Source organism: Dendrobium catenatum, unplaced genomic scaffold (assembly GCF_001605985.2).
Source record: "Dendrobium catenatum unplaced genomic scaffold, ASM160598v2 fragScaff_scaffold_243, whole genome shotgun sequence".
Classification (NCBI taxonomy): Eukaryota; Viridiplantae; Streptophyta; class Magnoliopsida; order Asparagales; family Orchidaceae; genus Dendrobium; species Dendrobium catenatum.
The window spans coordinates 1083142-1149107 of NW_021318705.1; the positions used below are offsets into that span (position 1 = coordinate 1083142).

Below are 65966 nucleotides of genomic sequence, written 5' to 3' on the forward strand. Positions count from 1 at the left end.
GGTGTGTGTTCAAGTTGCCACTACTTCTGATTTTCCTGAATCAGTGCCCATTTCTATTGAAGATGTTGTTTATCATCTTAAAATCCAGTATGAATGGAAACCTAATCCATGTGCTACTTGCAAATCGATGGCTCATACTACCTCTTTTTGCCCTTCCAATCCTAAACCACCACAACAAGAAACCCAACCTCCTCGAGGCCGAAGTACCTCCAGGACTCACAGGAGGCAAAATTCCTCCCAGAGGCCTTCATCCCAAACCCGCTCTTCCGGAACAGCTCCAAAACAAATCCCTACCAGTACAGCTCCCACTGCTGCACTTGCCTCTTCCTCACTTGGAATTGTCCCTTCCCAAGTTACCTTTCCTACTGCCCAAGCTTCTGAGACTCGAAATTTGCCGGATATAGATACTGGGATTGTGACTGCCTCCTCTTCTGGTATCATTGCTCCTATGACTATCCCGGCACTTTCTATCCCGGTTAATCCTCCCAGCATAGTAATTCCTAACCTAAACTCTCCAACTGAAGAATGTAATGGTATTTTGGAGCAGGTGTCTACCAGTTCATTCAATAACCCCCCAATACCCACAAAAAATCAGTTTGATTCTCTTCTGAATTGTGAAGAACAAGGTACTAGGGAGGAGGTAGATCTCTCCACTCAAGATGTTCCTACGGTTGCTGATGAAACAAATGTGCAATCCTCTTCAAAGACCACATCTAACCCCTTACCCAAATCCACCAGGGGTAAAGGAGCTAAGAAGCCCCCCACACCAAAATCAAAATCCAAATGACCAGTCCATCCATTGGAGCGTGGAACATTAGAGGATTTTGTTCCTCTGATAAAGTATTACTTTGCAAAAATCTTGTCCAATCTCTTCGGTTGGATATGCTCTGTATTCTTGAAAACAGAATTCAACTTTCCTCTTTATTGGATTCCTTCTTCTTTAACTCCCATCGGGTGTTTGATTTTGAAGAAAGCTGCAATAATTTTCACTGTGCAAATCCTGAGCGGATATGGGTGAAGTGGGACTCTGGTAGGATTACCTTTAATCCTCTGTTTATTTCCAGTCAATTGGTTGCTGGTATGGTTTACTATGGGAATAATGCTCCTTTTTTGCTTGTTGTGGTTTATGCCTCTAATAGTTTGGAGGAAAGGAAGATTCTTTGGGAGGAGATTAGAAATATTTGTCCCAGCCAGGGGATACCGTGGATTATAATGGGTGATTTCAACTGCTGCCGGTATCCATCTGATAAATTGGGGGGAATGTGCTTCACCAAAATCAACTGTTTGATTTTAACTCCCTTATTTTTGATACTAATCTGTTTGATTTAGCTTCTGTGGGGTATACATATACTTGGTACAATCAAAGATCGGTGAATCCTATCCATATCAAGCTAGACCGTATGCTTGTTAATGGGGACTGGTTGGCTGCTTATCCTAAGTCTCACTATGTTATTAAATCTCCTGCTGGTTCTGATCATTGTCCTATTGTGCTCCTCCCGGGTTTTGTTGTTGATTTTCAGCATCGGTTTCTTTTTAAGAATTTTTGGTTAAAATCCCAACACTTTTGGTATTTGCTACTGGCTAATGTTTCTGTGAAGCCTAGGGGGCAACCTTTTGCTGCTTTATGTGCTATGCTTAAGCAACTTAAAACCAATATTAAGAAGGAATCCTGGGCATCCTCAAAGCCTCTAGCTTCTCACATTGATTCCCTTTACAGGGAACAAAGGGATTGTCTTAAATCATTAAATCAGGGATGTGATATTGAGAGCATTTTCAAATCTCTTAAAACTATTAATGTGCAGTTAGCTGAGGCTTCTTCTACTTGGTACTCTTGGGTTGCTCAACGGGCAAAATCTAAATGGCTTTCTAGAGGGGAAGATGATCTCAAATTCCTATATTCTAAGATTCATCTTAGGAGAAATTATAGGAGTGCTACCATTTCACTTGCTATGTCTCATTCGGATGTCTCTTATGATGATGTTATCAAGAACACTATTTCCCACTTTCAAAGGATTTACAACCCTCCTAGGAGGCATTCCTTTGACATTCTTCACTTCCCGGTGGGTAAAATCATTCCTCCTGAATATATTTTATCACTCACTACTCCTTTTACTGATGCAGAAATTAAGAAGGCTATTTTTGCTGGTGCTTCCAATTCTTCTCCTGGTCCGGATGGCTTTAATTCTGAATTCTTCAAATCCACTTGGATTATTACTGGACCTTTACTTTGCAAAGCTGTGAAGTCTTTTTATCACAATGCCTACATTCCAAAATCTGCTAAGGCAACTGCCATCACTTTGATTCCTAAATCAAATCATGCGGAAGAGATCTCTGACTTCAGGCATATTTCCCTGTGCAATACGGTTTACAAAATAATTGCAAAAATTCTGGCTCTTAGAATGAAACCTATTATGCCTCTGATTATTAAAGAAAACCAATCTGGTTTTATTCAAAATCGGGTCTCCACTGATAATGTTATTCTTGCCAACGAGATACTTTTTCACTCTAGAAACTTTTCTCAATTTAAGATGATTTGTGCTAAATTGGATATCAAAAAGGCATTTGACTGTGTTTCTAGGGAGTTTCTTCTGGCTAGAATGCATCAAAAGGGGTTCCCCCCCTCCTTTATCAACTGGATTAGAGAGAGAGAGAGAGCGACAAGAAGGATGTGACTGATGGTCGAGAAGGACGTGATGCCCTCGACTAGTGGAAGGTTACAAGTGATGATTATAGGTTGATTGAGGTTGGGGCACTACGCTAAGGCTTGAGTACGACATTTTAGCTCTTGTGTAAGTTGAGGTTGATCTAGTTCACAGGCATAAGCCTGGTTCATCTGATTTTGATTTATTACAATAATAAATATATAGTTAATGATTTCTTTTAAATTGACGACTAAAAGTGAATTGATTTGTTTCTTTTTTAAAAATCTAAGATTAATTTATATTTTGTTTACAATGGATACAATTTGATATTGAGAATGAAATCAAATTAAAGGTAAAGTGATAAAAAAACTAGCATACGATAATTGGTAGAATAAATTATAAAGGCCTCTAATAAATCAGCCCGAAGCCCACTACATTGAAGCTCATTATTAGCCCAATCCATTGAGCTTTCTAAAGAGAAGGAATTGTGTCCATTTCAACCACTTTGGGCCGAAATTTTCTGTTCGAATTTTCTATGAACATGAAGATGGCTTTTATTTGTATTTCGCTCATTCGATTAAAAAGCCTAAAACATTTATCAATTAATTACACTTATCAAATTTATTTGAACTCACGTCAATCAACTAAGGTTTTGTTTGTGATAAGTTTCTTGTTGCTTTATGAAGTAGTTTCTTAGTACAAAAGGTTTTTGAATTGGAAAATTTTGAACTAAAAAGTCGCTTCATAAAGCTGTATGAATGCTATCTTAAACAAAGCCTAAGGCTTCGTTTGGAACGACTTTCTTACTGCTTCTTAAGCAGCTTTCTAGTACAAAAATTAAATTTTTTGTAATACAAAGTTGCATTAAGAAGCAATATGAAAGTTATCCCAAACAAAGTCTAAATCATATAATATCTCAAAACCATAAGGCTTTAATGATGATAAATCAATTCAACAAATTATTTAATTTTTTTTAACTTTGAGTGAATTAAATGCAAATCATATATGTAACACGTAAAAAAAGTCGCAAACTCAATACATCTTAATTGATAGCCTAAGCTCTCAATCAACAAACAAAAATTGACCGCATAATTATCATAAATATTATATCACAATTATTTGTGACAGCAATGTAAGATTCTCGAATATTATTTTTTAGGGATTTTTACATACTTATACCTAAAACTATTAAAAATGCATATTTAGCACCTAAACTTATATATTTTATACCACCTAAAATTCTCCTTTCATTCTATTCTACTAATCTATTATAGCGATGAGATACTTGTATTCACCATGAAAGAATGTCATTGATGGGGAAGACAATCGCTGATAGTAATTTTTGATGGAAGGTTTAAACGGAATGTTAAAATTTATTAAAAGACGGGTATTAGTGGTATATTAGTAAAAATAGAAATTTAGGTGTTAAATATATATTTTCAATAGTTTTAGGTGTTATGTATATTATTAAAATATAAGATGACATGTTAAAATAAAAGGATATATTATCCCTTAATTGAAGGAGAATTTTGTTTCTCTAAGTTTATATATTAAAGCCTTATATTATTTCTTAAGGTGCTCATTTTTTCAATAGTTTTATATATCATTAAAAATTATTATTTTTTATTATTTTAAATAAGTTTAATCATAAATTTACACACATTTTTAAATTTCTATGGGCTATACTCTAATTTTAAAAAGATGCAACCGGCCAGCCCATTGGGCTTCACTGCATATAATTTCTTTTAATTTTTGTTAATTAGGAGATTTGTTTGAAATTAATTTATTTTTTTTTTTTTTTCAACTTAAAACTAAAAAGAAAAAAAGAAAGATAAGTTAAGAAAAAAAAAAAAAAAAGAGTCTACAAGGAAAAAAGTTTTCTGTCTATATCCTTTGAAGAAATTGTCTAATGAATGAGCCACGAGGCGGACAAAGTTCTACTGAGAAATCGCAGTTTACTTCTTAAGCATATCGCAGATCCTATCCGAACGAAGTCCCCACGGCTCCGATCGACTCTTCCGATTCTCTACAGACACGGTGGCGACCAGCACGACGTCGCCGGGGATGTCCGCCGCGACGAATATTTATTTCAATCCGCAAAACTCAATGGCCCAACCTGAACCAAAACCCCCGCCGCCATTAGAAATCCTCATGGTGACATCGGCGGATTCGCCTGAGTTCTACCGTTTCCAATCAGCGCTCTGCCATTCTTCCGTCGTCGCGCTCGACGCCGAATGGAAGCCCGTCAGATCGCGGCAGATTGCGGAAAGCTCCGAAGACAATGGAGGCGAGCGGACTTTTCCGAAGGTCACGCTTCTCCAAATCGCTTGTAGGATCAGTCGTGCGGCGTCCGATTCGGAAGTCTACGCTGTTGGAAAATCGCTGGTTTTCCTTGTGGACCTGCTATCGATACCTCTTTCGACCATCTGGGAGCTTCTTAGGGAGGTGTTCGTCTCTCCCTCCGTACTTAAGTTGGGATTCAGATTTAAGCAAGATCTGGCTTATCTTTCTTCTACCTTCTTTTCCCAGGGTTTCCTTTCTGGGTTCGATAAGGTAGTGTATCTCTTTTACGCTATCTTCCTCCATTCCATCTTTTTGTTTAAGATTTGCAGAAAGTCCTGGTAGCTGTTGTTACCCCGTTATACTAAGCTTGAAAATTCTGTTTTTTCGCTGATTCCATTTAAAAGTATACGTCATTTCTATTTTGGAGGCCGATTTAGGGCTCATTACTTTGCTTATTGATAGAGGATTATGTTAAGACAAATGATGGATTAGTTTTTACTAATTTTATATATGAAAAGAAGATTATTTTTTTTTCTGGGATTTCAGAGAAGTTGTGATTGCATAAAATCAATTTAAATTTCTAACTCCATCCAACCAAAATGATGAATCTATCAAATTTTATACTTTTCAGAGCATATTTTCTAACTTCAAACGACCGATTGGGGCCTTATACTTAAGCTTAACTTAGCATCTTCTTAGGTTTACTTGGTATATGCTGGTTAATGTTGTTGGAACTTTTTATTTTACAAATGTTCTTCAATTCTTTGTTTTTTTTTAATATATATTTTTGTGAGTGATTTATTTTTTAATTTTATATATGGATCATGTATAACATGAGCTGTCTTTCCTCGTCTTTCAGTAAATCTTATTCATGCCACCCATGCCTACTTGAAGTTCTTATACCTGTTATCTAAATCCCTGCCCTATAATCAAAATCTGCAAAATGAAAACTAAATTTTGAACTTTTTAGTGTTTTATCTTGAAATATGGGTGAAACTATGAGCTGTGGAGATTGGATCAATGATGAAGGAGATCCTAGGAGTTCCAAGTCGAAAAACCTTGGAAGTTTGCTCCAATTGAATGAACTTACAAGTTAAATACTTTCATATTTTATTGATGCTTTTGTTTCATGTGCATTGAACAAACTCCTCACGTCAACTATTTTTGATCATATGCTCTCCCATTAATAGTTCTCTATCGGCCTCTCCAAACTACCCATTAAGCACCGAGCTTGAGAACACGTTTTTGAACTCATCATGGAAATGATTTCCTAAAAGGAAGAGCTATATGAATAACCTATAGGAAATGATGTATGGGGGGATAAGTGAGAGGATATATTGGAATAAATTCTTTTTATTTAATTTCACATATCACATGAAAATTATCATTGCTGGTCCCAAACTAAGATAAGAAAGATTGAGGTTTGATATTAGGTTGATAGCCAATTGTAAATTTTAGTAAAAAACAATATAATAAATTGAAATCCAAATTTTGCTAGAGTTAGGGCGTTCTCCAAAGCATTAGTCCATGAGCTAATATGATTGTTGTGAGAAGTAAGAGTTTTTTAGGACATCAACCTAAAATCACATTTCACAAGTAAATTCAATTTAGGTAAAAGTAGCCATGGGTTGTCTAAGATGTCACTCGCAAGTGATGCACTGCAGTTTAACCTAATTATGGTTAAAAAGAAGCAAGAGTTTAATTTTGTCTAAAAAAGTTTAGCTCTATAACAAGAAATTTGAGGATTTTGAATGTAAGAACAGGATGATTAGTAGACACTAAGATTAGAAGGAAAATTAATATAATTTTTTATAAGAAATTAAATGGAAAATAGGAAAATTCAAGTACATTTTGGAAGTTTTTAAATTATTGTTTGTCGGAAAGGTTAACAATATAAATTATATTAGTATAGTAATAAGCATAGAAGATTTAAAAGATAAATAATTTATGAATAAGTTTAGTGATAGAGTATTTATTATTATGATAGTTATCAACAAATACATTATAAATGTGATTCATGCTTACGCTTCTTGATATTTTTAGAAGCTAGTTTAAAAAATAAGTTTTGAGAAGAACTGGATAAACTTAACAACATTCAGTTGAGGAAGAAAGGATAGTTGAAGGTAATTTAAAATGGGCATATAGATTCTAGTGAGATGGTTTATGAGAGGCATCATGATGTGTGTAATATATCTGATAACAATGCAATGAAAGAAGCTATATTTGATTTTATAATAGTCTATGATCTTACAAAATGAAGACATGCTTTAAAATGAGAAGTGCCCTCAATCACACAAGTGGAGCCATCAAACCACAAATAAACATCTTTTTCTAGGGAGGAAGGAAAATTTTTTTCCAAAGATTTTAAGATGATTCCAAGAGAGAGTTGGACCACAAAACATAAAGTACTAGTTATAGATGTATATTTTAGAAGTATGAATAGAATAATTAAAAATAATAATTATCTTAGGATAGGGTGACAGCTTTAGAATATGAGAATTTGTAATCTCTTAGAGAATAAGTCACTGAGGGGGGCAAATTGGAATGTTTTGTTTGAGCCAAACTTGATGGGATAAGAGGACTAATTCCACTAAGAATATTGTCTTAAATGTTTTAGAAGACTCTAAAACATATCATATACTACTAAGGTGACTGAATGATGTAGTGAGGAAGTACGAAATATTATCAAGAAAAAGAGTTATTTTTTTAAAAGGCTATATTAAATAATATGGAGGTTGATATTGATTATAAGAAAGCTTGAGGTTTTGTAAAGAGTTTAGTATGCAAAGAAAAAAAAATAACTTTAGATGATTTATAAAACATGATTGGTATTAATGAAGGAGAAAAGGAATTATATAGAATAATTAGAGCAAGAGATGATATTTAGAGACTTCATCAAATTAGTTAAAACAAAATGAATATAATAGGATCTTTGTTAAAGGTGAAAACATTACAAAATGATGTGCATGCTAAATTGAAATTATGCATTTGATATTTACAATTAATAACCAATCTTACTAGAATCTATAGTGATACATAGGTGATTGGTTTAAGTACGAGGTATTTTTTTTGGATCTATGCACTAGGGTCTTCAATATCTGCAAACGTATTTTTTGCATTACTGCTTATCTTAATTATAGGTGGAGTTTGGATAAATAATTCTGTAATTACTATAACATTGCCTGTTTTATTGTTTGTAATCTCTATATGTTTTTGTTATTTTTCTATGGTATATTATGCAATTTTTTTTTGTATTGCAGCCATTTTATTGGACATGTGGTTTGTCTTGTGGCTGTGGTCAACATTTTTTGCAGGAACATTGTGCGTAAAGTGATTGATTATATCTTTCTTTTTTTGGATGCTGGCTCCTGGCCGCCCTATAATGTTACTAAGTCATTTTGTAATTCTGGTTAGAGGGGACTTTTAGCTCGTGGGTTTTCTTTTAATTTGTTTTGTAGCTCATCAGAGCATTAGTGAGATGAAGATCCCCCTTAAGGGCCTTTTCATCTTCTTTTTAATTAATGCGAAGGCCCCTCCGTGGGTTTTAACCAAAATAAAAAAAGAACTAGGATTTTCAAATTTCATTATCAAATATAAAATAAACTATAGAAGTATAAACTAAAGTGTAGTGAACCTCTAATGTAACAGAGAATTCATGAAAAAAGATTAACCCCTCTGATTATACATTAAACCTATGTTATAACCACTTAAATAAATCATACATTAATAAATTTATAAATCACTAAAAAAATATAAGTCCAAATGCAGATATAGAAGACCCTAGAGCATAGATCCAAGGAACAAGAATATGCCTTCTAGAGTGAATGGTGACAAATGGTGAAGCATCTCAAGAGAATTATACGATAAGACAATACCATGAAAACCTAAAAGCTAAGTTTTATTAAACTGCTATTAATCTAGATATTGTATGGTTCGGAGTGTTGGCAAGTAAAAATTTGTTGGTAGCTAGGTTGTATGAAATAAAAATGAGAATGTTAAGTTAAAATGAATGTGAAAAAATTAGAAAGAAGAAATTTTAAAAAAATGATCATGTTAGAGGAATAGTTGAAGTGATATATATTGAAGATAAGGTAATTAAAAATATGGTTAGGTAGTTTGGACATGCATAATTGCATAAATAAGGACAGTAAATGCACCCATTAGTTGGGTGGATATAATTAGTGTTTGATGATTAGGAAGGAGAAGTGCTAGTTAATAAGAAAATAAGTTCAAAATGATTTGTCAAAAAACAGGTTTAACTCCTATTGCTATACTATATAGAAATGGTAGAAAATGTGGATTCATAAAGTGAACTCAAATAGTTGGGATAATGCTAATGATGATGATATCCCATGCCCCATGGGGGGGCGTGCGCGCACACACACGTGTGTGTGTATGTATATATATGTGTATATAAGGGATTTTTCCTTAAAAGCAAGGTGCATGGAAAATTCCATTTAATATAAGGTCCATGACTTTAATTTATTTATTATACTTTATTATATTCCTTTTTTCCCTTGGCCTAACATATCTACATATAGTAGTCATGTTACTTGTGTCTTATAAAACAAAACACCTTTTGAATATCCAACATATATTTCCATTATCATGATTTCTGTTCAGAATATAAGTTGCATTTTGATACTGTAGATGTTAATGATGATCTTCTTTTTCTTGTTTTTAATGTCATATTTAGTACATTTATATGAGTTTCAATTTAAGCACTGTATTATAGAGATCCCACTCTACGGGAATTTACCTTTATGGTAAATTTGAATATTCGAGTATTATTGTTTTTTTTGTCTGTTTTAGTGTTTATTAACTTTATTTGTACTTGTTTGTAACAGATTGAACCGTTTATTGATATCACTAGCATATACTATCATATGAAATATCTTAATAGGGGGAAAAAGTTTCCGAAGGACACCATAAGCTTGGCTACTATTTGTTGGGAAGTACTAAGCATCTCTCTATCCAAGGTTCAGCTCTTTTGTTAGCTTTGATATATTTCGCCAATGTTTCCTTTTGCTTATGTTTCCGATGTGTTTTTTCTAATTATTTTTGTACTTGATACAATTGCTGCTTTGTTGACTACACATGCACACAAACACTCGATCTCCCTTGCAAAACAAAAAGGGAGGCACGTGTCTACATATTACAGCACTAGACTTGCATAAGCAACACATGCATGTGGGATTATGATCTTTTTATACATTTATTTTTTGACAAGGATGAAGGTTAAAGTCGTTTTAGCTTTCTTTTCTGTATACTGTCTATTGTCTTTTCCCAAAGAGAAGAATCTATGACGTAATCTATCAAAAAAATATTTTAAAGTCTCAGGTGTTCTTCTGATATATTAATATTGCCAAAGTTGCTGGTGTGCATCTAATTCTCATCGTTTAACTTTCTTGGATCATCCTCTAATTGAATATAGAGCATTATAGGATCAAGAAAGAAGGAAACACGGGGAATGGATTGCCTCAACAGTTACATTGAAGATGATGGGTAATATTCAAATCTTCGCTTGGTGATTGTTTCCAGAGCGATAGAGCAATGTGAAGATTTTTTATCCATTCCAATGGAGGAACTTAAAGTTCAACAGTGCTTTTTATTCTAGAATTTTTATAATTTATGATTTGCTCAAATAAGAAAAAAGTTTGTATCGAACTTCAAAATGCCTACAAAAGTTAAGTACAATAAAAGTCAAGCTACTATCTAGGTGCTGAAAAAAGTGGATCCTTTTTGGCAAAGTGAAAAAGAACTTGATGATATTTTTTTTGCTTGTGTGCTTGGTTTTGTTTCTCGTAAAAGTGCTAAGAAGAATTTAAACGTGTTTAAAGTGGAGAAATGAGTGGTTGTTCTTGAAGCACAAAGCTCTGCAACTATGCTCTAAAATGTTGAATGCATGAAGGCATTGAACTCCTTATTGTTTATATATTTATTGGATGGACTTTTCTCCTAAGATTTGGATTGTCAATTGGCAAAATTATATAAAAAAAGTTTACAAACAAATTTTAATAAGTAAACTGCATGGGAATGGAGGGGCAACTAAGACTACAATGGTGGCAGCAGTCTGCCACCATGGCCCAAAAAATTCTTCTTGGTTCCCCACCATAGTCACCTCCTCTCTCTAGCCCATTACTGATGTAGATTGGATCAATGGAAGAAGAGGATGCTTGAAGAAGATAATCCCAATCTAGGGAACAAAGATAACACCAAGCTTAAAGCTTCAAAAAAGAGATAATATTCATCATATGATCCTTTCCTCTAACACATTCCACATATATATAATACTCAAATAGAGACAACCTAGAGAATCCTAGAAGACTTGTAACAAACTAAATAAAATAACCTAAGGAACATTCTAAGCTAACATGCTCCGCATCATTCTCCCCTTGCGTCAAAAAAGCTCGACTCCGTCGAGGCGTGTCATCGGGAGATGGTGGACATCAAAGTCAGTCCTCCTGGATTGAAGGTTTTGGATTCAGATAAAAGATTATTCCGTGTATCTCCACTCAGTGATGCAATGCGATTTCTTTTTCATGAACTAGACTGTTGTAATGGGAATCTTTGGGCTTTAATGACCTATATATTCTTTTTCATGTGCATGAAGTGCATTTTTATTGTTTATGTTATCTGCCTGTTTGTAGTTATTGAAGTATTTGATGTTTTTGTTCTCCTTTTTGTTATATTATATGTTACTGCAGATGGTTTCCATCTAAAGCATTCTTCTTCAGGAACTCCAATGTAGTGACTGGTCTTGCCGTCCACTAACTGAAGGGCAAATATCATACGCTGCCGCCGATGCATATTACTTGCTTGAAATATTTGCCGTGTTTGAGCAGAAGTTTCTTACTGAAGGTTCATGCTCGTAATTCTTCTAACCTCCTTTGTTTGCTTACTGTACAAGTAAAAAATCATCAGACTTTACTTGCTCTGTAGACCAAATTAAAAACCTAGTATGCATAGGCTTAATAGTAATTGAAAGCTAATTTAATCTTATGATTATTTGCAGTTTTTTATTTCTCTACTAACATTATTTTTCATTCCATAATTTAATATGCACAAACATTCTGTTAGTGAAATTGTTTTGATTTATCATCTTTCTAGTTATAACGCCAATCCATAACCCAGCTTTAAGCGATTCTAGAATAGCTCAACTTGATGAACTTAAAATCTCAAAATAATCCCCCGGTTATTCTTGTGTGGTCAATTTATCCCATAGTATTATAATTTTCTAATTTAGTCCCTCGAATATATAAAATTGATTTAAAATTGTTCTTCATGTAGAAGTTATGAGGAGAAATTTCAAAAACGAAGCGTGTTTAAAATGTAATTAAGTAAAAGGAGCATGATTATTAAAAAAATTAAAAAGGAGCAAATTCGTCAAATAGTTTGGCTTAGTCTTGAATATATCAATTGCTTTGGCGAGTTCTAAATGTGCCAAATCATTTGGCGTATTTAGTTGAAATAGGAGAGAGAAAAGATTTGGAGAGAGAAGAGGAGAGAGAGGCAGGGAGAGAAGACAAATGGGGAGATAGAGAACCCAAAGGGATAGAGAGATGTGGAGGGAGAGACGAATGGGGAGAGAGAGAGATTTAACTAATTTTTTATATTTAAAATAATATTTAATTATTATTTAAATAATATTAAATCTTTCTCTCTTCCTATCCATTTCTACCTCAACATCTCTCCCTCCCTCTCATTTCTCTTTCTCTCCCAATTTGTCTTCTCTACCCGTCTCTCTCTCCCAATCATTTCTCTCTCCTATTTCAGCTGAATAAGCCAAATGATTTGGCACATTCAGAACTCGTCAAATCATTTGGCACATTTATGACTACGCCAAATAGTTTGGCGGATTTGTTCCTTTTTAAATTTTTTAATAATTATGCTCATTTTACTTAATTATATTTTAAACACGCTCCTTTTTAAAATTCCTCCAAGTTATGATACTAAATTTATCCCAATTTAGTCCCTAGGGTTCATGGGCCATTTTAGCTTAATTTTGTATGGTCAAGAGGCTAAATTGGAGAAATGTGATATTATTTGTTTAAATTAGTCACGTACATATAGTCGGGGGCTCATTTTGCAAAAAACAACCAAAGCTTTGATTGCTATCCATCTTTTGTCACTTTTTTTTCTTGGAATGATTGATAAAGTGTGTTGTTTGATGACACCATATTGTGAACCTTTAAGATGAAATTAATGGTTGGCATTGAAATAACTCATCTAGGAAACTTTATTGTATGCTACTTTGTTTGGAACAATGTTTAAAATTGCATAATCGTTTATTGAGGCATTTTTTGTTCGTGAGGCAAGGCGTAAGCCTCAAGACGTTTTGACGCGTAAGACTCAAAATCAAAAAATTGCATAAACATAAAATGATAAATTTTGTATATACTAATGAGTAAATAATATATAAAACATAAAAATGCAGAAGATATGAAGTGAAATCAAAATATCCCAATAATAAGACAACATGAAATATAGTTCAACTCAAACTCCTTTCCCAAATCACAGTATTTTTTTCATTAACATATAATTCCAAAAATAAATAGCAATGACATATCACATAAGAACTCATAAGTCATCAGCACTGTCATCACCATGTTTAAAAATGCGCAATTAGGTATTGAGCTGTTTTTTGTTTGTAAGGCGAGGTGTAAGCCTCAAGGCATTTTGAGGCGTGAGCTTCATAATATAAAATTTGTGTTAAGTGCAAATAAATGTTAAAAGTAAATTTTTATATAATACTCAAATAATATGTTAAAAAATGGCGACGGGTTAGAGGTTAAGGAAGTTGAGAGGAAGTTGCTGCGACTAGGGGGTACACGAATTGTGATTTGTTTGCGGCTTTACTTCAGGATTTATGTAAGTTTTAATATATATCGGGTTAGGCGTAAGCCTCACGCCAGTGAGGCGATGCGCGCCTTAAGGCGGGCCTCAACCAAGTTGAGGCGCAAGCCTTATAAAAAAAACTTGAGGCGCAAGCCTCAAGGCGCTTTTCACTGGAATTGCGCAAAGGCGGGCCTCAAGGTGAGCCTCATATCGCGCAATTTTAAACCATGGTTTGGAATATGGCTCTTGTTTTCTGTTTTGCCTAAGTAAAAGCGATTTATGAATGGAGCTTATTTTTTTAATTTAATATAATGATTTTATTTTGGTATTTTACACTGGACCACTTTTTATAGGAGAATTTGAGTTGGAGTAAATTGCATGTTTTTAAGCAGATTCTTTTCTTACTTTTTGATTATGTGGTATGTGTTCTTCCGTCCATGTATGTTGCTAATAGCTTTGACAGCGTTCTCTTCTTTGAAAGAAAGCTCCCTTTAATCAGATCATATCCCTTTTTGTGATGTTGGATGGATTATAGAACTTTGGGAAGATGGGATGCCCTTTGGGAATTTCAGTTGTATCATTCAACCTAATCAATACAGTTTGAATATTAACGTGGTAATAGATTTAAAAAAGCAGTAAGTTCAATGCTTAGATCTGTCTTTTCTTCACGTGATGCAGCTAATTTCACAATTTGGCCAGGTTCTGGCATTTTAAAGCTACTTGATTCCCTGAACTTTTTGATAGCCGTAATCTAAGATTAATTGGCGTAAACAGTATAGGTATTGCTTATCAATTAAAAGCTACCATCTTATTTGTTAAATTTAGAAATTTGGAGAGGGAAAAAGGCTTAATTTTATTGCACAAGATCTATACAAGATATCTAAATAAAGAAACAAATAACTACGGAATCATGCATAATTGCCCTAAAATAATACTTCCTAAATCAGCCACCCGAATATGGAAGGAGATTGACGTGATCTAGGTGAACCTCTCACAGATACTCATCCTAGCCATAAGATCAAGAGCCAAAGGAGGGCTAGGATGGCTGGGACGGTATTTGACACTCTCCCCCAAGCTGGGGAATACAAATTTGTCATTCCCAGGTTGATAACCAATCCCAAAAAGGTAGAACTATCAAGTCCCTTAATGCATCATAGAGTCCTCCATTTGGTCAAAACTTTGGGAGAAATTAGCTTCAAATATTGCTGCGACAAATGATAGCAATGAAGGCTATATCAATCAAGCCTGCAAGATGCAAGGTAGCAATGAATGCTAAGTTGAACAATAGCCCTCAAGATACCTGAAATGGCAATAGAGGACAGTGGTGGGACGACAGGGAAAGTGGATCAATTATACTTCGGGCCTGTCTCCCTCTCGGTTCTCAAGGGAAGGCTGACAATGAAGGCACGATAGTAGAAAGAAAAAATTATATTTTTTAGTTTGTGACAAGCTTCAGGGACATCAACAGAAAAAATACGTCTCAAGTGGCTCAACACTCACCACGCAGATTTCCTCCTTCCCAAGCCATCCGATTGAGCCAGTTTTTGGCCCAATGCAAATCAGTCGTCTGACTCCACTTGAACAAACTCCTGTTCGATCGACCCCGTACAGGCGCATGCGAGGCCTCTAATCCCTCTGGTCTGATCACAGGAGGAGGTCCAGCACTCAACTTCTTTCACTTTTGCTCGATCGACTTTGGATGTCGCATGCAGGAACGAAAGTTGAGCTCGATGCCGCCATTCCTAGGAGGCCCTGGTCGCTGTCTGGACGAATGATTTCTCGTCTCGTGCAGTCGCACATATGCGAGAGGAGGCTTTCTCTCGGTTCGCCCCAGATGCATGCAATAGGAGCCCTCCCCCTCAATCTCTCCGTGCTATTGGACGCACGAGAGACTACCATCTCCACTTTTTCTAGTTGCAGGCACGAAACAGAGGGTATGAGCGTTTTGGATCGCTCAACTCTCATTTTATCTCCAACGACAATGAAGGCCCTTACTCCTCTTCTTCCTTCGAATTGTATATTCTAGTGATTCCGATAATGAAGGCTGGTGGAATGACCAATTTTTTTCATAATTCTGATAATGAAGGATAGTGGTGGTAATTTGACTCTGATACTATGTTAAATTCAAAAAATTAGAGAGGGAGAAGTCTTAATGTTTTTATACGGGACTATCCCTATTTATAGATGCATATAAGATATCTATATAAAGAAACAAACAGCTATAGAATCATGCATAATTGCCCTAATATAATCCTTTTTAAATCAACCAACTGAATATGGAAGGATATTGGCGTGATCCATGTGAGCCTCTCACATATCCCCATCCTAGCCATAAGATCAAGATCTAAGGGAGGTTGATAGGAGGTTCTTGTAGAGATTTAGGAAAAGCCTTGGTTGAAATTAGATTTCAGCAATTTCAAAAAAAAAAAAAAACAAGAAAACTAGGAAAAGAACATACAAGAACACTTTTTATTGAAAGTTTTAGGAAAGAAAATACAACATAGAAGTGGATCTTCAATTGGAGAAGAAGATCCGACTCTCCCAAATCTCTAGATGCTGCTAGAGCCCAAAACCTAAGAGAGAGATCAAATTTCAGCCTAATTCAAGAAGTCATAACCGTAGAAAAATAAACTATTTAATGCATACAATGCAAAAGGAAATCTCTAAACAGTCCTTATATTCAAATTTTCCTCCTAAACTTCTCCTAAAACCTTCCTAATTCGCTCTGTTGAATTGGGCAGTTTGATCGGCCATGGAGGAACTTCCACCTCTATTGTGCGTAAGCCGGTCCCATATGGACCGGCTAGACCAGTCTAACAGAGGGCTAGGATGGCTGGGACGGTATTTGACATTATTGGAATTCAAGCACCTTTTTAGCTCATTTTTTTTAAGCCCAATCCCGTTTTTTCCCTTGTACATTTATAGGTTAGCCTTCACTTGTTGTATGCCATTATTTCTCAGACAATGTTTCCTGATGTATCTATTAGATAGATGCTTGGTTGCTATATTTTGCAATAATTAAACCCTTTCTTTGAGATAAGATTTGACTTAAATTGCTTAAATGTTTGCTCATTAATTGTTATGTTTCTGCTTCTGTACTTTCTATTTATTCAGCAGATCATTTTGTATTATCAGCATTTACTTATACGTTTAAACTGTGTGGAATACATGTGTGCATTTACCGTCTTGGAGAGCAGGCTCAGTGGGAAGTAAATGCTATCAAGTTTGATAGCCTTTTTTATCATAATGTTTGCTTGAGAGCAGGCTCAGTTGGAACAAAATAAGATCATAATGTTTGCTCATTAATAAGATCATAATACAATTTAAGATCATAATACATGTGTGCATTTACCGTCTTTGATAGCCTTTTTCAAGTTTGAAATTGTATTATGATCTTATTTTGTTCCAAACTTGAAAAAGGCTATCAAGTTAGTCAATCAGTTTTGTTTCCTTACTCGTTAAGAGAGGTCAAATGATGGTTTGAATTCCCTTTAACAAAATACAAACAAATTAAATGTATATATAGCAGCTGAATCCGAACGTCACGTTGTGCCATTATGGTTGCACTTTTGAAAGAAAACCGTTATGATTGGCAAACAAAGCTGTAGCATGTTCATTTTTTGCCCATGTTAACTTTCTTTTTCTAGTATTAAATTATTAGTATGGAGATTGGGTCTATGGCCGAGTGGTCGACAGAAGAAATTCCTCTCATCTCATCTGGGCTCAACTCCCCTAACCGTCCAAAAAAAAAATATTAGTATTGTTTAAATGCATCTATAGCAGCTGAATGCGAATGTGACATTATGCCTGCACTTTTGAAAGAAAACTCTTATGATTGCCTACCAAAGTTCCAAATCTGTAGCATGTTCATTTTTTGCCATATTAACTTCTTTGTTCTAGTATTAAATTATTAATGCGGTTTATTTATTCGATCATTTGTTTCTTTATGCACCTTGAAATCTCAGGAAAAGAATCATCCCTATTGACGGAATTGAGTTTCTCTAAAACAACTGGTGGACTGAAGGAAATCTTTACGGATTCTAGTTCATGCAAGAATGTTGTGAGGATTAAGTTCTGCAGTGCATCAGATATGATCAAATCATGTTATCCAACAATTAGTCTTTTAGGGGATACTGCGATGGGATCTAGCTCACAGCCTTCTTGTAAAACTAGTTATCTTATAGATGATCACATCTTAGACATTGTCAAGATGTATGGTGAGAGAATTCACTTGAAGGAAGCGGACAGAAAACCTAGGGTTTCAAGGAGAAAAAGAGAACAATCATCTGTAAATACCAAGAGGAAAGAGGAATTTGAAATTAATGGAAATTGGCAGGCCCTCCCACCTTGGGATCCAGCATATGGTGGTGATGGCTGCTCAAAATTTCTTTGTGATGTTATGGTAGGGGATGTCACATGTATTTTGCTTTCATGATAGCATCTGTTAGTTTCTCCTTGCATTCATCTCTTAATAGAATTTTCATAGCCTAAATTTTTTTTTGTGTGTGTGTTTTTCAATTGTTTCTGATTTATTTCCTTATTGAAGGAATGGTCCCTTCAGGCTTGCAAACAATTGCTTATTTTGTTGCTTATGCACCTTAACTCTGTTGAAGCAATTATAAACATGTTTCTTATCATTTCTGTTTGCCTGTTCTCTTGCTGAAGATTTTGATCTGATCCATGATTGGAAACTAAATACCAGAGCATGAAAATTTCTTCACTTGCACCATCACTTCTAACCTAAAAGTAAAAAGGCTTACAGAATTTTGTTTTTGGGTTTACATTGAAATACTCGAGTTTGCCAAGAGTCAAATTCTCATTTAAATCTAATAAAGAAAGGTCATTTCTAATATTTTCTAACCAAGTCTTTTTAGGTCTATCTCTACTTTTTTAACATAAGCCAAATCTAATACATCTACTTTCCTAACCGGGCAGTGGAAGGCTGCCAAATGTCATAATTATTCGATAATTTTTACGCTGGCTGTCGACTACCTAATGCAATCCTCTACTTTTTTCATCCATGACTTGGGAGTAGAAAATATGACACTTCAATTATGTTTAGCCTATCAGTTCAACCACATGCATAAAAATGAGAAGCAAGAAGTGAAGAAATATGCTTGCGATTCTCAGGACCTTCTATTACATAGCTTCAGCTTATTATATTCAACTCCCAGTAATTCAGTAAAATGTACTTTCCTTCCATCTGTATCTAATTAAAAAATACAAAAATTTAGTATCCTGAGAAACCCACATTCGCGCGATAGGCCGGTGCCTTGGTCCTTCTATGTCCTGTATTTTCTTTTTGATAATAAAAATTAGCTGAGGTTATATACTTGGAGGTACTATTACTGCCTAATTTGATCAACTATCTATTTCATTTTTTTAACACTGCCCTATTTGATTGATTCTCTATTTTCATTTTTTTAATCCATCATTTTTCTTTCCTTCCAATTATGCAGAATTTGTTAAAACATTTTCATTTATCATATTTCAATGGTCGTTGTTTGACAATAGTGTAATGACACCCAGGTAGAAGGTTTAGCACGGCATCTACGGTGTGTTGGAATAGATGCTGCTGTCCCATCCATCAGAAAACCTGAGCCAAGGTGCTTTCTACGAACCAGATTTATAGTTGTTCAATATTACAAGTTAAAATATGTCATCTCCCTGATTCTTGTTTTCACTTATTTTATTCTTTTCAGACAGTTGCTGGATCAAGCATACAAAGAAAAAAGAGTGCTTCTAACACGAGATGCTAAACTTCTGAAATACCAGTATTTAGCAAATAATCAAGTGTACAGAATTAAGAGTTTGCTAAAAAATGACCAACTGCTTGAGGTAATTGATTAGCAATTCTATTATATTTGTCTTTTAATTTTTGTATTTCGGTTTTAGTTGTTTTTCCAATTAGAAAGAGAATTTGCATTTTGCTTACTGAATATATTGCTGGTAACCCCAGCAAGGTAGATCTTTCTTATTGTGTTAGGTTGGTTATATCAATTATTTTCGCTTGACTTTAACTAACTTGATGGATGAAAGCTCTTGGAATGTTGTTTTCCAGCTACGAGACATTCGCTTGGCGTTGCTTAACTTTTGATTGTTACATTATTTTAATGCTTTTTTCTTATATTATTCAAATACGGAGTAATTGGATTGGTACAGTTTTACTGAGTTACTATAGTAAAATAACATATCACAATTTCTGTTTCATGTAAAAGTACTAAACAAGCAAGGCCAGGCTTCTAGACTTTTCATAGTGCTTTCAGTATGTACTAGAGTTTTCTGTTCTACTCTTCCAATTCCTTCTCCAATGGTATATCAGGCTCTTGAAAGCATAATACATTTGCTTAAACATTCTTACTTGTCAGATCTCGATTCTCTTAGCTCAAACAGGGAATAACGGTCGCGAGTCGTGACCGCGGTCTGATGATTTCTGTTTGGTACATTTGACAGGTGATTGAGACCTTTCACTTGAATATTTCTGAGGAACAGCTCATGTCAAGATGCACAAAATGCAACGGTAGCTTCTTTCAAAAACCCTTGACACTTGAGGAAGCTATAGAAGCTTCCAAAGGGTTCCAAGTCATTCCTAACTGCCTCTTCAACAAGGATATAGAATTTTGGCAGTGCACAGACTGCAAACAGCTATACTGGGAGGTTAGTTTTTTTCTTGTGCATTTTTTTAGTGATGCTTCGATAATTATTTATTTCCAAGGTTAAAAATTGAAAATGCTAGCTGTGTGATAATTCTTGTAAGGTAAACCCCAATATACTGTCTCAAATCCTATCATAAAATCTGACGTTATAGATTTAATGAGATTATCATTAAATGACCGGTCACTTTATTATATCAAGTAACTATATTGTTTTTTGGGTACCCCTTTTTATGAGAAAGTAGTAGACCTAACTCCTCTCATATTCTTATCATATGCTGAAAAGCTGTTTCAAATAAGCATAATACTAAGTTAAGTGTTGCAGAGATGAGGATGCTCAGGTGGATGAGTGGCTTTACTCTTAGAGATAGGATACGAAATGAGCATATTCGTGAAAAGGTTGGAGTAGCTCTAGTGGAAGATAAGGTTAGAGACAGTCATCTTAGATGGTTTGGTCACATAAAACGGCAGCCTTCCGATGACCCAGTTTGGAAAGTAAAGGTATTAGATTTGACTTGTGTTAAGAAAGATACTTAACTTAAAAAGACATGATTAGAGAATATTAGAAATGATCTTTCCTTATTAGATTTAAATAAGAATTTGACTTTTAACATGACACAATGGAGAAAAAGGATTCATGTAGCCTCCCCTCGTAGTGGGACTAAGACTTGATGTTGATGTTGTTGTTGTTGTTGTAGTATCTTTACTCTCTTTCAGTGAGTTTCTATCCAGGTCGCTGTAGTTAATCCAATTGTATCTTTAAATTTACTTTTCATCTATTTCCAGGGAACCCAATATCGTAATGCAGTTGAAAAATTTGTCAATATTTGCAAGCTGAACACTTGATTCACATTTCAGCTTTCTATAAACCCAATCTGTGCTTACAAACTCGGGTGCATTTTCAACATAGAGAAGTCTTCATGACCTACTCACTCATGTAAATATTCATTAGGTGTTACACATTTTTGGCATTGTTGTGCAATAAGAGAGATAACAGAGTGTAATTAAGACATTATTTCTTTCTTTCTCAAAATTTCTGCCTATTTCTCTCTTGTTATTCAGTGAATGTTACCTTTTTTTAATGGATTAGTGAAATGGTGAAGGAGAAGAAGTGGCTTTGACCCGTACTCAGAAACTCTCTCTCTTAATCAATTAACTCACATCTACTGAGTTAAGATTTGATATCAGGTAAATTGAACTATTTGTATTTTATTTTACCTGTTTCTGCAATTGTTTGTGGATATGGGAGGGAAGAGGCTGGCGGTGTGAGAAAACTTCTTATTGATGGTAGGGTATAAACAAGTGGAGTCGAGTCAAAGTTCTTGTTTAATCAAGTTAATTTTGCTTAATTTATAGTTAGCTTGAACTCGAGCTTGACTCGGGCTCATTTGTTTAGCTGGAGCTCAACTCAAGTAGACTATACGATGTTCGATTTCAACTCGAATGCTTGAGCTTGATTTGGAGCTCGATCTCTTATTTTAAATATTGATAAAAAAAATAATTAGTTAAGCTTATATAAATATTGATGTGTCAATTGATATTGATCGAGTTGGCTCGACAAGTCAATGAACAAACCTGACGAAGCTTGAGCTTGAACTCATTGCTCGTTAAACTCAACTTCCGAGTTTGTTCGTGAGTTGACTTTGATTGTAGGAAACTAATGTTTAAGGGGCATTTTGGAATCAATTTTTTTTTTTAAATTTAATTTAATTTATTTTATTTTATATTTTAACATGAAATAAAAAATATTTGATAGGTTAAAAATATGTTTGTTTGATTCATGTGGTGGTCCTGTCGGTCATCGATGATGGGTGAAGGATGCGATGCCAATAGTTGGTTATGATAGGTGTTTTAAAAAATATTCAAAATAACTCGATGTTTTTTTGAGTTTTTTTTTTAAATTAACTTTATTTATTTCTTAAAATATTTTTAAAAAATGCTAAATAAACATAAATTTTAAGATAATAAACTAACAAATCTTTAAGGGACCAGGAATGAGCAACAAGGCGATATTACTGTTTAATAAGTGTTTTATTTAATCTTATTAGGTTCATCCAGCATGAGTGGAGATTTGGCCACTGACCCCCACATCATGCTAGAGATTTGAGTAGTGTTCCACGAATGCGCGGGCCACCGCGTCTGCATCCATCGCCGCCGCCGATGTCAAAGAGCACAGCCAAAACCCTAGATCCTCTTGTCCCTGCCGCCTCCCTAATGTCTCTCTCGAATGTTAATATGGGGGAATTCAGAAATGCTATATTTGATATGGCATCAAAAAATTATCTTGTCGGGTACAAATCTCAATGCAAAATCAAGTTGTAAACTTCCAAAATTAAAATTGGGACCATTCGAATAGGGTGTCAAAAGTTGACACGACCCGAAACCCGACTCGGATCCGACCTGAAAAAATTCGGGTTTTAGGTCAATCCATTTGTTAAACGGGTTGGGTTCGAGTTCAGATTTTTGACTCGTCTAAAAAGTGGGTCTGGTTCGGGGTGACCCGACAACCCGCGGGTCGACCCGAATTGACCCGTTTAGTCATTCCATGCGTCAGGTCGCGTCTGTGCTGCCCGTCAAGTCGCATCCACGACGTCGCGTCTGTGTCACGGTGTCAGGTCGCGTCCGCCGTCTGTAACTCCGCATCACAAGTTGCATCTGTGTCCAGGGGTCCCGCGTCGGTGGCTCGGCTCTTCCCGCGACAGCGTCCAGGCGTCGGCGTCCAGGAGTTCCAGAGTTTAGGATTTCCGCTTTCAGCCATCCAGGCATCTACAGCCTTCGGCCCTCCGCTTCGCTTAGCTCCGGCGTTCCGCAGATGTTCGCGGGTTGGGTCGTGTCAACCCGGTAACCCGCACGGGTCGGGTTCGGGTTGAGTGGTGATATTATGGAAACTTCTCAGGATTCTTATAGTAAAACTACTCTACAATCTGGGAAGTTTAATTGGAAGAAGGCAAAGACCAGTCGTAGTCAAATGAAAATGATCATGAATAATTACAGTTAAGTGTGAAAAGCAACATAAGGGGGAATGGCTATATGGGACATATACTTGCTTTTGGTGTCATCAACCAAGTCCCATAGTTAAGAACTATCATACATTGGGGCCAGAACCATCAGGAGAATCAAGGATGAATACTGAACCTCAGAGGAATGTTGAAAAATCAAAGATGATAGAATTAGCTGCTTCTACTCCAAGGCCAAGTTAAGGTCGACCCAGTACCCAGCCTAGAGTATATGTACTATCTCAGCAGACTGCCAAGAACTCAGCTGAAGTGATTACATGTATGTTTTTATTTAATCCATGAGAATTTTTTTATTTTCATGATTAATCAAGTAATGTGAAAAATATTAAAGAAATAATATATGTACATGTTAATTTGTATGAAAATTTTATGGGTATAATAACAATTCAAAGAAAGTTATTATAATTTTTTTTATACAGAAGCATCACACTCTTTCATTTCAGAGGAATTTATAAAAATAATTGAATTGAATGTTTATAAAGTATCCACAATCCTAGAAGTATTAATGCCAAATGAATCCATAATGAACGTTCATACTATATGTCAAGTGATTTTCAAAATTAATGAGAGAGAATTTGAAGCAACCTTGAATGTGTTATCATTACAAGAATTTTATATGATCTTGGGAAATGATTGGTTATCAAATTATTTGTGATTATAGACTGCAATAGGAAGATAGTTAAACTTAAATTCCTTGATAAAAAAGAATGTAAAGTTTAAGGGGATAGAAAAATTTCTTCAATGGTAATAACATATATGAAAGATTGTAAATTTGTATCCAAGAGATATCATTGTTTCCTTACTTAAGTAAGGGATACAAATAAAGAAGTTAAAGAGTTGAAAGATATACCTGTAGTAAAAAAATATTCATAAGTATTTGTAGATGATTTGCCAGGATTACCACTAGAAATAGAGATAAAATTTATTATTCATTTATTTCTAAGTTCAGAACTAGTGACAAATGCACCCTACAGAATGGTAGTTAAGAAATTATAAGAGCTAAAAAGTCAACTATAAATGTTGCTAGATAAAAGTTTTATCAGGCCGAGTTCCTCATCATGAGGAACTCCAATACTATTTGTGCTCGCTGTTAAAAATAAATATACATTGCAAAGAATTGATGACCCATTCGATTAACTTGAGGGAGCTATAACTTTCTCTAAGATTGATTTACATTATGGGTATCATCAGCTACACATTAAGGAGGTTGATATTGCTAAGACTATTTTCAGAATAAAATATGGTCATTTGAGTTTATAGAAATGTCATTTGGAGTGATGAATGCTCCTTCATGGATATTTTTGTAATTATATTTATAGATGATATCTTGATTTATTCAATGGATGAAAAGAGTCATTCCAATCATCTTCATGCTGTATTGCAAACACATAAAGAAATTAAGTTATATGCCAAATTTTTAAAATGTGAATTCTGTTTGAGAAGTGTAAAATTCAGGCCTGGCCAAAACGGGGGCCACTTGCGGGCGGGCCAGCGGAAGGAATTATTTTTTAAAAATTCCTTTTTATTTACTCCGGCGGAGCTTTTCTGCCGGACAGTCGCCGGAAAATATATCTGGTGGCCTACTTCGCCAAAAAAATTTTTCGATGAATTTTTTTTGACGGGATTTTTTTTTCAACGCTTGATTTATCGTTGAAAACTTTTTCGCCGGAAATCCTCCGTAAAATTTAGAAATCCGTCCGCCGAAAAATCTGGCAGTAATACGCTACTTTAATGTAATGCAAGTGGTCAATTACAACCTTTACTAATATCTAGATTGAAATGGAAAGATATTGAAATGAATTTTGTAATTGGGTTACTCAGGTCAAGGCAGAGTTGGGATGTAATTTGGGTTATTATAGATCGATTGATAAAATCTAGTCATTTCTTACCAATTAAATAGACTTATTCATTGGAAAAATTTTGTAAAGGTATATGTTGATGAAATTATAAGATTGCATGGAATTCTAAAATTAATAATCTCTGATAGAGATGTCCGATTAACTTTTATATTGTGGAAAAAGATTCAAGAAGCTTTAGGTAGTTGAATTCAGATTGACTTTTAGCAGTGCATTAATTTCACTCTCACACAAATGGGCAATCATAAAGAACAATTCATAATTTAGAAGATTTACTGTGATTATGTGTCTTGGATTTTGGATGAAATTGAAAAACTTATATACCAATAATTGAATTTGCATACAATAATAATTTTCAATCCAACATTAGAATGATGTCATATGAAGTTCTTTATAGAAAGAAATGCAAAACACCTTTGTGTTGGGTAAGAAATATGGAAATAAAAATCATTGGTACTGAACTGGTGGATGATGCTACTATAAAAATCAAATTGATCAGATATAGATTAAAAACAATACATGTTAGACAAAAGAAATATTATGATACAAAGCACATACAAGTTGAGTTTGAAGTGGAAGAGTTTATTTTCATTAAAGTTAATCCAATGAAAGGTGTAAAACGATTTGGAATGACATGAAAATTGAGCTCACGATTCGTAGGTCCTTTTGAAATTATTGAGAGGATAGAAATATGACATACATATAGAATTTGCTAGTACATATGTAAGGGATACACAATGTGTTTCACATGTAAGTACTTCAGAAGTACATATGAGATGAGTCGAACAGAATCTTATCAAAATAAGTTAAATTGCAGTTTGATTTAAAAGATTACTCGAGGGATTTGAAGTAAGAATTCATTTAATAAATGTTTATGTAAAATTAATGAAAGTTAAATATAATAATAATTTATGTGATTCTATATGAATTTAGGTTGTAACAAGAGAGATTATTTCAAGGGTCGAATATTTGAAAGGAATTGAAGCCCGAATTATAAAAGCGAGTAATTATAACATAATTATTTTATGGCAATTTCAAATTCTTTTTTTAATATAATTATGATTCCTTGTAATTATTGCAATTACTGCATGTTATACGAACTAATTAAAACAATAAAAAAATTTAAATGTAAGTTATAATTATACGGAATTATCATTATATGTGTGTTATATTTAAATGTTAAATATGAAATAACTTTGAGAATTATTATATGACTAAGGATATAGCATAATGTATATATGAGCAATGATTTATATATAAAAAAAAAGTAATAAAATATGGAAAAAGTACAACCATGCCAATTTAAAGGAGTACATCCCCCATATGATACTGGCTAGGGAAGCAATGTACTCGTGTACGTCACATGAAAAAAGTTATGAAAAAGAAAATGAAAATAAGTGTACCTTAATTTATTGGTACATTTAAACAACGCTAATATATTAAATGAAAAAGGGAAAGAGATAAATGAAAATAAAAGATGAATAAACATTAAATGAAAAATAAATATGTCATTGGACAAAATATAATAAAAATTTATCCCATATAAATTGACACATTAATGTATATGTTAGATGAAAAGAAAAATGAAAAAAAAGCATATAAATTCATTATATATTTTTGTATAACTGTTATGTTATAAGAGTAATTACCCACTGAGTTTACCATGTAAATCCAACCTGTTAAAATAAACTTTCACGTAAGTCTCCAGATAAGTGAAAATGGCTCAAAGAGAGGAGTATGTCTACATAATATGGTGCTCAAATGAAAGAAGGTAATTTCTTGTTTATGTAAATATTAAGACGTGAAGAATGTTCTTGTGTCCTGAAATATTCGCGACTAGGGGTGTCAATTTCGGGTCACGGGTAGGGTTCAAGTCGAACCTGGAACTGACCCGACACAGTTCGGGTCAACCCGAACCCAACCCGTTTTTGCAAACGGGTCTATTTTTCGAACCCGAACCCGACCTGACTCGCTGACATGACAAATGTGAGTTTGGACGCAACAGCAGCAACATTGCAGGGACAAACCACGCACGTCGTTCATTCGGCACGGCGGCACTGTGTCGTCCACTCGGGCAGGCGGATCTTCCACGCACGTCAACGCGTCATTCGTTCGACACGGCAGCGACACTGAGGTAGTGCGGTGCGGGTCGGGCCTGTCGGCAGCTGCTGCAGTGGCCGCTCGGTCGCAAGTCGCAGCCCTTGTAGGCATTGTCGCGATCTCGGGAGTTCGACGCGGCAGCGGCACTGCGGGGACAAATCGAGTTGACAGACGCGACATGATAGTGCTGACAGGCGAATTGACCAACACGAAGTGACGGACGCGAGTGAAAGGACGTGACACGAGCTAAGAGACGGAATTTCGGGTCAAACCGGGTTGATTTTGGGTTTCCGAGTCAACCCGAACCAGACCCGGTTTTATGAACAGGTTGAAATCCCAAACCCGAACCCGAAATTTTCGAGTCGGGTTCGTGTCGGGTTTTCGGTTCGTGTCAAATATTAACACCCCTATTAGCGACAGTAGATAAATATAAATTTTAACGTCTTAACTTTGTAGGAAGATTCAACATGTAATAAGATAAGAGAGATGGTGCAGTATTCATAAAAATACACCAAGATTTTTATGTAAAAAATCCTTAAAAGGGGAAAAACCACGATGCCTGATCTAATTTGAATGAATCCAATACTATTTGCAGTCGATTACAAATGATGCCCTTCTATGGGGGAAGGCCTTAGTTTGATGTAATAAATATAAATTCTATAACGTGTATTATATGATGGGACTTAAAAAATCACTATTGATATGTTTGTTTGGTCAGCAGAATCATATTAGGCTGGCGATAGAGGTCGGAAAGACCATTTTCTGGAGACAGAGGTTAGAAGGACCGTAGTTAGTGGGTGACGGAGGTCGGAAGGATCGTTGTCTGGCGACGAAGGATAAAAATACCGTAGTCGGCGGGCGACGGAGGTCAGAAAGATCGTTGTCTGGCGACGAAGGTCAAAAGGACCGTTGACTGGCGGAAGTCTGGCATCAGGTAGATGTCTGACGACAGGTTGAAGTCTGGCGACGGGTGGAAGTCTGGTGTCGAGTAGAAATTTGGTGACACGTAGAAGTTCGGAGTCGGGTAGAATTCCGACAATGGACAAAAGTCCAGTGATGGGTGAAAGTCCGGCGTCGGGAAGAAATCCAGTGATGGGCGGAAGTCCGGCATTGGGTAGAAGTTTGACGACTGTCAGAAGTCTGGAGACGGGCGGAAGTCTGGCGTCTGGTAGAAGTCCAACGATGGATAGAAGTACGAAAATGGGCGGAAGTTCGACGTTGGGTAGAAGTTTGGAAATGGACATAAATCCGGCGACGGGTAAAAGTTCTGTGTTGGGTAGAAGTCTAAGAAAAGTCCGGCGATGGGCTGAAGTTTGGCGTCGGGTAAAAGTCTGACGAAAGTCCGACGACAGGCGGATGTCCGACATCGAGTAGAATGCCGACGACAGGCAGAACTTCGGCGACGGGCAAAATTCTAACATCAAGTAGAAATCCGGCGACATGCGGAAGTCCGATATCGTCAGTAGCCGGGCAAAATTCTGGCGACAATAGGTGGCTGGGCTGAAGTCCGACGGTTGTCGAGGAGGTGTCTTATGGCAAGAGAACTCTTCCTTCTCTTCCTTGCTTCTTTTCTTGGGTTTTCTTCCTCTTCCCTTCCATAAGAAATGAGGGTCTATTTATAGTTTTCTGATAGTGACATGGTCAGTAAATAGGAGGAAGATCAAGGGTAAATTGGGAATGGTTTGAATGGACGACCGATGTTGAATCTCTTGATCGTGAGCCGTTTATTGGGCATTTGAGCATCTTAATGATATCCGAATTTGGCGATCTTGGACTCATTGGATTCGTCTCGTCAAGCCACTCGATTCGACTATAAGCATATCACGTGTAGAAACTGTTTAGTAATCGAAATTATAGATTGAACCTTCCAAATACGCTTCGGGTCTTTTATTTGGACTCATTTGGGCTTGGATTGAGTCAAATTTGGTGTCGTTGAGTTTGTGTTTCTAAGACATTCAGTTTGACTGCAAGTTTGCTGAAATCAAAGTTTAGATGGTCTCTGGTTTAATTTTAAAGTTTCTAACTTGATTTTGCTTCAAGATTCGTGCCCGATCAAGATAATTTTTTGAGGATATTTCGAACGTATTAGTAGTTTGATGAAAATAGAAGTTAGTGGCACTTCAATTTTAATTGGAATGTAGATGATAAACACTATTTGAATTTAAAAGTAATATTTTAACCGTCCGACTGTTCATTCCAGACTCGTTAGTTCAAATATTCGGGCTAGATCGTTACACATGCCTTCAGCAATCACAAGAGTGATTTTATTAAAACAACGTTGGAAACTTCTAGATGTGTTTAAATCGGTGTTATATATTGAAAAGCAACAATGGCATTCAAAATTCAGGAACATGAGATTTGTCAACACCAGCCCCACCAAGGGAATCATGACAAATGAATTGCCTCAAACTGCAATAATCGAGAGGCCCTATCATGACAGCATTAGGAACAGCAGCAGCTCCTCATCAAACCTTCCAAAGAACAAACGTTTCAAATGAGATAGGTTTGGTTACATAGATTCCAACCATGTCAATAGAAGAAAATCTCTTTCACTGAAGAAATATTACCACAATTAGAGGAAGGGGAAGAAACATATGGCATATATACTATTCATAGGAAGGTTTGCAAAGTCATCATCAATGAAGGAAGTTGTGAGAACATTTGGTCCAATAAATGGTTTACGCCTAACAGCATATCCTTGTAAGCTTTCTTTTGTCAAGGAATGTTGTTAGTTCATTTTTATATTGGCAGTAAACAAAATAAAAAAGCTTGATGACTTTTACTCTTTCGAAAAGAATGGCGAGTGAATGAAATCGATGTCACTTAAAGAAACTATCCAAGGAGCCAAAGAAGAAACTGCGGTGTCTCAGATCAGATTAATTATTTTGTGTGGATGCTAAACGCGATTCGAAGACCAACTAGAATGCGTCACGCCACCCTTTCGCTTGGTACCGCGGCTTGGTATTGCTCGGTACCATTGACGTGGCGCATTCTGATTGGTCTCGGGATGACGTTCTGCATCCGATTTCCACACAGAATAATTTCTCCTCATATCTATGCTCAAGAAAGCAATAAAGGAGGCCACCTCGAGCTACGCTTTGATAGGCTTCTAGAAATTCAAGATTTTCCATTAAACTTTTATCAACTAAGCTAAGCATACACATGGCGCTTCCTTTACCTTATATACTCCTAAAAAAACAAGTACAATTTTCATTCATGAATTCACACAGGTAGACAATTCATTTAGAAATGCAACAATAAAATTTGTTTTGTGGTTTATTTTGTACTTCACTATGGTTTGAGAAGATGTAGCTTTTGATACCAGTTGTATGGTAAGGCAATAAAGCTGTAGTAATTTTTCTGGACAAACATGAACTGGATTTTGTTTCTGGAAATTGCCGCCAGTGAGATTTCCCTACAGATAATATCACACCAAACAAAATTAATCTTAGAAAGCAGTGTAGTTTTTCAATAAGATGAAGATTTTATTTGGAACGACTTTCTTACTGCTTCTTAAAACTGCTTTTTAGTACAAAATTTTTAATTTTTTACTAAAAAAACTGATTTTAGAAGTAGCAAGAAAGCCGTCCCAAACGAAGCCTACACTAAACCAAATAAATTACAACTGATATATTACAATGCCATTTAAATATCATTTCTACCTAGAAAAAACTGTTATCTAGAATCAAACAGCCCCTAAATGTTTTGCTTCTTCCTGCTTTTCTACCCCCATTAAGAAATACAAAATCTTTCAATACAGGTATCTGCATTGTCAAATACAAAATTGTTACACTTGATTTGTACGGGAAAAAATGAGGAAAACCGGCATTACAGTAAACCTGGCAATGGCGAGCATCACAATTATCAAAGAACCTAAAAGACAGACAAAATAATTGCAAACAGCAAGCTCGATTATGATCAATATCTCCAGTTCTCATACAAAAAGAAAAATGATTGCACTACAATAGATTTCCAAATGAACAAAAACCATCTTCAAAGTTAAAATCGTTGTTTTTGAGACAATAATATTAATCTATCTTCATCACAATATAGGGTGATCAGATTAAGTAGCTACTAAAATTTTAGCCAAATTATGATTGAGCACACTTCATAAGAGGCTCACAGTGGAATTTCCCACTCCATTCAAGCCTACCAATAGCCTTCTCTTTGCAGTTTTGGTTCGATAACACCATACCTCAAATGCCTCGCTCAAGTCAGGAAATTTTAGCCGTTCAGTCCTCTGCAACCAATCTCCAAATATATCCGCCTGGTCATCAGATGGTAGTGCCAGAATTAGAGATATAATTGCACCCTCAATATTTTGGCACAGATCAACATCCAACTTATATGCAAAGGATTCATCACTATCACTCTTCAAATCTAATAAAGGCTTCATCTTTCTCAAATAAGGAAGCCATGTTGTGAGGAAATGAACCCTGGATGGAGCTGGAAGCACCACACTGCCATATCCAATTGCATCAAGGGCTTTGCTAACAACCTCAATCACCTTTACCTTGACTGCCCAAAAGCCCAAGCTGTACTTCTCGTCTTGAACTACAGCCAATATTTTATCAGAGATTTCAGCCCAACCTGTGACAAAATCCTTTAACATTTCCATCTTGGAAAGAACCCCGCACATCCACTCTAAGTCTGAGAGGCTTTGCAAAACTCTCTGTTCTGCTGCCTCTGGTGACTGCTCGAAGTCCAATGGGCTTGCACTCAGCTCAGTCTCAAATGTTGCGAATATGTTGCCGAGGCCAGTCCTCGCCTCAGATATCACATCCTCATCCACTGTTACCAAAGGAGTGTCTTCATCTTCCAGTAGCATGTATTCCACTTGCTCCTGGGCAGAAGTTTTTAGTTCTTCGGTGAATGGAGGAAAAGATCTTTCAATAGATGTTGCGAAGTGTATGGCAGAGATGAAAATATTCTTCGTAGCATTCAAATCAACAGGCTGGATTCGGGCCAGGATGGGAGTAGCTACAGGGCCAAGTGTGGGAACAACCTTTAGTAACTCTTCCTCCTCCTTTTCATCCCATGGCACAGCTTCCAGGTACTGTACGCAGCTCTCAATGATGGAGTTACAGTGAAGAGTAAGAGAAGCTTGGAGAACACCAAGAGCAGTCCTCACAGAATCCCAAGATTCCAGAACTAAATCATCAGAGACATATAGGAGTTTCAAAAGCTTAACATAGTGGTCATACTGAGAACCCTGGCAAGGAACTTGAATGCAGATTGCAGAATCATTTTTTGTTCTTGTAGCATGATCATTGGAAAGCTGCTCTGCAAAGAACTTGCTTTTTTTTACCAAAATGGTTGAGTGACAATATAAAACTTCTTGCCTGTCTTCCCAGTTCTTTAGGAGAACTGTAACGTCACTTGTGTTCTGATCACCAAAAGTATATTTCTGAGCTACGCTGGATTCCTCCATATGAAGAGGTCTAACATATTGCATAGCTATTCAGAGATATACGAAAGGGTCAATTGGATAGCCTCAGAACTGCAAAGAGAAAGCAAGAACTTTTTCAAAATTGATGCTAGAGTAGAAAAATAAATAGTTGAACCTGTTTAAGACTAGTTTGGACTAAATCTAGGTGTATAGCTATGCAGATAAACTGTTTATCCATAACAATAGAAAATGGACCGTTTACTTAGCCTTATCCAAACTAATTGAAATTGGCTATGTGAACCTCATTCTCCACTTACTGACATTTAATGTTATTTAAGGTGTTAAATTTATATCATGCAAATCTTTTTGCACACAAGTTTTATCTATATTATTTTTGGTATACCTCTTTTTCCCCTAGTCCTTTTGCATAAAATTTATTCAACCATTTTATTTGTGTATTTTCACCCTCTTTTGTACATGCAGAAATCAATTAAATTTATTTTCCATTAACTTATTTTCAAAGATGCTACACTTCTACAATCCTTTTGATTCTAAATCTATCCAATTAATTTTGTCACATGTTCATCTTAATATTATCATTTCTGATATTCAACTCGACTTTTGTAACTGTTTTATCACCCATTTGCTTACCTTTACTTATCCCACTACAAACAAGAAGTTAATTGCACCATCCCTTCGACAAATTTGTGGTACCTTATGCCCTACTAGCAATAGTGAATGAAGTAAACTCTTGTTTACAGACTTATAGTACCTCAAGTAGAGCTACCAACTGCTCCTAAAAAGGTTGTCTAACAAGTAGGGCTTTAAGTTCGCGCAAATAAATAGTGCATTAGACTACAGCCTTGCAAATTTAAAAGTAGATTATAACTCAATAAGTTAGTCAAGACGTTTGTTGGGATAATAACAAATTATTTATTTTGAAGGATAAAATCTAATTTAAAATTTTTATATAATTTCTGGAAAACTTAAAAGTTAAAAGTAGATAATGGAATGAGTTTAAAATCACCTCCTTTTCAGTCCTATAAATAAGCATATCTAAAGGATTTCCATGTGGATGAGGTTGGAAGCTTGGCGTGGGAAGAGTTGGACAAATGGAGAGTATACGAAGTGGTTGAGACTTGGTTTTTAAGTGAAGAGGGAGAAGTAGAGAGGGATGGTGAAAGAAAGAGAAGGATGACGAAGTACCTTCTCAATGACCAAAAGTACAATTAGGACAAAATTCGAGTCAAATTCATAGAGAGATGTAAATGTACACTTTTGTGGAACTTTTAAAGTTTGCATCTCTCGTCTTAATTTAATGTTTTTTTTTTTTTTCATCGTCTCCTTTGAATTATTTTCTCTGATTTATTCTAAGAGATTGGGCCTTTATTTTTTTAATGGAAGGAGGGTGTATTTTGGGAAGTGCTAGTGAGTGTCTTTCTTTTTGTACAATATTATTTTTGTCTTCTATTTTTAAGTGAATAAAATCCTCTCTCCTCTCCTATGGTGTAGGCTTGTGATAGGAAATACTTGAGATCTACAAGGAAACATCTTCGGAAAACAACGAGATTTCTCCACACAAATTCACGAAAACAGTAGATAATTTGTATTATTTGATGAAAGGAAAATGGAAAATAGAAAGATACAATTGATCCTCTATTCGAGAGGAGGATCTCTCTCCCAAATCTCTAGACGCCGCTAAAGCCCAAAAGAAAACCTAAACCTAAGAGCTAAAATTTCAGCCAAATTTAAGATGCCCTAACCCTAGGAAAACAAACTATTTAATGCATACAATCAAAAAGGAAATCTCTATATAGTCCCTGCATTCAAATTTTCCTCCTAACTCCCTAAGAAATTCTTCCAAATTGGCTCTGTGAAGAATGGGCAGTTGGCTACTCCTGTGCCCCGGAGTACACTTCTCATCACATCTAAAACAGATCCCCTTCGTCCTCTTCTCTTGTAATTCCATTTCTGTGAGCTTCTTGATGCTGTCCCTAAGTCATCCTCCTGTAGTCTTTTCCTTTGAAGTCCCCCAAAAAATTTCTGATGTTGGCTTCTTAGATGGATTATGGAGTGATACTAATGTTTCTCAAAATCAATTTGGATTCATGCCGGGTAGGTCGACTATGGAAGCCATACATTTATTAAGAAGTTTGATGGAGAAATATAGAGAAAATAAGGAGGATCTACATATGATATTTATTGATTTAGAAAAAGCATATGATAAAGTTCCAAGAGAAGTGCTATGGAGAGTTCTTGAAAAGAAAGGAGTCAATAATGCTTATATTCAAATCATTAAAGATATGTATGCAGGAGCTATTACTTGTGTTCAAACACAAGGTGGATTGACCAAGTATTTCCCTATTTCGGTTGGGTTACATCAAGGATCAGCCTTAAGCCCATATCTTTTTGCTTTAGTCATGGATGTTCTCACTAGACATTTGCAAGAGGATGTACCTTGGTGTATGCTTTTTGCTGATGATATTCTTCTTGTTGATAAGACTAGAGAGGGAGTTGAAGGTAAACTTGAATTATGGAGGTCAACTTTAGAGTCTAAAGGTTTTCGCTTGAGTAGATCTAAAACGGAATATATGGAGTGCAATTTTAGTAGTAATAGACCTAGTGAGGGGATTGTGACTTTGGGCGATCAAGTCATTAATAAGAGTACACGTTTTAGATATCTTGGATCTATTGTTCAGAGTGATGGTGAAATAGATGGGGATATTATCAGCAGAATTCAAGTTGGATGGTTGAAGTGGAGGAATGCATCGGGCTTGTTATGTGATAGAAATGTACCCCTCAAACTTAAGGGAAAATTCTATAAGATGGTAGTGAGGCCTGCAATGCTTTATGGTGCCGAATGTTGGCCTTTAAAAGAGAAGCATAATACTAAGTTAAGTGTGGCAGAGATGAGGATGCTCAGGTGGATGAGTGGCTTTACCCTTAGAGATAGGATACGAAATGAGCATATACGTGAAAAGGTTGGAGTAGCTCCAGTAGAAGATAAGATTAGAGAAAGTCGCCTTAGATGGTTTGGTCACATAAAACGGCGGCCTTGCGATGACCCGGTTAGGAGAGTAGAGGTATTAGATTTGACTTATGTTAAGAAAGGTAGGGGTAGACCTAAAAAGACTTGGTTAGAAAATATTAGGAATGACCTTTCTTTATTAGATTTAAACGAGAATTTGACTTTTAATAGGACACAATGGAGAAAAAGGATTCATGTAGCCGACCCCACGTAGTGGGATAAAGGCTTGATGTTGTTGTTGTTGTTGTTGTTGTTGGCTTCTTAGATGCCAATAATGTGGTGGTCATCTTGTACGAGCCTCCTGAGCTGCTGCCTCCCATCTCTTTCTTCAGGTGCCTCTGATCCTCCACCAACTGAGCTAGCTCCATGGCCTCTCCCAATTCACAAGGTCTCATCACTCTAATTACTGCTCGAATCTCTAGTATCAGTCCCTTCATGAAATTTTCCTCTAGCGCTGTCTCAGGAAGGTGGTCTAATCAATTAGCAAGGTGCTCAAATCTCTCATGATATTCCATCATTGAATCATCCTATGTCAAGGTGAAGAACTGCTCGTAGAAGTCTCCTCCCTGCCAGTTCTGAAACATTCTACTAAACAATCCTTGAACTCCCTCCAACTCCGTATGGGTCGTCGCATGTCCCTCCACTAGTACCAAGTCATAGCCTTCCCTTCCAAACATAGGCCAACTGCCGTCGGCCTCTCTTCCTCCGTCAGCCTGTTGAAAGTAAAGTATCTTTTCATCATGTAGATCCACCCATGTGAATCTTCTCCCTCAAAAATAGGCATCTTCAGTTTCCTCACTCTCAGATCTCCTTTGTCGACTCTGCTTCCTCTAAAATTTCCCATTCCCCACGAGGGTGATTCCCCCAAATCGTGCCAATCATCTCTCCTTCGCTCGCACGGTCGCACCAAAACCTTTCACCACAAGCCCACCTTCTCCCTTCAAATTCAGCACTCCTTCGATCATATTCAACCCCTCTCCTTTTAAATTCGACACCTCTTCGATCAAGATCAAGTCCTCACCTTTCAAATTCAACACCCCTCTACTCATGTCCCACCCCTCACTCTTCTCCACGTACCCTTCACCCGACTCCTTCCAAGGAAGCCTTAGGGGAGGCATTTTTTTTATTCCCTCCAAAATCTCCACCTCTTGATCTTCCATTCGTCTGATCGGCTTAGAGTATTCCCCACTTCCTTGGTTGTCTGCGCCTTCCCTCACCTCCAACGGCAATATTTTGGTTTGACCCTCAAACACTTTCTTCAACATCTCCTCCAAGATGAAAAATTTCATATCAAACTTATCATGGATGGTGGAGATATCTTTTTTATATATGAAACTTGAGTTTGGAGATATGAAATCTCATATTTCATTTGTCTAATCTCCCATTCCAATACTTCTACCTTTCTTCCAGCCATGCGAACCTAGATTTAGGCTCCAATAGCAAAGATCAACAAGCTCGATGCGAATCTGGCCTCCCAAACAGCAAAAACAACAAGATCAGAGGGGAAAACACAGCAGAAATCAGAGATGAAGACTTCTATTTCAGAGCAAGAAATTGCTCTGATACCAAATTGATAGGAAACACTTGTAGATCTCAAGTATTTCCTATTAATCTTCGAAAAACAGTGAGATTTCTCCACAAAAATTGTAGATAATTTGTATTATTTGATGAAAGGGAAACAGAAAATAGCAAGATCCAATTGATCCTCTATTCGAGAGGAGGATCTATCTCTCCCAAATCTCTAGACGCCGCTAGAGCCCAAAAGAAAAACCTAAATCTAAGATATCTCAAATTTCAATCAAATTCAAGATGCCCTAACCCTAGGAAAACAAACTTTAATGCATACAATCAAAAAGGAAATCTCTAAATAGTCTCTACATTCAAATTTCCCTCCTAACTCCCTAAGAAATCCTTCCAAATTGGCTCTGTGAAGAGTGGGCAGTCGGCTCCTGCGTACAGTCGGCGGAGAATTGTCTGCCTATTCCTGTAAACCGGTCCCGTATTAACATGCTGGACTAGTCCAGTGGACCGGCCTAAAAGCTTGTTAAATCATGCCATGTTAATTTTGGAGTTCTCTTTATGATGTATCAACCAGATAGGAAATGGATACAATTTCAGTAAAACTAGAGATCGGCACAAGAAATTTAGGTAGAAAAACACATAATAGCTCTTTTAATTGAAAGAACTAAGAAGAAAAATACAATACATAGTTGGATCTTCAATTGGAGAGGAAGATCCGACTCTCCCAAATCCCTAGCCATCGGCTAGAGCCCACTTAACCTAAACAAAACTAATTCTAATAAAATCGAGCATAATCTGAAATCTCTCCATAGTTAGCCTTAAATAGGTTCCCAATTTTCCTCCCAAATTAGCACCCTTTCCCTAAATAATTCTCTCTCAAATTTGAATTCAAATTGATCTATTTGCCTAATTAATTTCTTCCCAATTATAATTAAAAATTTCTTAAATAATTCCCCCTTATTCCTCCTTACATAATAAATATTAATTCCACCAGGCTTTCCCTAAATAATTTCTTCTTAGATTTGAAATTCAAATTAATTTTTTTCCCTAATTAATTCTATCTCAATTGTAATTAAAAATTTCCTAAACAATTCCCCCTCTCTCCTCTTGCCATGTCGTGAACTGTTCAATGGGTTTGCTTATTCATTGTCTTCATCATGGATTGGCTTCTCTCATCGTTGTTATTGTTTCCTCATCCTCAAACCTATCACCAACCTCTCCATGCCCACAACCACTTCCTCTATAGTTTTATTCTCTCTCAATTATAGAGTCTCCTCTCCTTCAAAAAGACATTCAATTCAAGAACATTTCCAATTCTTCGTGATTCTTCATCAGCCTTGTTCATGGGATTGTATAGAACTCATCCCTCTCCAATAGCAACAACATCAACCTGATGTTCTTCTTACACTCCTCGGGTCAGCCTTCAACCGCAGCCACAAGAAACCCCTTCCATCCATCTGCTTTGACGATTGCTTGTTGATTGGGTTCTTTCCTTCCGTCGTCTTCACATACTGAACACCCTCAACCACATCAGCTTACTGGATTGCCGCAAAAAGCTCTGGCCACCGTTTAGCCAACTGATTTGCATTTTTTGTCCACAGGAACCAGCACAACAAGCTCGACCATTCCATTAAGCATTCAAGGCCTCCATGAAACCAAGCTTTCTTTTCTTGGATTTTCTCTCAAGTTCCATCAAGAAGGAATTTATTTCAAGAAGTAAATCTTCACTTCAACAGTCCACATACCCAAATCTTTCCTTCAAGATGAAGAATGTAGATTTGGCAGAAGCGATATAGACCATGCAATCCACTCCCAATTCACAATTTTCAGAAATTCAAAAATCCCTACAACAAGCGGATGCTCAATTTGCCTCCATTGGCACAACATTGCAACAATTTCAAGTATTCATGGACTCCGTCGACAAATGCCTCGACAGCCTCTGCTTGGATCGTCCACCATCTTCCCATCAAGAGCCACCACATCCATCTAGGTTCTTGGATTTGACGCCCGATTTCTATGTTCTGAATACTCGTCTGCCAATATGAATTTACCTTTTCTTAAAAAAATGAAAATCGAACTTCCTCATTTTAATAGATCCAATGTGAAAACCTGGATCTTTAAAATGCAAAAATATTTCAATTTTCATAGTATTCCAGAGTACCACCATGTAAGAATTGCTTCATTTCATCTTGAAGGGTCTGCGGCTGTATGGTATAAATGGATTCATATGAAAGGCCAAACTCCTTGGCCTTATTTCATGATATTATTACAACAATGATTTCGCATATCCTCCTATGAAGATTTACATGGCAATTTATCTAAATTAACTCAAAAAGTATTTGTTCTTGAGTACCAAAAGCTCTTGAAAATCTTGCATTTAAAATTCCAAATCATTATGAATCTACTCTTATGAGTTATTTCATTTATGATCTCAAACAAGAATTGTGTATAGAACTTCGATTAGCCAAACTCATTACTCTTTTAGATGACATGGATTTAGCTTGCCGCCACGAATCCAAATTTCAAGATTTTTTACACTTCCTTCTTCCCATTGGCAAAAATCATTCCCACCTCTCATCCCAAACAAACCTACCCACCCCTCCATGCCAAAAGGCCAACCATCTGTGTAAAAGCCGGTTCAGCCAGTTCAATTGAACCGGCCAGTTCTAATTAATAACCCGCATGAGTACAGGTCCAATCGAACAAATAGTGAACCGGCGAAGCCGGCCAGGCCGAACTCATGCATAAGTGCTCCCGAAGGGTTCAATTCGTGGATTTAAGCCTGAGAACGCGTAGAAGAGCGAAAAAGAACTCCTCGCGAAGAATAACTCCCTCGTCTTCATTCACCTTCGCCAAAGAAGCAAAATTTGATAGATGCTGTGAATGAGAGAAATAAGAAGGAATGTTTTTTTTTTTTTGTCGATTATTTATATTTTTTGTATAAATTCTTCTGCGATATTTCATATAAACAACGGGGAATGTCTTCTCTAAAGGCAAAGGAAGAAAAGATGAAGGAAAAAGAGAAAGAATTTGGGGATTTTGGAGTTTCTTCTAATTCTAACGGTGGAGGAAATAGTAAGTGCAAATTATCAGTTTGTTGTTCAGCTTAGATAGAATATTTATATTGTCATTTCTCTAATTTGAGAAGTAAAATATTATTGTCAATAGGGAAAATCCAAGTAACGTAAACTTCGATTCAACATTGAAGGAAGTAAAAGTTCATTTCAAAGAAAAGATTTTTGTGAGGTACGTTTTATATTATGAAGATATATAGTGCAATAAATTGTGGAGGTATATACCTCACAAAAATCGAATGAAGATATATTATGAAGATATATAGTGTAATAAACTGAGTTTAGTGGTAGCATTCATAACTTTATTCAAGATAACATTTTTCACCCACTTGGCCTTCACCCCAAACAAATTAAACAATTTGACATTTTAGTTGGCAATGGCAATTTACTTCTTTGCAATTCAAAATAATCCCCAATTTCAATAAACATATAAGGGTATCCAGTCATTTTAGATTTATTCATTCTCTCTATAGATGGGTGTAATATTGTCTTAGGTATGCAATGGCTTCAATCATTAGGTTCAATTTTACATAATTACTGGGATCTCACCATTCAATTTACTGATCAAAACTGAAACATCATTCTTCATGGGGAACACAATTAATTGTCGATCCCATATTTGTGCATCAATTTCATGCTTTGATATAGCATTCTCCATCGATACAAATTTTTATCTTCATTCTCATATTCTGTTTAATGATAATCAACCTTCCAAAACTCTTTACAAAACACTTAACATCCATCACTAAGATTTTACCTAATCGCTACAATTTAAACATTTATTTGACCAACCACAAGGCCTACCACTACCACATTCTATTGATCACCATATAAATCTTCCTCCACCTTCCAAACCAATCAATATTTATCCTTAGTCCTTACTGATATCCTCACTTTCAAAAAGATGCAATGGAACAAGTAGTTAAAAAAATGTTACAATCAAACATTATTCGTCATAGTCAAGTCAATAGTCCCTTCTCCAATCATGTTCTATTGGTTAAGAAACATGATGACACTTAGCTTTTCTGTGTTGATTATCACGCACTTAATTATCTAACTATTAAAGATAAATTTTTAATCCCTACAGTAGATGAGTTATTAGCGAATTACATGGTGCAACCTTCTTTTCTAAACTTGACCTCCGTTCTAGGTATCATCAAGTTTGAATGCACCCAAAAGACATTCATAAAATAGTTTTCCGCACACATTACATCCATTTTGAATTCTTAGTAATATCTTTTGGCCTTACAAATGCACCATCTACTTTTCAGGCTTTAATGAATCAAATTTTTTGTTCTTATCTTCGCAAGTTCATCATAATTTTTTGATGATATTCTCATATGTAGTTCTGCCCTCTCTTTATGTGGATCATCTCCAATTGGTTTTTCAATGCCTACAAGATAATCATCTCTTCTTAAAACTAACAAAATGTTAGTTTTTCCAAACTTCAATTGAATCTCGGCCACCTTATCATCGCTGGTAATATTAAATCTGATCCAAAGAAAATTAAAGCCATGCTTAACTGGCCTATTCCATCTTCCTTATAACATTTAAGATCATTTTTGGGGTTAATTAGCTACTACCTTCATTTTATTTCCAACTATGCCTCCATTGATGCACCATTAGCCAATCTTCTTAAAAAGATGCTTTTAAATGGGACACAACTATCTCCACTGATTTCCAAAATTTAAAATTGGCCATGACTTTTGCCCCTGTTTTAGCTCTACCTGATTTCACTAAACCCTTTGTATTAGAAAGGGATGCCTCTAACATTGTTATTGGTATTGTTTTATTGCAAAACAATCACAAAATTGTCATTTTAGAAGAAATTGGGCCTATGATCGTCTCAATCCTCCACTTATTTAAAAATGGCTTCAATATCTCTTAGGTAATCAATTTATCATTCGAACCGACCATAAAAGCTTCAGGGAACTATATAATCAAATTTAACAAACCTTCGATCAGCAATATTACCTTCATAAGCTTTTAGGTTTCAACTTCATCATTGAATATAAGCCAAGGAAATCTAATATTGACACCAACTCCTTGTATTGTATACCTGATGCCAGGGAGTTATCTACGTCTTCTCTTGCTTTATTGTTTTCTTTAATTACAACTTTTTCTTTTTTTGCAACAGTTAAACCAAGAATCTCTCACATCCCCAAATATACTTCAAATTACATCACAATTGGCAAAAAAGAACTATCCATGACAGATTATCATATCAAGGACAACATTTTATATTATAAAAATCACATTTACAATAATAAAAAATTTTATCTTAAAAACGCTTTAATTACTAAATTTCATTCAATACCTCTTGCAGGTCATAGTGGTACGCTAAAACCATCAAACGCCTCACTGCAAATTTTTATGAGCAAGGCTTACATAAAGTTGTTGAAGTTGTTCGTCGGCGTCGCATTTGTCAAGAAAGCAAATCCTCGAACAAGGCACCTACTAGCCTACTCTCTTCTCTTCTAGTACCTTATCAAGTTTGGGAGGATGTGTCCATGGATTTCATAACAGGTCTATCCAATTCTAAAGGTTACACTATCATTTTGGTTGTTATCGATCATCTTCCAAATACGTCCATTTTGGTCCCTTTCCCACCACATATTCAACCTTCCAAATTATCACTCTCTTTGCAAATATAGTTGTCTGTTTCCACGATTTCCCAAATCAATTGTCTCAGATAGGGATAGTATTTTTTACAGTAAATTTTGACGCCATATCTTTAATCCAAGTGGTGCGACACATCACTATAGCACTACTTATCATCCACAAACAAATGGCCAAACCGAAATCCTAAATAGATGTTTGGAACAATACATTCATGCCTATAATTCCAACAATACCTTCCTATGTTAGCCCGAACTCTTATAATACTTCTTTTCACAAAGTCATTAAGATGTCTCCATATCAAGCCCTCTATGGATGTTTATCTCCTTCAATATCTTCATATGTTACCACCACATCAAACATTCATACCCTAGATTCATTACTAACCATCCGCCAAACTCTTTTACAAACCCTCCGCACTAACATGCATCAAGCCCAATATAGAATGAAATTAATGGTGGCTAATGTTCATCGACATTATTTAAAATTGTCAGTAGGTGATTGAATTTTGATTAAATTACAACATTTTGCAAAAATTTTGTAGTTAATTGTACCCACTCCAAACTAGCCAAACATTATTTAGGCCCCTTTCATGTTCAATCAATTGTCAGTCCAGTGACATATCAACTAACTCTTCCTCCAAAAAGTAAGATTCATCCAGTCTTCCATATCTCTATCTTCAAACCTTTTTTTTGGCACCCTCCCACTACCATTATACGTATTCCTCTCTTAACCATAACAATCAACTACTAGGCTTACCTCATGCCATACTACCTGCGTTATAAAAATACACAGACAATGTTACAAAGCCGGCCCAGGAGGGGCCGGCTGGACCGGTCTAGGTCTACACCCGGCGGAGAACACAACAGGGAGGGCGGAACTTTGGGTGGGCCCATGCTGGGCTTAATGCAAATTTTGGGGGGAAAGATTTGAATGTAAAGGTAGATTAGGTAAGTGTTAATTCTCCATTCATGTTAATTAGGGGGAATAGGAGGGAGAGAGGATCATCTGGAATTTGAATGTATTTTTGAGATATATGATTTTCTTGCTTTGGGCTCTTGGCGTTGCTGGAGATTTGGAGAGTTATTCCTTCCTCTCAAATTGAAGGAAATTGTATATTTGCTTGTTTTCTTGAATCTACTAGTGAAATACAATTGCTCTATTGGTTTTCCTACAAGTTCTCTCTCAGATTTTCTCTGTTTTCCACTGTTTCTGGCTGTTTTACTGCTGTGAACAGCAGTTTTCCCTTTTGTGGTGCTTGATCTTGGTTAGGTTTGCTTGTGCATACAAGTATTTCCTATCAGACAACCTCTTAAACAGATGCTATTGCAATGGACACTTTCTGCATCAGATGACGTCACTTGGGAGAAACTTTCAGCTTACGCCTCTTCTTTTCCATCCCTTAAGCATAAGGATAAAGTTAGTTTTTATGGGACGGGAGATTTAAGCACCAATGCATTACTCTGGAAGCAAATACAATACAAAAATAATGAGAAGATTGGATCCACAAATCAGAAGAACAAACCCAAGACAACAATTCAAAGTTTATAGTATACATCCAATATAGAAAGCAATCTAACGATTGAACCAACTCATGATTTTATAAGAAATAAACCTATAACGTCAGGGTTATTTTTATTTTATTATTATTTTAGACAACTAGCCCTCTTTCTTTTCACTTGTACAAGCTTATAAATAAACCCCCCTTACTGTAATTGAAGATATGGAAATGAAATTTTGTTTTCTCTGTCCCTCTTCTTCTCATTTTCCTCTTCTTCTTCTAGGAGTCATCACCTACTCAAAAGGTGTCCTATCATTCTTGATTCAATCAAGAAGCATATCGGAGTACATTGGAATATCCCATGCTTTATTATAGGTGGTGTCTCTCTCCACGATCTCTTCACAAATGCCTAATCATTTATCAATTCATATAAAATATAACAACATTCTTCTTTCTTCCAAGAATCATGTAACGAGACTTGTGATTCATGAAGGCAGTTTGTCTTTTTGGTACAGTGCGTGCCTCCATAACAGCTTATGAGCCTCTAAAACTTAAAGATCTTAGAATCCCTTTAACTTGCCCAATTCTCAAAATTGGAATAGGTGACACAAATAAACGATGATTGTAAAAAATGGTAATACATAAAAGGGATAAAGAATAAAGAGTTAATCAGGTTAAAATGCTTTTATAAATTGTCTTCCATTGCATGAAATCACCGTTATGTAAGTCCCAATGCAGCTTTACCACCCACTTATAGCCCATTTTTCTAACTGACTTATTTGAAATTTGAATTTGACACGTTGTACGCACATAAATCGTTTGATGTGTGAGTAATCTGATGCAGGACTAAGTATGATTTAAATGAACGCGATAAGAACTTGCACGTTTTGGAATAAGAGCAATAAGAATTTAAAACGTTAGCCAATAAACGATAATAGAAAATAAGAGAGAGGTGACTCTACTTAAACCAAATCACATGTTAAAAGCTAGAATCACCAAAGCAATTAGAATTTCAACCGATGCAAATTAAGTAGATGTTCAATAGAATCTCTAGGTTAACAAAGAGATTAGAAAGCATAGAAAATCAAAACTCAAATCCTACGTTTACTAAGCATTGGTAGATAGCTTTGCACGACTCCTTGTACAAGAAAAGAGGATTAGGAGAAAATTGAATAGGAGGAAAGGTTCACCCTCGTCATGGGACAGAGGTGATTTGCCACTGAACGTTGGCACGTTGCTCTTCGATTGCTTCGGACAAGGTGAAGATGATGCAATCCAAGTAATACTCGGCAGAATTCCGGGTTGACGTCGAAGAAAGTTCATTGGAGGATGTCGACGAATCCTTGCTCGTTGTAAACGAAGCCGGAGTCAAGATCGGGATCGGCCATACATCGATTCCATAGGGTTGAAGTGTTGGAGATGACGTCCTTTGCTTCCTTTAATGATTCCTCTTGAGAGAAAGAAGTTTCTCTCAAAGATTCAACTAGAAAAGAGGGTGGCCGGACAAAGGAGGAGTTTGGGGGAGAAAATAGGTTCAGATTTTAGAGAAAGAAGGTGGAGAGAAATCAAGCACTCACTTCCCTAATTAATCCTTTAACTTGGAAAGGATTTATGTGTGATTAGGCAAAGGGTGGGGGTGGGTAAGAGAGAGAGGAGAGGTTTTGAATTATTTACAAGAGAGGAGCTTGATGTTTGGAAAGTAATTCCATAGGGGACCATTAGGAGGCTGGCAGCATAGGGGGGAATATGGGGGAATTAAGCAAGGTTTATTATTTTCTTAAATAGGATTCTCTAATTAGGACATAGGATTAAATTCTAATCTAATTCAAATTAAAATTTGGATTTGAGTTTGGAAACTTTCCTAAAATAGGATTCTATTTTAGGAAACGTTTCAAATTTAAATTTAATTTTGAATGATTGAAATTGTCACCTTCCAAAAGAGAAAATATGAAATAGGAAAGTAATAAGGAGGGAATTGTAGTTTGGAAGCAAGGAAAAAAAGGAGGGGCTAGCGGCTAGGTTAGGCTTGGGTTAGGGTTAGGTGGGGTGGTGGGATTAAGGGGGTCACCCAATCAAGGGGAACCATTTTAGGAGGCCGGCGGCTAGGTGGAGTGGGGGAAGGGGGGGTTTGGCCGGTGGTGGGGTGGGGATGCAGCCAACGGTGGGGGTTTTGGAGAGCCGACGGTTTGGGTTAGGTGAACCGTGGGATGGAAAGGGAAGGGAGGAAGAAGGAAGAAAAGAAATACGAATAAATTAGCCACGAACCCGGACTCTTCCAAGGTTGATGGGTGATCCTCTTTCCTCTCCAAGGGATTTCTCTCCCAAAACCTCTCAAGCTCGCTTAACTAAATATGCAGAATTTTTTTTATCAATCATTCATTAATCTCAAAAGAAACATAAGGGGGCTGGCTATATATAGCCTCATACATTGAACGGGAAAATAAAAGACGACTTGGCCCTTTGGGCTTACACATGACAACCCCTTAAGGGGTAAAAAGGGAAAATAACTAAAACAAATATATAAAGCAAATAGATAAAATAAATACTTATGAGGACTCAAAAATAGATCAGCACAATTGTGGTCGTAGATCGGCGACCATACCTCTGATAAACTTTACATGCTCTGATGTCCCCATCATAATCTTTACATATCTAAGATATATGCGTGATTTGACTCTTATAATCACCATATTACACTTCGTCACCCCATGGTACTCGTCAACTTCCAAAAATAATACAATTAAATTTATTTGCCAACAGCATTCAGGTAGGCTGAGGAATGGAGAAATCTCCGATAAGTGCTCTCTCTCCCTATGACTGTTCTAGCTAGCATATAACAATAATTTTAAGGATTAAAAAGGATAATAAGCCTCATTCGCTAGACCCGCCTGCGGTCAGGGAAGTCTCTTGCCCTCTTCTTTTTTATTGTTGTAGTTTTAGTGTTTTGTTAGGCTTGTTCGATTCGTCCACCTCCAGCCGTACGTGGCCGGAATGGCGGTGAATCGACTTGTTGATCCCGATTTTTTGGAGGGGTCTTTCAAATCGCGTTCTTTCGTGGAGGCCCTTGCTGCTTTGTCAGATCATGGTGCTTTTCCTGAGCTGAAAAAGTCTTTGTTCCGTATCCCTTCTTTATGGATTTCGGAAGCCGAGATTCAAGAGTTGGCTGCTCTGTTTCAATTCGCGTTGGTGGGTTTTCTTCTGCTCGTCATCCTAGTTTGGACTCTATACACAAGTTTTTCTTTAACCACAAGCTTAATGCTAATTTTTTTGTTATTTTGCTTGACCCGTCGCATGTGCTGGTTAAGTTGAAAAATGATTTGGATTATAGCAGAGTGTTTTGTCATAGATCATATTTTGTGAGCAATTGTTCCATGAAATTAACCAAATGGTCCCCTTCTCTTGACATTGGTGTTTAGTCCCCTATTATTCCCTTATGGGTTTCTTTCCCTAATATAAGACCTCATATGTATTCTCTATGGATCCTTCATGCTTTGAGTTTTATGTTTGGTCGCCCTTTAAAAATTGACAATGTCACTTGTGTTGGCTCTCGTCCGTCACTTGCACGTGTGTTAGTGGAGCTTGACATTACCAAGAAGTATTCTGATAAAATCTGGCTAGGTCCTGAAAAATTTAGGGTATATTCAGAAGGTTGAAATGGAGGAATTTCCCTCCTTTTGTATAGATTGTAAATGCATTGGGCATATTAGGGGTGAATGTTGCACCTAGTATGCTGTCTCAATTTATATTTCTATTATTACTTCTAATCGTGGTTGAGAATACTACTGGCAATACTATGGCTATTGTGAATATGGTAGCTTCAGATGGTCATGATGATTTTGTTGTTGTTGATAATTTGGAAATTCCTTCCCCCTCTCTGCATGGTGAGCAGACTTTCGGGGATTTGGAGGGTGACTCTGGTGTTGCTAATAATCCTGGGGTGGTAGTTATTGAGTTGGATGGTCGGATGGAAAATGCTCAGGTGGGGGTGGATTGTGATGGCGTTTCTTTTCATGTTGTAGCTGAAGGCTATTTAGTTGTTGCTCCTGTTGTTTCGGGTGTTTTGGTGGACACTGTTATGGGGGTTGTGCCTTCTTCTAGTGTACAAGTGGTTGTTCTGAGTGGTAAATTTGAGGGTAATTGCTTAGATTTGCAAATAAACTCTTATGTTCCTCCTTGTAAGGCTGTGGAGGAATTTTCGGCTTTGGCTCCATCTTGTGATTTCAGAGAGGGTGTTAATAAGATTAGTGGTGCTAATAATCATGGTTAATATTATTGCTAGTCCTATTTCTTCACCTACTGATCATGTGGATGTTGCTTCTGGGGGAAGTGATGCCCTGAGCCCTTTGAAGGGTGTGTTATCTCATGTGCCTATTGTGTTTAGGGATATTATGGATTCTTCGAGTTTGGCTGCTGCTTGTGTGGAATATCCTATGACTTTGTTGGAACCATTGAATAAACTTTTTGATGATGTCCTTGTTTCTTTAATTTCAAATGAGGTATTGAGAGCTCAATTAGCAATTCAGACGGCGAGTGATTGTGTGAATAATAATGGCAAGCTGGAGGAGTCCCTCTCCTCACCTTGTGATGAGGAGGAAGGGCCGGAAGAGGATTTTCCTCAATCAATGTTCCAATTAAAAGTTAATCGTATTGTTGAGAAAACTTTTGCTCTGAGGGGTGGCAAACATCGTAGAGGGAAGTCGAAAAGGAAGTAGTTCTTTTTCTTGTTGGTGCTTTGGTTGTTTGGTCTCTTTTGGCTGTGCCCGGATGTTTGTTGGTTTGGCTTCTTAATTGTAAGGTGGTGTTGTCTTTTGGTTATGGGGATTATGTTGGGGTTTGCTATTTGGCGAGTTGGGTTGGAGGTCTTTTGGTGTGGTTGCTCTTTTCATCTTCTCTGATCTTCTTTGCAATTTGTATTATTTCTTTGGTTCTAGGTAGTTGTGTGGATTTGTTTTGCAGTATGACCTTGTTGATCCTCTACTGAGCATGGTTCTGCTAATGTTTATCTGGTTGTCTTGCTCAGGTGGATGCTCTCTTGATTTCCTCCTTGGCTGCCTTGGTTCTTGGATGGCTTTTTTGGTTTATTTTGTTGTATTTGGCTTTTCGTTCTTGGTTCTCTTTCTTCTGCTTTATCTTATTATAGATTGGATCAACGACCCATAGGTTTTGCCTCCAATGATGTATTTTTAGGGGTTTGTTGATTCATTAAGGGCTTGTAATTTGCTTTTACTTAACGCGTAGGTCCCATTTTATGGGTTTTCTCCAAAAAAAAAAAGGAATAGAGAAATCTGCCGCATAGACATTCATGCAGCATGCATGAATGTAGCATTCTAGATATAACAAAACTATTGCGATTAGAAGTCTAAATACATGCCGATTACATAACACGCCCTCCAATAAATCAAAGTAATTTAGAAGCTTCACATAACGCAACATTTAAATATTGGTGCCGATATCTTTAATGACAAGCAACTAACAGCATACTATTGCGATTAGAAATCTAAATGCATGCCAATTACATAGCATGTTCTCCAATAAATCAAGTAAATTAGAAGCTTCAGCTAATGCAACATTTAAATATTGGTGCCTATATCTTTAATGACAAGAAACTGACAGCATTCTACATGTACCATGTCAAGCCACTGCTCAAAACAATGGCATTTTATGGCTTATCAAAAATGGCATAAACTGCAAATCGACAATAAATGTATATTTCACCCCAAAACATGATGGATCTGTAGCAAGTAGATACAGATATAATGGCAATTATTTCATGCCATGAAACGTTAAGAAAAAACCATGGTATTTCGGAAGGTTTAGATGTAGTTGCAAGTGAACGCATCAGTGCTACTACTTCACTCGAGCAACTGGATTATTAGAAATATAGCGATAAGAGAAGTCGTTAAAAAAATATTGATTTATGTTGTGTGCCCTTATGAGGCCATTAAGGATTCACCGACATGGTGAGCACATTAGAGTAAAAACAAAGAATGCAGGCAAGGGATGGCAGTTGGGGGGGGGGGCTGGAAGCAACACTTTATGCATTCATTTTCATGAATTTTAATCCCAATGCTCCATGCCTAGATAAAGTTTCTTTAATTTTAAGAACATAGGGTGATGAAGTGTCTTGGGGTCAAGATTTTGCTAATGCAGATTTAGAATAAAATGAATAAAATCATGCAAACACAAACTCGCATATGAAAAATTCTTAATTTTAACAACTATTTGGTAATTTTCAATGAAAATTAAAAAATGACAAGAATCAATGAAGATGATAAAATCAACGGTTTTCTACAAAAAAAAAAATAGAAATTTAGAACAATAAAAAATCATATAACTAATAAAAAAACCAGGCACTTGTAAAAATTCAAATTGTATAAAATTTAAATAATATCAATCACGCATGCAACCCAAATATTAATGTAAGAATCCCACAAATCAAGAGAAGAAAGAAAAATGTCACCATATCAAGCCTTTCAATTGTGCAAGGAGATAGCACTACCAAAAACATTCAAGTCTCCCTCTTGATCAAAGAGAACTCTATTTAGAAATAACTTCATTGTTTATTTACATGCAAAAGACTGTTAAGTATTATAAAAATTATTCATGAAATTTCACTAAAAAATATATGCATTCGTCCTTAGAGTCGACCCTACATGATGCTACAAGCCACATGAATCCCACACAATAAGGTATATATATTTAGTAAAAATTTTAATCTCAAGATGTTAAAAAGGAGATTTAGCCATCTCGATCAATCAATGAGTTCGATTCAATCACGAGACATTTGAACGCCATGAACATCAAGTTCAACAATGAGAATAATGCCTTATGCTTACTCTCATCACTGCTTGAGAGATAAGGCAGCATTATAACAAACATCAATAATTCCTACGAATCATCTGCCATGCAGCTTGGTGATGTCAGAGATCTCATCATTAGTAAGGATATCAAACAAGAAATAAAAGTGAAAGTATATTATCTTTTGTTTTAAATATTGGCAATATGAGAATGTCTCAAAACAAGAGCAACAATGAATGTAGAAGCGGATCAAAATCTTATGGAAAAAACCAATAGTAAAATTACAATAAAAGTAAGTCTCAAAATCGCCCAAGTAATGCTAGTACTATGGCAAGCCTAGCCATATATAATAGGCCGCATGAAGGAACATAAGCAAGGCCGAAAGCCAAAGAATTAGATAATGAATGCAATGTTGGAAGACATTCAAAATGCCCTGATATTCAATACAAGCAGTCCAATGGAAACATGAATATTGGATTCAACTACTTTTGTTTTCATTCTTTTTCAAACAAGGGCAAAATAAAAAAGAATTGCACGGACAATAATGGAAAAAGTTCCTTATTGATGATGAGCCATTGAATATTGTAAGCATTAGAAATTTAATAACTAAGACAACAAATGGAAATACTCGAAAACTGAACGAAGTCAAGCATGTCACTAGCTCGAGGAGAAACTTGATCTCCATCGCACAACTACTAGCAGAAAAATGTCATAACACTCAATATTAGTCCTTGGAGATTACCCAAACAACAAGATAGATGGTCCCAACATTAATTTTATAAAAAATAATAGGAGCCACTGCCAATGCGGAGGTGGAATCAAATCTACGGCATCAAAGGCAAGGCATATGAGCCAGAATGGCTTGAAGATTCTCAATATCGAAAGTAAAATATCAAGTTAAAAATCTATTGAAACAATCTCATGTGATAATCATAAGAAAATTAAGGTAGATCAATTTCTACATGGCTATGAAAGAATTAAAAACCAAAAGGTTAAAGCCAGTACACACAAAAATATAGGAGTTATCCCTCATTACTTCCAACAAGGCCATTATATTTTTTATCACCTTCATAGTTGATAACATATGAAGGTATAGGTTTATGTTGACAATTAAATCTAACATGTTCTCAACTTTAGTGAAGTGTACAAGCCTAGTGGAGAATGAAACTAGATAAAAAATTAAGCACCTGCAATCAAATATATGACTTCACATAATTCAAAATATATTGCATAGTTCAAGAGACTTGCATGGAAAGAATGTGATGTGTCTTCGAAGTAAAAAATAGCAAGTAGATAAGAAGAAAAATGCATGAACCAAATATTAGGGCTCATTTTTTATTATCTCTTCAACAAATAATGAAAGATATAATTGATCTACTATTCAAGAGATAGAGTGGCTCTCCCACAAACCCTAAGTGCCGCTATGAACAACTTTAAAGAAAAAGTACAACAAATACAATCACATAATGAAAATAAAACCACCCAATAAATCCTAATATAAACCTTCCTACTTCCCTCCCAAATCTAAATTCAAATCAACTATCTTTCTTTTCCTAAATAAATCTTTCATAATTCCCTCTCAACCAAATCAGCCATCTTTCCCTAAATAAACATTTTCAAATTTCCTCACAATCAAATCAGCCCTCTTTCCCTAAATAACTTTCATAATTTCATCCCAATCAAATCAACTCTCTTTCTCTAAATAAATATTTCATAATTAGTTCCCCCTTAATTCCTCCTCCTTATATAATGAATAATAGATCTCCTGGGCCCCACAAGGTCATATCAATACTCCCCCCCCAAAGACACACCTTGTCCTCAAGATGAAAGGATGGGATCTATCTCATGACCATCTCGTATGGCTCCCATATGACTTCGTCCGTCTTTATTGATAGTGCATCCTCGGACTTGTTCTCCAATCTTTTGATATTAGACCACAAAATCATATCCAAGTAACTTAGATAATCACCTCTGATGCTCCTCTATTACCATTCTTTGCTCCAGTAAAAACTTCAGTCTCCTCTGGTTTATCCTGACAATAAAGTATTGCCCTAATAAATAGGGTCGCCACTTTTGAATGGCTTAGACAATTGCCATCAACTCTTCACTCGTATTCAGACTTGAGCCTCACCCTGGTCATGAGCACCTCGTTGAAATAGGTAATAGCTCAATGATCCTGCATGAGTATTGCCCTTAGTGTGTACCCTGATGCATCAGTCTCCACCAAAAATGGTCTACTTAAGTCAAGGAGTGCTAATATTGGCATGTTGGTCATGACTTTCTTCAACTAATCGAAGGCATGTGTTGTTACTTCCCCTCGATTGAAATTGTCCTTCAGCTGCTCCGTTAGTGTCCATGCTATCGTGCCATACTCTCGCACAAAATTCAGGTAGTACCCGATGAGACCTAAGAACCCTCTCGGCTCCTTCAGGTTCTTCGGTAGGCCAATCTAACATAGCCTCAAAGTTGGATTGGTCTGCTGCTACCTCTGCTCTATTCTGTCATAGGTACTCCATCTGTGCCTGTGCAAAAGAACATTTTTTCAAATTTCCATACAGCTGGTTGATGAAACCCAACTTCCATAGCCAAATAGGAGAACATTATGAATGCAACTAGATACTTCCTTCTAATAAAGCATAAACCAACACCAACAGAATAAAACTTTATAGTAAACATATATAAGTAAATGATCAGGAAACCTTAAAAGAAACAAACTAAAACATAAAATAAAATACCCTCAGAACAACCTAGAAAGGTAGCCTCATATGCAAATCTAAAAATTAGAGAATGGTGCTCAAAGAAAAAATCAAGCCAATGGTGAAAATCTTGATCCAGCTCAAGCCGTCACTCCTCCGACAAATATTAATAAATGTACTCAACAACACCTTACACTCACAATATTTTAGAGAAGAAAGATACAAGTGGAAGGGTAACCGTGGAAAGAATAAATAGATAACAGATCGGGAAGTAGAAATAGGTGTAGGACGAAGATAGCTCACAAGCTAAGAAGAAAACCCTCATGTTTGGATTAGATTTCAGCCAACAACTCACTTTTCCAGCAGGAAATTAGCTATATTTATAGGAGAAAAAGTCCAAATGCCCCTATAAATGTGCCACCCCAAATAGCCAAATCAAGACAACCACTTTTGGAGAAGATAAAGCATTAGTCTAGGAAATAGCAAGGAGGGAAAATGATCAGCCACCAGTAGGAACTCTGCCCAGGGAAAATTGAAACTACTAGGGCAACTAGCCAGTAGGAATTCCCATAATTTACATTGGAAACTAGCGGCAGTAGTAACCGAATTCTGCATGGAAAACCAGTCATGAGGAGACATGGGCCAATCAAGCCAATTAAGAGAAAAAATAGTCCGAGATTAAATGCCCAATTAGCCAACAAGAAAGCAAGTAAATAAATTCAACTTGAGTGGAAAACCAAAGGAGAGAAGATACTTAAGAGCACCAAACCCAAACATGATCATGGGTTGATTTTTATCATAGGGCACATAAAAAAAACATAATCCAAAATTACATAACATCCAAAACATAATAAAATATAAAATATAAAATGATAATCCTAGATTACATCACTGGTGCTCCCTCAAAATCTCCAATATAGTCCTCAGGTGACCCACATGCTTTGCCTCCGTATGACTGTATATCAGGATGTCATCAAAAAATATTAAAACGAATTTCCTAAAGTAGGGTTGAAAAACCCGGTTCATAAGGGACTGAAATGTGGTTGAAGTGTTGGTAAGGCCAAAAGGCATCACAAAAAACTTATAGTAACTCTCATAAGTCACAAAGGTTGTCTTGTGCGTCACAAAGGTTGTCTTGTGCACATCCCCCAACTTCATTCTAATCTAGTGGTATCCCAACTTCAAGTCAATCTTTGAGAAGATGACCACCTAAACAGCTCATCAATAATGAATAGGAAACCTGTCTAGCACAGTTTTCTTGGTTAGGACCCAATAATCCACGTAAAACCTCCAACTGTCATCCTTTCTCACAAATAAATTGTGCTGAAAAAAGGGCTCACACTAGGCCTGATAATCACCGCCTCAAACATCTCTCAGATGATCCTCTCCATCTCATCCTTCTGAATCTACAGATATTAATATGGTCGGACAGTGATAGGAAAAGCTCCCTTTTTCAAGGTAATGGCATGGTCGTGCTCCCTGAGTGGCGATAATCTGATAGGCTGCTAAAAAATCACAGAAAACTACTGCAAAAGCAAATGTACACACTCGAGGACCTCGATCGACTTTGAATCTCAGACCTCCTTCAAGCTCTGAAGCTCCGCAGAGTACTCAGCACTGCTCCTCGATCCTTAACCATGATTTTGAGTGAAACCATGGTTCTACACAAGCTGGCATCTCCTCGCAGCACCACCCTCTTCCCCTCCACCTGGATCTCCATAGTCAAAGATTTCCAATCCACCTTCATCTCCCCGATCATCTGCAACAAATTCATCCTTAGGTTCACATCAGTGCTCCAAAAATCCAAGGTAAGAAAATCTTCTACTATCTGTATGCTTTAGAGTGTTAGCACCAACCTCCTGCAGATCCCCCTACTCCTCTTCACCTTCCAAAACAGCAAAATATGATAAGAGATTCAACACAAAATTAGATTTTTATTGGTAGAAAACCAAATACGAACAAAGCAAGATACAATGGTCATGTTTCGAGAGAAAAACCTTCTCTCTCAAATCCTAGATGCCGCTAGGATCCCTCACACAAGAGAACTACAACACTCAAAATAAAATTATGTATAAGAATAAAATAAACCCTAACTTTAGAATTAAATAAGTTTCCTCCTTACCTCCTAAATCAGCCTCCTTCCTAATGTGTTTCCCTCCTCTATCTGAAAATTAATTAGGAAAGGATTTCCTAATTTATTCCCTCCTAGCATAATATTTTAAATCTCAATTGGGCCCCACCTCCTCAACCGACTTCCCCTCTCTGTCCGCCTGCCCCACCTGAGCCGAAGTTTGTTAGATCGGGCGGTCCAATGACTCCCGGGTCCGCTTGGTGAGGACCCCTGCTGCTCCTGCCGTATCAGAGAGGCTTCCAACAGAGGAACAAAGGGAATAGCTTTTTGAGTGATTGCAGGAGAGAGATGTTCTGGTTCTTCAGGAAGATTGAGGTGTTGTTAGTTTTAAATTTATCAAAAAAAAAAAAGCTTTCAACCATAGTTAGAAGAAACTCTTGTAGTAGGGAAGGGAAGATGATATAGTAGGAGTAATAACATCTTATCTTCCATGTGCAACCTCATTCTCAAAATAGATTTGTATATTTTGACATCTTCTCACATTCAACTATCATCTTTGCAACAAATGGTTGTGTTCTCTCTTAATCAGTGACATAAATAAAATAGCATATACATTCTTATCTCCAACTTTATATAAAATATAGATAATTCTCATATGCCCCTTTTAAAACTTTAGTGAATTATTTGATTTAAGTGAGGTCGTGGATTCACGTGAATCTCACCAAATCATATAATTTTTTTGTGCTCATGTTTGTGCATTTGTTGTATTGAATTTCTAATCATCATACATTTTGCTTGTTACAATTAACCTAACATAAATTAAGTACAACAAATAAACAAATATGGGTACACAATTTATATGATCCCGTGAGATTCATCTGCGCCCATGACCTTACCTTACATAAAACGAATAACCTAATATTTTTTAAAAGGGACACATGGAGATTACCTATGGTTTATATAAAGTTTGACATAATGATATATATGATATTTAATTTATTACTGTTTAAGGGAGAACAACAATTTTCTACGAAGATAAAGGTTGAATGTGGAGAAGAATGCATCAAAACGTAGCCATGTATATAAAGAAAGGAAACCGGTAATTCAAACTTGCAAACATATTCAATTTGGATATGCTCAACAAGTCCGGAAACAGACAAAGTTGTCACTTCAATCAAGACTTCCAGGCATACTTCCATAAACAATACCAAATAAGGAAACACAAGCATTCAAGAAACAAAACAAAAACTTCACACCCATGCGTTTACAGAATTCTAGTCAATGTTACCATAAAAAAGAAACCTCAATCATATTAGTAAAGCGGCGCTTGGAACAAAAAATTCCATCTCGACATACAAACTGATTCCCGCAATCCAGATAAAAGAAAAAAGACGACAATCAGATAACCTTCCCAATTACTACCTCCACTCGACACCCCTCCCCAATTAATCCTCTAAAGTGCCACCTTCGTAAAAAAATTCAGTCCTATCATTTCACTCTTCAAGTCTTTTTTCTTTTTTTTTTTTCTTTTTTTTTTTTGGTTTCATGGCACCCCACTATCACAGATCAAAATCACACCTCTTTCACCCTCCTACCCACCAATAGAAAACCTTCACCGTCTCAACTAGCAGATTAAGATGACTTTCTCAACAATATTCCCTTCCACATAACTCAATGCATAGGAAAAAAACTAAATCAAGTACAAAAGAAAGAATACATACAGGATGCGAGAAATCATACCAAGAACAAGTTGGTTTCCGCATTGCTGAAGGAATCAACACAGAACAACAAGACTGCACCGTCTGCACGACAGAATCCGTAACATAGAAATAGAGAGAAATCGAGCACTCTTCTTCTCCTACGCCCTTCAATTCTCTCTTATCCCTAACTTGCTATAGAGGACTGAGGAAGTTATGAAAGGAATGGAGAACAGGGATGCAGGAACCAGCGAAGCTATCGCGAGAGGAAGAAGAAAGCCGCACATCGCAGACATCTAGCCGTCTTTCGCCTTCTCTTCATTTGTACTTTTTTGAGCGAGTCTAGTGCTCACTAACTAATAAAAATAAGGTTAATATTTTCCACCATCTTATTGTTGCACCGCCTGGGACCAGCATCTATAGTTCGCCACGTGGCTCATAGAATTATAAGACTTTAAGGATGCTTGACTCAATTAGTTCGAGCGCTGGACAGACCTACTTAATTATATACAAAAAAACTTTTATATATCAAATATTTAAAAATTTATATTTATTTACATAATAATTAAATTTTAAATTATATTAAAAAAATGCTCAATTTTATTTTTAGAAAGAAATATATGATTTTAAGTAAAATATTAATTAACTATTATATAAATAAATATAAAATTTTATATGTTAAATATATAAATAGATAGAAAAAATTTGTAATATATATGGAGATCATGCTGATTAATATTATCAGTTTTTTAATATTCTATGTAATATTAATATTAATCATAATACAAATTCTTAGCATAGAAAAATTATCATTTTTTTTAAATATGAGTAAATTGTACTTTTAAATAGAATTTCTTAACTTTTTTTTTCATTTTATCTCTCATAATCTCAATGATATTTTTCTCATATTTCTACTTTTAATTATTTTGCAACAAAAATAATATATTTGTAAAATTTTACTTCTTATGCCACACAATTGACCTATTTAGATATATATATACGTGTTAGATTTTTATTTGGAGAAAAATGCTCAAAAATTAATTTTGGGCATAGATGGTCTTATCATTGAAACATTACAAAAAAATATGATTTGTAATCCTTTATACATAAAGTCGCGAATATTTGAATAAGAAAGTTGTTCGAATTTTTGCTCGAACTTCCCTCTTTTAAACACCATGTTCATCCCTATGGCTTGAGATCACGTGTGATCGATCTACCATAGAACATTCTTCTTTTAAGCACCATGTGCATCTTCATAGAGACAATCTCTGCCTTGATGATGTACTTTTGTTTATTATGTTTAAATTTAATAATTTGCTCTTCCAATTATTAGGTTATATAAGAATGAGACAAAAGGAGAACCTTATGTTCAAAAATAAATGAAGTTTGTATGCTATATTATGTTTCAATCCTTAATGCCTTAGTTGAAGTATGTTTGAACATCTATTTCAAACCTAGTATTCAAATATTAGATGCAAAATAACGCTCGAAGAAGGAACGAACAAGGAATGAAGTTGCAATAAGAATTTTTAAACATGTTCAAATCTTATTTGCACACTAAGGCTTCTTTTGGGACAGCTTTATTCATATTAATTAAAGCAGTTTTTTAGCACAAAAATTTTAATTATTGTACTTGAAAACTACTTTAAGAAGCAATAAGAAAGCTGTTCCAAACGAAATTTAAATCATGAATTCCATTAGGGTATAACTTTATTCAAGCCAACGCCGAATGAGTTTTGAAACTTATATATATTACCTTTGTTTAATTTGTATTCAAATATTGTTCAAATCTTATTCACATAAGGATCAAATCATGTTTGAATGATGTTCAGATAGGGTTCGAACAATGATTGCACAAAATTTGAAAATGATTTGGACAAGTTTAAATGAGGTGCAAACCATGCCTAAATATTGTTCATACCTTTTTCTGACATATTTTCATGTTTTAATTAGTCTCATAAAAATGTATGCCTCTATAATCGAGGTGATTGAGATTGTTAAAGAAGAATGGGTACATGATCAACAATCGGTTTAGCTAGTGTTCTGATTGATATAATAAATCGAGTCTTTCGATCTTATTTTCACAATGCATTTGATGATTGAAACTTTAGGGATTACAAATAAGTTATCATAATCATATAAGATGTTTAATTTTATTTTTTTTTAATATTAACCCCCACCCACTAAAATGAAAGGCTAGTTTCGCCCCTATTTGTAAGAAATCTACATAATTCATTAACTTCACACATGTCTCTGAATATTCTCTTAATTTAATATTAATTTATGCTTTATATGTAAGCAGTTACTATGCTTAACAAATATAAAAATCAAGATCTATTAATAATATGTTAAACAAATTTTTTAAAGGAATGGTATTTTGGTAGCCATTCAAAAAAATGTTGGTGTGCAGGGTTGGAGTCAGAAATTATATTTCTTTTTTTATTGATCAAGTAATAAAACATAAACTTTACAAAAATATTAAAATATAGTTGAATCGGTTATTTTAGATAAATAATTTAGTTATTTTGATTATTTGATTAAAAATATTTCATCCTATATGTACTTTTTATCATTTATTGAAATATTATTGAAAATATTATATTATTTTAAAAGTTTCATGTTTATCTCAACTTAGAATTTTAGAGCTTTGAAGCTCTTCATATCTCCATTCAATGTTCATCCAATTTTTAATACTTCAAAATTAAAAGGCATGTTAGTTTACAGGCAAAGCCTTAGAGAGAGAGAGAGAGATGAGGGAAGAAGAGTACTATAAGAGAGAGGGCTGGAAGAGCAGAATTGGAGTAGCAAATTTTTGCTTTTTCCTCTTCTCCATTGTTTGTTGCTCTTCGACTTCACCTCCTTCATATGATAAGTAGACATGAAGAGTTTTGAAGGAGTTGCTAAGTAACTTTTTTGCCTCCTTCGACGACGTTCCTTCCTGTCGAATCTGAAATCACACCTCCTCGTTATTCTTCTGTTCAATCGGAAGTGACGACGATGACGGACGATAGGAGCTTGCTCGTTCTGAAGGCAAACATCTTTCTTCCGTTCGCACGCTTCTTCGTCCAAATCTAGTAAATCTAGCAAACTCGTAGATCTAGGATTTATGACAAAAAGGGAGAAATGAGGATTTAATTCGATGTGAGATTTAATTGTTCCATAAATCCTGTTTGATGTGATTTAGCATAATTCTTGCTCAACGCTTGCATAACACACCCCCCACCCCCGAGTCTATGTATGTTATGTTTTAATATTCTAAAGATCTTATAATTTACATTCTATAACCATACTTTGCTACTCACGGTAGCCAGAGCTTTCTTTAAGCAATTTTAAGGTCTTATCACAACATTGATTTGGTCACTAGTTTTCCCAATGATGACCATACTTCGCATGTTTCCAGCCTATTCTAATCATTTGCGAGCACCATATGAGTGAGTTTTCAGCGAGAGAGCTATACCATTTTACATGACCAATCTCTTTGCAGAACTAGGTTGAATCGCACAGAAGCATCGATGATGCAGGTGATCAACCCAAATCATAAAAGCTCAACAAAGCAATGACTCAACGGTTCTCACCAACCTCCAAAAAGTGTCTAGAGAGAGGTGTAAAAAAAAGAAAGATTTCAAAGATTGTGTATAGTCTAGATTCTTTGATAATCTTTCTTGTAATACATGACCTGTCATATTGTAGTATACTTGTTCTACTTAGTTCATAATATCAATTTAATTAATATCAATATAATAGATCTTAATGAATTCATACATTCACTTTCATTCCAAAAGTATATTAAAGATATATAACATTATTTTAATATATATTGCATTAAAAAATAACGATGTTTTGCATTGAAGACATATATATTTTTATTAATAATAGAAAGGGAGGATCATCCAAAATAATATAATGGCTAGAGGAATCCATCCAAGCAAGCCAAGTGGATTGGGTGGACTTAATTATTAGTCGCACTTGGCCAAGTTGTTCCTTAGAAGCTAGTGAGATGCTTTAAGTGCAAATTTTGTCCATTTGTCAATTGATTTTGAGAGGACGTTTCTTTCTTAATTTTGTGTGTATAGATATATCACATAAGATGTCGGTCTATAATGATCCGACTATGATAGTAGAGATATTAAATCTGACCTCTATTAAGAAAGGTTGAGGTATGCCTAAAAAAACTTAGTTAGAAAATATTATTATTGATTTTTTTTATTAAATTTATAGAACTTGACTTTTAATATGATACAATACAGAAAAAAAAAATTCATATAATTGATCACATGTAATGAGATAAATACTTGATAATGATCCGACTAGAACAGTAGAGATATTAGATATGACCTCTGTTAAGAAAGGTGGAGGTAGGCCTAAAAAGACTTAGTTAGAAAATATTAGAAATGATTTTTTTTTTATTAAATTTAAAGAACTTGACTTTTAATATGATACAATAGAGAAAAATCACATATAATGAGATAAATGCTTGATATTTTTGTTGTTATTTTTACCCACATAATTAAACTTTGTTAGATCATAATTATCTATGAACAGTGGTGGAGCTAGAATTTTTTATCATGTAGGCACAAATTAATAATTTTTAAAATACTAACAATTTTTCAAATGATTTCTTATGCCTTCCCATTTAATACTTCATAGTGAAATAAAATTTTAATCTTTTAGGAATATCAAAATCTATTTTAAATAAATTATTAAACTCAATATTCTATTAGTTCTATTATACACAAATATATGATTATTTTTTTATTTTAAATATTCAGTTATTAGTTTTATAAAAAAGAAACATAAACATAATTTTTCTATATATATAATTTTTAATGAAATGTTCAATTTTTTTTTTTTTCTAACAGTAGAGAATATCACTTTTACTAAAACTTGGTGCAAATAATTTATTTCATCTTATTTTTAAATAATGATCTTGAAAAAAATTGCTTACTTTTTGAGATGACAAAGAGAGTTAGATACATGAAGTTTAAGGTTTCACTAAGATAAATTTTACGCTATTTCTACGGCAATTTTTAGTAAATTTTTTTTTATAGTAAAAATACAGTGATAAAAAATTATCTCAAATAAAACCTAAGTGAATTTTCGTATGTATGGAAGGTTTAGAGCTGTTAGATATCACTTTTTTTTTATCTTTTATATTTGAATATAAATTAAAAAGAGTTTGGTATTTAAAAAGTATTACTTTTTTTAATAAATATTGTATAAAATGATATTGATGGTTGTAGGAGGTAGTGGTGATCAAAGGCTTAGGTGTTTTTTATTTAAATTTTTAAAAATATTTAAAATTTAATTTAAAAATTTGTATAAATAACTTAATTATTTTTTATTAAAATATAATTAAACATATTAAAAAAATTATATAAAAAAAAAAAATTTGACCCCGACCACCCACATAGCCATTCATTGGTTCAAATTTTATGTGATGCATGATGTCATATCATGATGTGAACAAACTACATACTTTTTTCTAAATCGAACAATCAAATCAAATTTATTATTTATATTTTAATATTAAAATTGATGGATTAAAAGTTAAAACTAAAGTAAACCAAAACAGGTTCGGCTCTTTTTTTAATTAGTGTTGGAAATATAAAATAATACTTTAATTGAATTGTGTGATTTCATTTTATTTGATCCAATTTATTCCTTTTGATTTACAATAAAATAAAAACAAAAAATATAATATTATTAAAAATTTTAATCGGATTAAATATGAAATTTAATCCAAAACTTTTAAATTTGAAGGATTTTGATATTTAAGCAAAAAATTTTTATCTTGGGTGAGAGGGAGAGGGAGAGGGAGAGGGAGAGGAACTTTTATTTGGTCCGGTGCAAGGATGTAGAGGAATGTTCGGTTTTGGGCAAAAAAGCGCCTGTACCGAGGTGTATCGAGTTTTTAGAGGCACTTTTTTGCCTAAAACCGAACCTTCCTCTGCGTACGTTCACTGGACAGAATAAAAGTTCGAGGGAGAGGGAGAGGAGTGAGCAGCTTTTGGAGGAAAACTATCTAAAACTTTATTTCATTTTCTGCAAAACTTTACATCAACCTATATATTCTATTTATAGGAATTTACATAGATGTGATGTCTCACGGAGCAATATAACTAAAACTGGACGAATCAATCCTAACAACCACCATTACCACTACTGGACAATATTTATCAATCAACATTGATTATTTTTCTTTTGAGGCCCACTATTGCCAACATTATAAGTAAAAGATGAAGACAGTTCACTTGTCACATATTATGATAAGTCTTCATTAAGGAGGATGCCTTTGGCAATAAATATTTAGGCCATTGTCGCTCCCAAAAGGCTTTATTTTATGATGATGATAATGCAATCTAAAATTAATTTGAGAAAATTTTCAAAGATTATAAGATCTTCGTGAAGTCAATAAAAGATCTCATAGCCTACGAAAAATATTTAATTGTATCATTTCAAATCTCAAAGAAATATTCGATATGAATGGGAGATCTCAATCATCAAATGCAAAATTTTGATGAGAATGAAATTTTGGCTCCATAAATTTAGCATGTGTTACTTTTAATATTGATCGCTTAAGCCCTAAATTTATTTAGAAGTCATTAATTTGCACTTCAACATATTTCTAGCCTTTTAAAAATCATTATATTCTTTCTCTCAGCTACTTTATTTTATCAATATTTTACCTAATAGTGAGTCGTCTTCATATTTCTAGTTCTACGTATGATAATCAAGAATTTTTTTATTGAGAAATACTCCTCGACATGTTCAGAGAGTTTTTATAGGAGCTTTTTAATTTAAGAAGGCAGAGAAAACATTTTAATCCGTGTTAAGGAGATAAATAAGTTTTCTTGTATAATCATCAATAATTAACAAAAAAACTCCTTCATATTCAAAGGAGTATTGCTGCCTGCCAAAATATTCATGATGTAGAGAGATAGAGCATTTAACATTCTAGCTTTGCACAAAGACCTAGCACCCACATACAAATAAGAAAAAGTGCAATAATTATAAGAAACACCAGAGTTTTATGTGGAAAAATATGAAAAAAGAGAAATATCATGGGCCCGGCTCAGTTAAAATAATTTTACTCGTAATGATTACAAATAAAGCCCTTCCCCAAGTGAAAATATTGATGCATTGTAAGAATGCATTTGTTGGTTGAGGCTGAATGAACCCTTTGGCACAAATCCATGTGTTTAAGTTGGGAGTTAGAGTTGGCATCAATGTCTTTATCTTACAAGTCATGACATGTGTTTGCATTATTAGTGATGATATATAATAAAGTCGGCATGCATGAGAGTAGCCAGATGACACTGGCCAGAAGATTGCATGTTAGTGAACCATGGTTAGGCAATAGTGGTTTAAGAACTATAATTATGTGACAAAAGTCGAGGACTATAGTCAGTGGGCTATGGAGGTTGAAAGGATCATAGTCGAGAAACAGTGATTGAATGATAATAGTCAAGTTGCGGTGTTCAAAGGGTCATAGTCAGGAGATATATGTTGGTTCGACGACCGCAGTCAATAAACATGGTCTAGGGACCATACTTTTGTAGTTAAAGTCTGAGATCTGTAGTGAGGATGGTTGTCTGAGGGTTGTAATCAATTGTTGAAGGATTATAGTCGGCAGACGACAGAGGTTGGAAAAACCGTAGTCAGACGATAGTTGTTAGAGGAACATAATTACGTGAAGGTGGTTGGAGGATCATAATCGGGCTACATGGTGGTTTGGTGGTGCTCATAGTGGTCATTCAACAAAGGTTTGATGATGAAAATCAAGCAGTGGCTCGACAATGGTGCTCCAGGATCCTTAGAATCTTAAAGCTCTCTTAAATCTCAAGCCAATGGTCCAAACTACTTCCCCCTTATGTAGATAATAGGAGCCTATTTATAGATTCTTTAGAGTGGTATACTGTGAATATGGAAAAAAATTCAGATTAATCCCTTGGATGACTTATATTCTCTTGATCATGAAGTGTTCATTCAACTTTTAAGTGCCTTAATGGTATCAGAATTGATACATACTCCAAAAATTATCTTGATCGGGCATGAATCTCGAGGCAAAAGCTAGTTGGAAACTTCAAAATTTAATTTTGGGATCACCCGAACTCCGATTTCAGCGAGCTTACAGTCAAACTGAGCGTCTCGGAAATACAAATCCATTGACACCAAATTAGACC

The 65966-nt window shown here is 35.4% G+C and overlaps 2 protein-coding genes across 8 annotated transcripts; one reads left to right on the top strand and one right to left on the bottom strand.

The window, feature by feature from the left end:
- Nucleotides 1-4538: 4538 nt before the first annotated feature.
- Nucleotides 4539-21543, top strand: LOC110094700. Of its 2 annotated transcripts, XM_028693229.1 has the most exons (9): nt 4539-5195; nt 9773-9904; nt 10370-10430; nt 11664-11786; nt 17729-18165; nt 19293-19369; nt 19466-19601; nt 20217-20420; nt 21203-21543. In XM_028693229.1, exons 1-9 carry the CDS (start codon nt 4707-4709, stop codon nt 21260-21262), a joined length of 1719 nt encoding a protein of 572 aa, XP_028549062.1. In that variant the 5' UTR covers nt 4539-4706; the 3' UTR covers nt 21263-21543. The 2 variants fall into 2 exon arrangements, with proteins under 2 accessions (XP_028549062.1, XP_020675655.2); XM_020819996.2 differs by lacking the exon at nt 10370-10430 and having other exon boundaries at nt 11663-11786.
- Nucleotides 21544-31279: 9736 nt separating this feature from the next.
- LOC110094701 (BTB/POZ domain-containing protein At3g05675) lies at nt 31280-58122 on the bottom strand. Of its 6 annotated transcripts, XM_028693230.1 has the most exons (3): nt 57827-58121; nt 53451-53841; nt 31280-32889 (listed from the first exon to the last, which is right to left on the bottom strand). In XM_028693230.1, the coding sequence occupies exon 3, from the start codon at nt 32842-32844 to the stop codon at nt 31498-31500; it is 1347 nt and encodes a 448-aa protein (XP_028549063.1). In that variant the 5' UTR covers nt 32845-32889; nt 53451-53841; nt 57827-58121; the 3' UTR covers nt 31280-31497. The 6 variants fall into 6 exon arrangements, with proteins under 6 accessions (XP_028549063.1, XP_028549067.1, XP_020675656.1 ...); XM_028693234.1 differs by lacking the exon at nt 53451-53841 and having other exon boundaries at nt 31280-32846; nt 57827-58122; XM_020819997.2 differs by lacking the exon at nt 53451-53841.
- Between the last annotated feature and the right edge of the window lie 7844 nt (nt 58123-65966).

Bases quoted from the DNA above. Each gene is read 5' to 3' on its own strand.
- LOC110094700 (XM_028693229.1), top strand. From the start codon at position 4,707: ATGTCCGCCGCGACGAATATTTATTTCAATCCGCAAAACTCAATGGCC. The intron at 5,196-9,772 runs GTAGTGTATCTC...TGTTTGTAACAG, and splicing joins TCCTTTCTGGGTTCGATAAG to ATTGAACCGTTTATTGATAT. The intron at 9,905-10,369 runs GTTCAGCTCTTT...AGAGCATTATAG, and splicing joins TAAGCATCTCTCTATCCAAG to GATCAAGAAAGAAGGAAACA.
- LOC110094701 (XM_028693234.1), bottom strand. From the start codon at position 32,844: ATGCAATATGTTAGACCTCTTCATATGGAGGAATCCAGCGTAGCTCAG.